This window comes from Vigna angularis, chromosome 6 (assembly GCF_016808095.1).
Source record: "Vigna angularis cultivar LongXiaoDou No.4 chromosome 6, ASM1680809v1, whole genome shotgun sequence".
Lineage (NCBI taxonomy): Eukaryota > Viridiplantae > Streptophyta > Magnoliopsida > Fabales > Fabaceae > Vigna > Vigna angularis.
This window is the reverse complement of record NC_068975.1, coordinates 4,041,978-4,114,066: the sequence shown is the minus strand read 5'-3', so window position 1 is coordinate 4,114,066 and position 72,089 is coordinate 4,041,978. Positions and strand designations below refer to the sequence as shown.

Sequence of the window (72,089 nt, the reverse complement as noted above, 5' to 3'; positions counted from 1 at the left end):
CAAATATAGCCACATCATTCTGTTGTGCTCATCAACAAAAGCCAGAAAATATTTGTTGCCTACCAAAGAGGGAACCTTAATCAGACCACAGACATCATAATGTACAACTTCAAGACACTCCTTTGATCTCTCCTTGACTGAGACTGGAATGGCTTTCTGGTTTGCTTGCCTGTCCAACACGACTCGCATGCATTAACTGGCAAAGAAATATTTGGCATACATGATACCATACCCTTCTCACCAAGCCTCTACAAATCTCTGAAATTCAAATGCCCAAAACGCAAATGACACAACCAACTTTCTTCTTCTTTAACAGTAGCCAAACACTGCTGACTTTCAATTTCCTCCATACTGACTTGAAAGGTCCTGTTCTTAGAGATCTTGCTCATCAAGATTAGCTTCTTGTGGCTATCAAGCAACTCAACTCTATCACTATTTCCCATTATTACAGTATATCCTCTTTCTACCAATTGCCCAACACTAAGAAGATTACACTTCATTGCAGGAACGAATAACACACTGGAAATTATAGCTTGTGAACCATTCTTCCTATTGATGATCAAATCACCCATTCCTTCAACCATCAATGTATTATTGTCTACGAACTTGCCTTTGATCTTCTTGGTTTCGTCAAAATTCACCAACCACTTTCTATTACACATCATATGGTTTAAGCAACCAGAGTCTAGGTACTAGATCTTATTCATTGTAGAGGAGCATTCGGTGGAGGTCATTATCATCAGTGTTAGAGGCTTAGAGTAAGAATCTTCTTGTGCAAGATGAGCTTCTTTACTTTGATACTTCTTCTTCGTCTCCTGCTTTCCTTTGCCCGAGAAACATTCATATGAATAATGTACCATCTTATGACAATTAATACATTCAATGTTTTTCTTGTCCTTCTTCTTCTGTTGTTTGTCAAATTTCCTTTTGCCTTCAACAGACTCATACCTTTCATCTTGCTCATTTGTACCATTATCATTCTTCCATTTTCCTTTACTTGACTTTCCCTTCCACTTCTTGAACTTCGTTTTCCCTTCGCCCATGGTATGATGTGCCTTCAGCGCGTGCTCATCAGGCTTGATAGGATTTCTTTCCTGCATTCTCATTTCATGTGCCTCCAAGGAACTTTGAAGTTCTTCTATCTTTAGTTTTTCAAGATCCCTGGACTCCTCAATTTCTACCACAATATGATCAAACTTCTGAGGCAGTGATCTCACAACCTTCTCAATAATCTTCTCAATTTCACCATAGCCTTTCATCTGGTTAGCTATTGACAATACTTTGTTGAAGTACTTACTCACCTTATCACTGTCATCCATCTGCAAGTGCTCGTATTGTCTCCTTAACGTTTGAAGCTTCACCTTCTTAATTTTTTCATCTCCAGCATGGCATCTCACATGTATGCCCCAAGCTTCACTCGTCGTAGCAGCATTTTGTATTTTCTGAAATGCATATCATCCACCCATTGATGGATGATGAATAAAGCTTTATCATCTTTCATTTTAAACTCCTTTTTCTACTCCTCTGTGTCACCATTGAAGACTCGATAACGAAACAAAACCTTCATCTGTGGACTCCACCTGCTCCACTTTTTGTCTGTGAGAACAGGAAAGCTTGCAGCATGAATATCAGCCATGACACCTTCTCTTTCTTGCCCAAGAACTGTCTTCTTGACCACCTTCAAACGTTTCAACCACATCCTCTAGCCACCGCAGTATCACCGTGAGGAAAAGATTGAAAACGCACACCCTCCAGCCACCGTAGTGTCTCTGGATACCACTATTGAAACAAAAACTATAAAAGGTAGAGAAAGCTCGACACGAAGGAGAGAAAATAAGCAAACTGAATAACATCGTTCTTATTGAATGAATGAAACAACTCTTATATACACAGTATTCGGTTAACAGTACTGATAAAACAGTAATTGTTCTATAACAGAAAACAAACTAATTATTAGTTTGAACTACATACATCAATAGAACATTCTCAAACTTTTGGATATTGGCTGAAAGTGGCCAATTCAATGGAGAAAAGACCGTTCTCCTTATCAGTTAATGCATTAAGAGCTTAAATGTTTTTACATTAATGCAATTGAAAGCACTCACCCAAGGTTATTTGTTCCTTCCTTTTTGCACATCCTTGATGGAAACCTCCTTGGCTAGGTTGGGCCAAAGCTAGAAAATGTGCATGGAGGGGTGTTCCTAAGATGAATGGTGCGGAAATGTGGCGGTAAATGGTCCAAGGATGATGAGCTAATGTATGAATGGTGTTGAAGCTGAAAGCCTCTAGGACATATGGTGGTAGTGGTGTAGTGTTTGGTGGCTCCAAGAGAGGTTAGGCCAACTCAAGGAGTAAGGTGACTAGAGGGGCCTCATGTGTTGCTCTAGTCTTGATCTAAGATTAGTAGTATGGCAAAAAATGGGCAGCATAACATTACTCAACATCAAAGATGAAATACATGGGTGAAGACACCTCTATTTATAGGCCAAGGGTGTCTCTTTCTAACCCTAAAAGCATGATCTCCCGCCTTTGCTATCATTGGCCAAAAATGAGGCCTTCTAAGGAGTGGACAAGTGTCCACATATTCTCTCCAATGATGGGAGGACATGTGGCCACTCACAAAACACAATCATCTCCATTCCTAGAGTGCCATGTGGCCATTACTAAAAGCAAAAACTCTCCACTCCTAAGGTGCCATGTGGCTACCTTTTAAAAAGTAAATCATCTCCAATGGAAGCATGACACATGGCACACACTTTCCACTTGGTTTGGATGTCTAACTTTTAAGGAAAATCCTATGCTACTTAGGCCTTAATACAAACCTTAAACAAACCTACACTACATGGCCTAATACAATGGGCTAAATTCCTACATTACTCTTCAATCCATTCTCCATGACGGCTCCAAAGGTGGCCCACAAGGTAGAGTTGATGTCATCTTCAATGATGGCTTCCACTCTCTTGAAAGTGCTTGACCATGGCTAGGGGATTTGCCATCATTCCCTCCCTCTTGAAAAGGATTTGCCCTCAAATCTTCAACATGGAACAAAGCAAACTTCCTTATCTTCTTTGGATTTTTTTGTGCTTCTCCACCAAGGTCAAATACCCATTTTATAACACAAGTTAAAACAAATGTTATAATAGTGAGTAAATGAAGAATATAGCTCCCAACAATGATACACCTTAAATCAAATTAATGATCAAGGTCTTGAATAGTAAGAGCATCTTTGAAGCTTTTATTTGTCTTGTGTTGGATGTATATGTTTGAAAGACTATCCATTCCAAAACAAGACTTAATTTTTAGGGATATGTCATCATACCCTCCCTTTTGAAAAGGATTTGTCCTCAAATCTTCTTGTTCTTTTATGACAAAAGCCTTTTTCTTATTAATGGTTAATTTGTGTATCTTTCCACCAGGATTAAAGATTCATATGCAAGTGTCATCAAACACAAAACCAATAATCTTTTGAGCCACAAACAACATGTATCTAGATGAAAGATTTAAAGAAGAGTTTATACTAATTTGAAAAGAATTTACTTGAAAACTTTGAAGGTCTACTCCACAAAATTGTTCGTGTTTCCTTTGAGTTAATTGAATCCTAGAAGGTAACATCAACTTAAAGTTTGATTTGGAAAATTTTGAGGAGTTAAAAATAGTGAGAGGTAAAAAAGAAGTTGAAAATTTTTCAAAAGTAAAAGTTGGAGTTATGAAAGATGGTTGGATGTATTGAGAAAAGTTCAAGGATTGGAAATTTCCCTTCATCATCTTAGTCTTAATCTTAATTGTGGGAGTGGTAGGGGGCTTTGGTAAATCTTCATTTTCTTCTTTTATCTCAATCTCTTCTTTTTCTCTATTTTCTTTCTCATTCCTTTCTTTTATCTTTTTCTCTTCATACTCTCTTCTTCTTTCCTCCTTCTTTTTCTCTCTTCTTACTTGCTCCTCTTTCTCTCTTTGTTCTTTCTCTCTTTTCTCATGCTCCTATTTCTCTCTTTGTTCTTTCTTCCTTCTTTTGTCTTCATCTCTACTTCTCTTTATCTTCCTTAAATTCTTTTGGACTTTTTCTTGTTTTTCATTAAGGATTCTAAGTTCTTCTTTTAAGGTAGCAAGATATTATTTTCTTTCAACTCTTTCTTTCTTTTCTATCTCTCTCATCTCACATATTTGCTCTTGGTTTATTACAAGGGAAGAAGCAAAAAATTTTCTTCTCATGCATGCTCTCAAGTCACACAAATCTTTAATTGGAGATTTTCTACCTTTCTCAACCTTAGATTGTCTTTGATTCCACCATTCACTTGCATGTCCTACAAGCCTAGAGATGCATAAACTAAGTATATGATATTTACCATGCCTAACTAGGAATGGATGAAGTTCTTCTATTCTTTTCTCCCATGCTAGCTATGATAATGCACTAGTATTCTCACCAAAGAATGGAAGGTCACTCTTAACTTTAGAATGTAGCTCAACCTCACCATGACTTAAATGCAAGCTACTATAAAAACTCATTTGTTTTAAAAGAATTTTGAAAAAAAAAATTCACAAATAATCCTAGACATTTTTAAGATTTTCAAAATGGCTTATGCAAAAAAACTTAGTATTTCAAATAAAATTCCTTAAAAGACTAAAGGAGACAAGAGAAGCTTAAGTTCACTTCTAGGAAAGAGAGGTGAATCATTATGGATTGCTTAGAAACCAAGTCTTTCCTAGTCAAAGCTTACCTCAAGTTCTCTTGTACCAAACTTCTCAAAGGGATTTAAACTTGAAATAAAAGTTGACACACACTAGACTATCACAATTAAAGAAAGCAATTAAAGCTAATATATGCGGCCTAATGGTGAAGTTAGAAGGAACTTTGGTTCCCTCTTACCCACCAACTACAAATTTCGCTTAAATAATAAATTTTCAATGTTCTTGTTAGGACAAACCGTTAACAAGCCAAAAATACAAGTCCAAAAAGGAAAACAACTACAATTTTACAATTCAAAGAAAATACACACAAATCTCTTTCTCACCAAGCATATACTTTCTTGTTTTGTGTTTTAGACCAAGACTTTAAGCTTCCCGTCAATGCCTCCTTCACCTTTGGATGTTACTCACTGTTTTGGGTCGTCCTCCCCATGATCCTCACGTTTTTTTACCATCCAAAGACCTACACCACAAGTTAACACCACTAAAACCAAAAGGAGTCCAAAGAAAAAGCAAGAAAAGGTCTAAAATGAACAAAGGCTCTTCAAAAGGATTTTTACTTTGACAAAACCATTAATGTTTAGAAGAAAATCAAGCAATTAAATGGTAAGAAATAAAGGTTAGCACAACAAAAAGAGTTACCTAAAGAAATACACTAGAATGGATCACAAAAAACCAACACTACTAGAAAAACACAAGGTGCTTTTGTCCTTTGGCAAGCTAGATCAAATGGTACACTAAGGCAACCTTTTTAGATCATCATGGCTTCTGGAACAGAAGCTTGAGGACATAAAAATAAGCTCCAAATCAACATCAAAGTGTTCACACAAAATCGGTTAAAGATGGTACATGCATGTGCTTTTACTTTTACTTTTTTGCTTTTGTTTTTGTACTTTTTGTCTACTTTTTCTTTTCTACCTTTTGTCTCTTCTTTTTTTTTTTTGAAAATTTTAGCACAAACACACACCAAATTAGATCTCAAATCTGGAATTTTACAAGGAGTTTCAAGTTCATACAAGCTTATAGCACCAAAATGAAGAAAACCTAGAATCAAATATAGCATGAAACACAAAAAGTGACATGATGGAAATCTAACTCTATGAACTTGTTCATGATCTAACAACAAGTATGAATTCAAATATACAAAGAAAAAGCACTCAAAGGTACTCAAATGAAACAGTTTTGAAATTTACTCAAACATGTATTTTTGGTGATTTTTCAAAGGTTAAACATGGAAGTAAAGACATGTAAAAGACTAAACATGACTCTAGACCACATGGATGGATTCAAAAATAAAAATGACACAAAATAAGCATATAAGACCAAACAAAACAGCAAGTAATGACTCAAAAAGAAAAAAGAAAAGGCATAAAAGTGTAGCCAAAACTACCAAAAACGAACTTGAAAACCTCTAATGACAACATCCTGGTAGCTTTGACCATTGCTGATTGTTTTACTTAAAACTTTCTCCACAAAACTCCAAATGAAGTGATTCTTTTTTTGTTGAAAACTAGACTCAAAGGGCTTTCATTTGAATATTTTTACATATTTTTTGGACAACTGAGATAGATGCAGTTTAAGTTTGAAAATAGTCACAGTTTGCTGCCAGAACAAATGATGATAGATGAAAAAAAAACACACAAGACAAGTAGGAAAATAACATCAACAACATGGAAGAATAAAGGATAGATAAGGACCAAAAGACTTAGCTCTTGAAGAACCAAAGCTCTGATACCAAATGATGGAAACCTCCTTGGCTAGGTTGGGCCAAGGCTAAGAGATGTGCATGGAAGGGTGTTCCTTGGATGAATGGTGTGAAAATATGGTGGTAAATGGTCCAAGGATGATGAGCTAATATATGAATGGTGTAGAAGTTCAAAGCCTCTAGGAGATATGGTGGTGGTGGTGTAGTGTTTGGTGGCTCCAAGAGAGGTTAGGTCAACTCAAGGAGGAAGGTGACTAGAGGGGCTTCATGGGTTGCTCTAGTCTTGATCTAAGATGAGTAGTATGGCCAAAAATGGGCAGCATAACATTACTCAACATCAAAGATGAAATACAAGGGTGAATACACCTCTATTTATAGGCCAAGGGTGTCTCTTTCTAACTCTAAAAGCATGATCTCCCACCTTTGCTATCATTGGCCAAAAATGAGGCCTTCTAAGGAGTGGACAAGTGTTCACAAATCCTCTCCAATGATGGGAGGACATGTGGCCACTCACAAAACACAATCCTCTCCATTCCTAGAGTGTCATGTGGCCACTACTAAAAGCAAAAACTCTCCACTCCTAAGGTGCCATGTGGCTACCTTTTAAAAAGTAAATCCTCTACAATGGAAGCATGACACATGGCACACACTTTCCACTTGGTTTGGATGTCTAACTTTTAAGGAAAATCCTATGCTACTTAGGCCTTAATACAAACCTTAAACAAACCTACACTACATGGCCTAATACAATGGCCTAAATTTCTACACTACTCTTCAATTCATTCTCCATGATGGCTCCAAAGGTGGCCCACAAGATAGAGTTGATGTCATCTTTATGGATGGCTTCCACTCTCTTGAAAGTGTTTGACTATGGCTAGGGAATTTGCCATCAATCATAATATATTCATTGGTGTATCTTTTGAAGACATTGTCAAGGCGTTTAGCCAACTGTTGGATATCCTCTAAAGGCAATATGTCCCATATCTTCAAAACCTGAATATACCTTGAACCTTTGACTATTTTTATTGATCAAATAACAGTTATTTTCAACCTTAAACTTTTTTAAAATCTGAGTTGAATTTTCACAACACAAATCCACATTATTCCATTTCGGCCTTCGTCCACTGGAAAGCCTTTCCAGAAGGTTGATAACCCTACTCTTGCTCACTTCAAACTTTAGCCGTTTGAATGACCTCAGGATTTTGTCACTAAAATAAACCTACATTGACAGCAATGTTAAGAATAGATCCAACACATACAGAGAGAATCAATGATTTAATTCAACTATACTTACTTTTAATGAGTTATCAAATATCAAACATCGATTACTTCAGGAAATGCTTTTGCTACATTATATGCTAGATGTTGTGCATTCAAATATTATTATGGAAATAAACATTGAAAAAGTTGCTAACAACTCATTATACCGGTGCAACCCAAGAAGAAAAAAGTGAGAATTTTGAAACTATCAATGAACAATCAGAAATTAACAAAAAAAAGAGTATAAAAATTAAGTCCAAGACTGTATACCTTCCACAATTTACTTTTGAAGAGGACACTATTTGTATCAAGCAAATCATCAAACCGATCTGCCTCTTTCTTGGAATCCAATATAGCTTTCTCCATTTCCTCGTCTTGTTCTGCATTAAAGAAACACTTACGTTTCTTGGCATCAAGCACTATATCATTCCAAACATTTTCATTGTTTGTAATGGCCCATTCATTCCCCAAAATCCATAAGCAGTGCCTGCAAGATATGAAACCAAATGCAGTTTTTTAGTTAATATGGTACCCTGAAAAACAAATAAGGCTGCGATAAATAGAAGAGTTAAGAGCAAAAGATGTACCTAGCTCTTGTAAGAGCAATATTAGTCCTCTGCGGAGAGGAAATGAACTCAAGAGATGATCTACTGCTTGTTGTTACAGTTGATAACATAATAATATCCTTCTCCCCTCCTTGAAAACCATCAACAGACATCACCACGACATTAAATCCATCATCACTTTCATAAATCTTTCCGAGTTTCTCCTGAATTTCAGCAACTTGGCCAGCATAGGGAGTCATAATACCAATGCTTAATTCATGCTTTGAGGTCAACCATGCTGCATCAAAGAAAAGGTAGCCCTTTATTCAAATTCAGACATCATGGATTGTAAAAGCACTGACTTTCTGTTATATGTTTCTGTCTACTTGAATTAGTGAATATACAAGTGAAAATAATAAAGTTAATCTTTTCACACTGAGGTGAATCAAATAATTAACTTGAGGTAATACTACCAGGACAAGTAGAATTTTGTAGATAGAGACTTTTAATCAAATATAACGATTCAATAAACCATATAAATCCTTTTATTTAGAACTGAACTTCTTTCAAGTAAAGAAATGCAGACTAAATATATCAGATGTTCTTCTGAAAGGGCATGTTGCTACATTGCCATCTAAGCTGTAGCACCAAAGACAGAAAGAATAATATGAAAGCAAGAAAAAACTTAGAAATTACTGCTGAAGATATTAATAGAAGAACAAACCTTTATGCAGAGTTTTCAGTATTGTCATCACAACTGCGACCTCTGCTAAATTTTTGTAGCTCCTTCCTTCATCATCAAATTGTTCTTTGCCTCCAACTACATTTATAAAAGAATAAGGACCAAACATTGGCCTTGCGAGGTATTTCTTCCCAAAGTCATATCTTTCCACATTTGGTGCATCCTGGATTTTGTTGGAATAGAAATAAGAAATTGGGAAAGAACTTATTTGTGGGTGCATCCTATGCTGCACCTTAAGGAGAGACTCGGGTAACCTAATGATCTCAATCTTTCAAATAAGCTCCTCCCAAAATCAGCTTCCTTAGAAACCTTGTACACAAAAATTAAGCACAAATGAAATTAGAAATAAATGAACATTTGGGAGGAAGAATTTTGTGATAGATAAAATAATACATGTTTGATAGTGCTTACATACATTACTTCTAACCATTGATGGGAGTTGAAGCTCATCGCAGCCAAGAATGGCATGTTTTAGGCCTGGAAGTAAAAGAGGTATTATTGATTCACACTCTTTTAGCTGTGCAGTCTCATCCATCACCAAAATGTCAAATGGCTTCATGGTTAAAGAGCGCAACTTATGAGAACCAGAAGCTGTGGAAAATATCAACGACGATGTTTGGAAACAAAACTGTCTGATTGATTCATAATTATAAGATTTTATCAGTCAGAACTCATCAATTGAATCTACCACAGTCTTTAAAGCATTGAGACATTCAATTCGCTTCATGGACAGCTTGTATACTGCACCATCAATTTCCAATTCATTAGAAGGCAAATCACTTTGAAACAAGTAGCCCTGAAATGATTCAAGTGCCTCACTTAAGCATACTAATTTCTGAAAGTTAGGTCTATACTTCATTTCCAACAGAGCAAAAAGCAATGTGGCCAAAGTTCTTGTTTTTCCTGTACAAGGGGGACCCCATATAAGTTTCGCGGCTATTTTGTGATTGCACCCGAGGAAAGACACGAAAAATTTGCCTCCTTTTATTATATATTTCTTGAGAATCCAAGTGTGAGTCCAAGTCATATAAATGAGAAAGTAGAATACTATATAAAAGTGAAAGATTCATTAATCTATTGACTTAAGACTTTTGGTAGAGAATGATGTCAATCCTATTGGGATAAACTTAAATTTTAAGATTTTATTATTAATTTTATTTTATTATTTTGATTTTAATAGAGATAAAATAGAGATAGATAATTATGATTTTCGGATTATCTAAGTATCATATTATTTTATGATAGATTAAACAGATTTTATTTTTAAGATAGTTGATAATTATTTTCAGTTTTTACTTTTATTTCCGAAATATTGTAAGTACCACGACAGTTTAAAGTTCTCAATTATCAATGAATAGTACACTCAATTTTAGGAAAATATTTGAATGTTTGTAACGTGGGATTTTCTTAACAATGGTATCAAAATTTTATGTTCTGAGTACCGAGAGAGAGAGAAAGAGAGAGAGGACAGAGTCAAATATTGTGAGAGAAAAAGAACTGAGCGCTTGACTTTTTTTTATGAGAGAGATGGCAAAGGTTGTCAATGGTATGAGAGTGCACAATTGACGAGAGAAACCAATTATGATCATTGGTGCCTATAGATGAAGGCGTTGTTGAGATCCCAAGACATTTGGGATATGGTGGAAGATAGGTACGTTGAACCTAATGAAGACGGACATTAGACGGTGGCACAGACAACCCTGTTGAAGAAATCACGTGCAAGAGATGGGTCAACATTGTATTTTCTCTATAACACAGTAGATGAGTCGGGATTCAAAAATATAGCGAATGTTAAATTAGCAAAGGAAGCCTGTGAGGTATTGGAGGTTGGGTATAAAGGTCACAACCGCATTAGACAAGTCTGAATACAAGCTCTTAGAGGAGAGTATGAACAGTTGAAGATGAAGCCCAAAGAGCATATAACCAAATACATAACTCGGGTGGAGAAGGTGGCCAACCAACTCGACAAGAATGGAGAACAAATGCTATCTAGCCAGGTTGTGGGAAAAATTTTGAGATCCCTTACAAAAGATTTCGAAAGTATCGTGTGTGTCATCGAAGAATCGAAGGACTTGTCGGTTCTCACAATGGATGAACTTGTTGAGTCATTAGAAGTCCGTGAGCAAAGGAGAAGGAGTTGGGATGATCAGGTTGAATCCGACGATCAAGCACTGCAAGTACAGTTTGACTCAAATAAAACTCGAATTACTCAAAGCCGACGTCCTGACGGTAGAGGGTGAAGAGGCCGAAGACTAGGTGGATGTGACCGAGGTAATTTTGAGAATGATAGTGAAGAGCAAACTAGTGAGCAGAACCAATTATGATAATTGGTGCCTATAGATGAAGGTGTTGTTGAGATCCCAAGACATTTGGGCTATGGTGGAAGATGGGTACGTTGAACCTGATGATGACGAACATCTTACGGTGGCGCATACAACCCTATTGAAGAAATGACGTGCAAGTAATGGATCAACATTGTATTTTCTCTACAATACAGTATGTGAGTCAAAATTCGAAAAAATAGTAAAGGCTAAATCAGCAAAGGAAGCCTCGGAGATATTAGAGGTTGCGTATAAAGGTGACAATTACGTTAGAAGAGTCTGAATATAAACTCTTATAGGAGAGTTTGAACAGTTGAAGATAGAGCCCAAAGAACATATAATCGAGTACATAACTCGGGTGGATAAGGTGGTTAACCAACTCGGCAGGAATGGAGAACAAATGTCATCTTGCAAGGTTGTGCGAAAATTTTTGAGATCCCTTACAAAAGATTTCAAAAGTATCGTGTGCGCCATCGAAGAATCGGAGGATTTGTCAGTTCTCATAATGGATGAATTTGTTGGGTCATTAGAAACCCACAAAAAAGGAGAAGGAGTTGGGATGATCAAGTTGAACCCGACGATCAAGCACTACAGGTACAATTTGACTTGAATAAAACTCGGATTACTCAAAGCCGAAGTCCTTGCGGCAGTGAGGAGGCCGAGGACGAGGTGGACGTGGCCGAGGTAATTTTAAGAATGATAGTGAAGATCAAACTGGTCAGCATAATTAGCGTGACCGAGGACAAGGGAAAGGCAGAGGAGATTGTTAGGAGTTTATTGTTTTAAGTGTGGCAAGTATGGCCACTACGCAAACGAGTGTAAATAAAAAAAAGATGCTACAATTGTGGTAAGGCGGGCCATATTGCAAAGTATTGCAAGGTTGAGACAAATGGGGAGACTAATCTCCTTATTGAAGATGTGAAAGAAGAATGTGGGACCTTATTGCTGGCAAAGAGCTCGGAAGCAGTGGACATGGAAAATTTGATCCCAACAATGGATAAAGTGATCTCGGTAAAAGATGCAACAATTGTGGAGAAGGAAAACATCGAGAAAGAACTCAAACAAAAAGATGAAGAGATTAAGGGGATAGATAGGCTTCTAGATGAAGCTAATGAAATTATGAATAAACAGAAGGTTGAGCTTGAGGAGCTGAAGAAGATGGTTCTTGAAAAGGAAGAGAAAACATCTAGTGTTCTTGAACCAAACGAAGAGGAAGATGAAGATGTTGAGAAGAACCCGATGAAGATGTTGGCCAAGATTGTTGAGAAATCGTCTAAGGTCAGAAACGAGTTGGTCAAGGTTATTGAAAAGTCAAGCATAACAAAGTTAGTTAAAGCATTAAAGAGGTCAACCAAGATAAAATACAAGAGGGCCATAAGGAAAAAGAATAAGTCAAATATGATTGAAAGAAGCAAACTCGGTGTGGGATGATGCACATGGAAAGCCGAATGAAGGAAGGAAGAATTTAATTTTATGTGAGAGTTTGTTGAGATAAACTTAAATTTTAGGATTTTATTAATAATTTTTTTTAATATTATTTTATTAATTTTGGGTCTAGTAATATTTAGTTTGATTTTGATAGAGATAAAATAGGGATAGGTAGCTATGATTTTCGGTTTATCTAGGTACCATATTATTTTATGATAGATTAAGCAGATTTTATTTTTAAGATAGTTGATATTTTATTTTCAGTTTTTATTTTTATTTCCGAAATATTGTAAGTGTCACAGCTATTTTAAGTCCTTCAATTATCAATGAATACTAGACTCAATTCTAGGAAAATATTTGAGTGTGTAGAACGTGGGATTTTCTTAACAAATCCCTTATATGGTTAGGCTCATATCTCATTTGGTATTGTGTCTCCCAGGTGAACCTTGTAACGCCCCAAATTCCAGGGTGTCACGAGTTATTCAAAAACTGGTAAAATTTTCAAACTTTAACATAATGCGAAAACATATTTTTCACAACTTAAAATTTAAACGTGCATAAAACATAATAGTTCCAAAGCATTTGTCCAATGAAAATAACGAAGGAAATAAAATGACTTCAATTACATTGTCTCAAGTTCAAAAGTAATAACTATAAATAAAATCTCAAGTTTGTTATCGTCATCTCTCGATTCTATCATGCCTCAACACCATCTGCAACATCATCTGCTCACGTATAACATCACACATTATACGATCATTGCATTCACATGCACACACACAAACACGTATGGGTAAGCTACCGGTAAAACAATCATAATAACATGATATAAACATACTGATTAAATCAAGAATAATAAAAAATCCCATACATAATAGTAATAACAATAGGATTCTTAATCCTCTAACATAACAAATCAATCAAACGAATTAATCAATCTTCAATCCTCGATCTTCAACCCTTGATGTAATCACTAACATCTCACCCATAGACTCTTGGTCTATCCACTCCTTAGTACCTATGCTAACTACTTACTATACTCTTATAGTAACACTATTATCACGTAGTATCACTTGGAGCATCTCAAATACCATATCACCATCATAGTTACACCACCTTCATGACTATCCCAGTCGTGAACAACATCATGATCATCACCATACCATAAATACCACCGTGAAAAGAATCAATCACACTCTTGTACCCTACCTCACCGACTGTAGATTTCCCATACAGCTCATCTACAAATTCCCCATACAGATACATTTGAGTAGTCCCACAATCCAGAGAGGAACATATAATCCTGCCACACAAGGACAAGGAAGACACCTTCACCTCCACACAAGGAACGCTCAATACCCGAATAACCTCTAATGCACACAAGGCAAAAGGAAACACTTATCCGCAGATAGCACTAGGATTTACTAGGTACAACAAGTAGATCTCATCTTCCACTTTCATGCTCATCAATCACATACTAAGGTACATCCCAACACTCACACATGCTCCAATCTCATCCACAAGTCAAACATGACCTTAAACAGAACCCCTAAACTCAGTCTCTAATTCTCATCACGTTCTACTACTTCTCTAAATTAGAGTTGCTGATGTGAGATTGTTTTCTCCCAAACTAGACCTTTGATTGACGATCCGAACGGTCAGATTGAACAACCATATGTCTGAAACCTACTGTCTAAAACTCATCCCGATCCAACGGTTAATAACTTCGCAATGATGAAAACACCAGTGCAAGTTTTGTGATAAGCAGAAATACTTTCCTCTTTTCGTTTAGATTGTTTCTCTCAACGTAGTCCTCCAATTGACGATCCGTACAGTAAAAATGAAGAACCATATGTCTGGAACCCGCTGTCCAAAAATCAGCCTGATCTAACGATGAGTTGCTTCGCAACAATGAAAACACTAGTGCATGTTTTGTGATATGCGAGAATGACTTCTTTTCTTTCCTTTAACCCAATACTTACAACATATATTTGCATGGAAACCCCCATGAATCATAACTTTATTCTCCCTTAACATCAAATCCTTTGTTGAGATAATACAACAACCATACATACATTCATAAGGAAAACCTAACACAAATATTACATAAACCATATGCACATGCATACATAAACCCTTGTCCAACGAGAGCAACAGACAACCATAATCATAATCATATAAACATATATTAACAAGGATTATTAATCAAATAACAAAGACCACATATATCATACAACAATTAACAAACAAAGGTAAGCTTCTCATACCTTGGTCAATCCTAGGGCTTTATCGAACTTCAAAATACAACAAGTCTTCCCTTGCACTAGGGTTTTCTGTAGCTCTTCCTCTTCTCTCCTAGAAACGTCTCTTCTCTCCCTTAACTCTCTAATTTTCGTATTTTGGATTTTAGGGTAGCAATATGCAGCCCCCTTTTACTCTTCTCTGTTTTATCTTTTTCTATTCTATCTCTATCTTTTTAATTAAGAATAATATCTTTCACTTAATCTATAAAAACCACCACGATTTCCTTTCTTATTTTATTTTATCTAATATTTAAAATATCAACAACCACCAAATAGCTCAAAGATTCACATAATCTTTCTATTTCGTTTCAGATTTTATTTTTTATTCCTTTTCTTTATACACCCCCTAACTTAATGTCCACACCACTTAATGAGGGTATAAGACTCTTTTGCCCTTGTGCGCCAAAATACAGATTAAACCAAAACGTTTACTTTAACTCTCTTTCTTTCTAAAATTTGGCTCACACCTATTAAATCTCAAATCACCCTTCTACCATCAATCCAACACATCATATTGGTAACAACACACCACACAAATCATTATGATAACAACATACCAACCATGTGTTATACTTAATCAATAATAACATAATAATTATAATTGTAAAAAAACATCGAATAATTCAACAACAATTACCAATAATAATGTCCAAGTCTCATAACCACATTACTCTCTAATTACAACATTTTCCTAGGGTCTTACAAACTTCTTCCTCAATAGACCCAATAGTGGTATCAGAGCTGATGGTTCGTCTTGGTGATCGACTCAGATGAGTATAATGGTCCCTATATCGAAAATCTTCCTGGCAAAGGATTACAGGTAAGCAAGTCTCGTTAAGATGAACAACGGTACGAAGGGCTACTCGTGGTTGTTGTTGGTTGGGAATGCTTCCATTGGAGGAGGAGTGTACCAATGTGGAAGGGACTCACCCTTGAGGGGGAGATTTGTTAGGAATCCAAGTGTGAGTCCAAGTCCCATATTGGATAGAAATGAGAAAGTAGAGTACTATATAAAGGTAAAAGATTCATTAACCCATTGCCTGACGGTTTTGGGTAGAAAATGGTGGCAATCCCCTATATGGTTGGACTCATATGTCATTGGTGTTTGTATCTTCCTAGTGAATCTCCTCCTCGATAGACCCAACAATATTAAGCTCTGATAATAATAGTTGATATGATATGTCATCACTTATAGCATTGGCTTGTGAGCTACAATTACCACATTCCTCGTCCTGTTTTGAATCATCCATTCATCAGTTCTATGTTCCAACCTACCATTTTACACATAATAACATTTTAAGAAAATGATTTAAGAATATTGTTCGAAGTCCCACGTTTGATTAAAAAATAAGGATAATTTGCAAATCTCATCTTATAAGCTGATTTTATGGGATTAAGTTAGTCTTAAATTCCACTTCTTAAAAAATATAATAACACTATGTAAAATTTAAATCTAAACATTTTTCAACAATTAAGATTATAATTTTTCCTTATTGAAATTTTATTCACATTTTGTCCATAAAAGTTATACTTCCTTTTCATGAGGAATAAAAATATATATTATTCTTAATAAATGAATACTAACATAAATAGACTTCATATTTTTAAGAATAAAAACATATTGAAAACAAAAAATTAAAATTCTTATGACCTTGGTGCATAAGATATGCATGAGTATCTTAAAATTACCAGCCATATGAAGGGCAGCTTAAATTCTTTTATTAGAAATTATATTTATCAGGAAAATGAGAAATAAAGGTTTGTTCCTCCATTTTGTAGGGTCAAATTCTTTTGATGCCTTAAGTTTTAACATGAAATTGTCATCATCTCTGTCTTTAGTTGTCCTTAGAGACACGGAAATCCACATCCTTCCAATTCTTTGGAGGTATTTTATAGCTTGTGATTTGTAATTAGACAATATTAAAACATCACCAAGTATGTGTTGTATGGTTCTCTAGAATGAGTAAACCTATTTTTCCAAATATTAATTTTCAACTTAAAATATTTATTTTGAGATGATTTTGCTTTCTTTAGACCAATAAGATCTGCATAAGCTTGGTGTGTCATCTCCGTACTTGAGCATAGTTGTGCTCGACTTTCTTCCAACAAATGGTACATATAAGATTCAAGGTAATGATATGTGGACTGAAACGTTTGTGGAATCTTCTCTAAGGACAACTAAAACCAACCTATTCATAACTTGAAGAGCCATGCAAAGACACTTATTTGATAAGTGAAAAAGTCACACCAACAAAAAGAACAACATGTCAGACCTCTGGTGAGCGTGTGTTAAAATAAGCATTAAAATAGTTGACGTAAGGTAACATTACACCAAGAAAATAAAGTTCAATGATTTTGAACATGAGATAGAACATAATGCAAAAAGAGTGACACCACTAACCTTGTTCCTGTAAAGATCTTCGTTTAAGATGTTTTCAATGGACCAATAACAAATCAAATTAGTGAAACCATAATGTCCTTCTTACGTGAAGGATCACCTTGCATCATCCCTTATGAGTTTATTTTCCTTGACATAAAATAATCACCAGAACCACTACAATAAAAGGTTAAATTATCGGCGAAATAATACCGACGGATCTTAGGCTGTCAGTAAAATGAATTACCGACGAAATTTCTGATGAGCACTGTGATTGTCTTTACCGACAAATAAAGTCATTGGTAATGACATAGTGAATTTACTTACCGGCGGATATATGGTCGTCGGTAAGTTGCTCGATTAATAAACCCCAAAACTTAGGTTTCCCTCCTCACACTTTCATTCTTTGAGCTAGAGAACCCTTCCTCCACTTTCATTCTTCGAGCCACAAAATCCTCCCTCAACTTTTGCATTTGCATTCCCCCAAATTGGTTGCTTCGAACCGTAGAATATTAGCTTTCATTCACAGACGCCCTCTCCGTCGTTCGTGCAGGCATTCACAAACCCTTTATTGGTGATGCTTCATTTTGTCGTTGTAGAGGCTGACCATCGTGACCTCATTCGACCAAAGGCATTCACAGGGTTCTTGTTCCAGGGTTTGATCAGGGCTATTTGCAGAGCGTTCATCTCCTTCCCTCACATGCAAAGGCAAAGCCATTTGTAGAGGATCCTTCATAGAATTGGTAAGCGTCTGGTTTTGCCACTTTGCAAATGGGTGTTGTCTTGATGCCATATTTGTCCAATGCATTTTGTAGGCCATAATAGTGGTGCGTCAAAGGTCGAGTGAAGCAAAATTGAGAGCAAAGGTGTGGACATTGTTCCCTTTTTCTCCTAACATGGTCTTAGGAGGTTGTCTTCGTCTAAAGAGGATGTAACGTGGAGGTAAGCTCTATTTGTGAATGAAGTGGGTGTTAATGATGATTAAGTTGTGTGTGTACTATGATTGTATCGAAATGTAGATTTTTAAATGGTAACTGTGTTGTGTTTGGGTATTGTTGGATAATAAAAAATAAAAAAAAAGGAAAAAGAGTTGATTCATTACTTTTGTATATTCTTTTGTTTAATTCAAAATCACTCAATAGGATTCTAAATATTATAAAATTCAACAAACTTATCATGCAAAATAGTTTGTTTTTAGATGATGATGTAACACGGTTGTAGATTGTCAATGCATGATTTATTTTCTCAACAAGAAAAGGTTACATGTAGCAATTTAGTGGTAGGTTTAGCAATTGCAATATCATGATTTTAAAGCCCAAAATTTTCTAGGAATTTAACAAACTCATGGTTGAATTGGACCACGGGAACCCATAGGAAGCCCCTTTTGAAATTCAACACACCCTTTTTGTGTGTTGTTGCCCTCAAACAATTACACAAACCTGTGCTAAGTGCTAAATCAAGCGACGACGACGGTGGAAGTCGTATCGTGTTCTCCTCCATTCACTGTAAGCCTCTCTCTCTTCACTTTTCATTGTTTTTATTTTTTTCCTTTTATTAATATTCCAAACTCAATGCAATCCCAAGGAAAACTTAAGCCATGCAGATCTCTTCTCTCCTTCTTCCCCTGCCTCTCCCCTCTCGTCTTTCTCTCTCTGGGCTCCCAAATTCGTGTGGGGTCCCAGCACTTCTTCTCTGTAGGTGATTTTTTTGTGATGTCCCAGTTGGAGCCCTGTTTTCAATTCGCCCAAAGTTTTCATCTTTTTCGTGGGGTGTGGTTGCTTTTGCGTGATTCACTGTTTGTTCTGTGTTTCTGGTGTTGAGTAGCAATTCGGGATTGTGGGGGTTTTTTGTTTTTGAGGATAAAAAAAGGATGGTGCCTGTAATGCGATTGATTCGTGGAGCTGATTCTTGAAGTGTTTATGGAGTGATTATGTTGAGTGTTGTGGAATGGGAAGGGTTTTTCGTTGAGTTTTCTTGAGGTTGAGCCTTGTGGACGAATGTGCTGTGTTTTGTTTTGAGTGGAATAGGTTGTGTCTTGTGTTTTCTGGAAGTTAAGGTTCAAGGAGGAATTGTGGTGTTTGTTTGGTTCAGGAGGTTGGAATGAGACGATAGAAAAATGAAATTTTTGAAATTCTGGAGTAGCAGTTGAGAGGTAATGTGGGGATGGGGGTTGTTTTTGAATTGAAAGCTGGTATTAAGTTCAATAAATATTCTTAATGTGGTTGAGGATACTGGGTTTGGATGAACTGAGGAGAAAATAAATTAGCTTTCTGTCTTTACTTTTTGAGTGGGACCCAGAGAGGTTGAAGTTTTTTTAAGAACTTGCTTATTGTTTTCTTCTTGAACAAGGACGTTGCCTCCTCTGTGGTTCCAATGAAAGTAAAATGATCTTAACTTGTGTAACTCTTGGTGTGGGATTTTAATTTTAATGTTTTTTTGTGGACTTGACGGCTATTTTTCTTTAAGTGATCGTTACATTGAATTCTTGCTATTTTAGGTGTCACTCTATTGGGCTTAAAATAAACAGAGCAAGTTTCGAATCTGTTAGATGACTGTACGTTTCCCTTATGTTTTGAATCTGTTAGATGATCCCCGGACTTCGTGTTTGTTGTAATATATCACGTGTTGTATATCACTAACAAGTTAATATTTTCAAATATCACCAACAGCATCAATGTGGTGTTTTGTCAAATATCGCATGCTGTGTTGATATTTTGTTTTGTCGTATTTCACTAACTGCATGAATGTTGTGTTTTGTCAGATTTTTTCTTTGGCAACTTTTCCTCAAAATGCTGTTCATACAAGGAAATGGAACTTTGTAACTCAATGAAGCAAGAATAGATGGCAGACAAAGTTGAGGTGTATCTATTACTTGCTTTAGATAACAGGAATGATCAATCCCTAAAATCTGCAATATAAATCCTTCAATTCCTGGTAAGGAAAGTTCTCATATATATATATATATATATATATATACATATATCATTTGTGATGTCATTACTTAATTGAGTTGATAGGTGCTGACTTCTGTCAGGTTTCATTCTAGGACATCCTTTTGATTATTCCAGTGTATTGAGTTATGGAAATATGTTGCTTTGGGGTTTTGCCCTAATAATTTGGAATTTTGGATGGGGTTTCAAGATAATAATCCTTAGGATTTGTAGTAGGCTTTTTTCCTTTGATGTACTGATGAATTTTATCTTCTTTTGTCCATTTTTGTGTTGAAGAATTTGCACTTTTCCAGCCCTTGCATTTCTCTTGTGTAAAATTTCTTTTATTAAATAAATTAAGAAATTTTGAAGACCATGCTCTTATTTCACTTCTTTCTTGGATGTTTGTAGTTAGTCATTGTAATGGAAGTTGGAGCAGGGGACCCTTATACAACTAATCCAGGTCCAATTGATGGTTCGGTTCTGTATGACCAAGATAAGCATGTCTCTACAGCAGTTTGGGATGGACAGGTGCTGTTTGCTAGTTGAGAAGCCTCTCTACCTCATCTTTTTTTGAGTTTGGTTTTCTAAAAAATCTTGTCTATATCTTGATTATTTATGTAGTTTTTCTCTCATTTATGTATTAACAGGAGCGTGGTGCCCTCAGATGTCATGAGCATACCTCTAAGCTTGACCAGTGGACCCTTACTCATAAACAGGTTGAAATGGTAGAGAAGGCTGGATTTGGATACCTAAGATCAATCCCAGCTATTAGTCTAGACAATCCACTTATCTCTGCTCTAGTTGAAAGGTGGAGAAGAGAAACAAACACATTTCACTTGAATGTTGGTGAAATGACAGTAACCCTTAAAGATGTTGCACTCTTGCTTGGACTGGCTATTGATGGTGAACCTGTAATTGGTATTACCTATACAGCATGCAGTTCTGTTTGTGAAAAGTATCTTGGTAGATCACCAGAATCTGGTTACACAAGTGGTGGAATGGTGAAGCTAAGTTGGTTGAAAGAGTTCTTCTCTCGTTGTCCTGAAGATGCTCCAATTGAAGTGATTGAGCAACATACTCGTGCATATCTTCTCTATCTTGTTGGTAGCACTATATTCTCCACAACTACAGGGAACAAAGTCCCTGTAATGTATTTGCCATTATTTGAGAATTTTGCTAGATGTGGGCAATATGCCTGGGGTGCTGCAGCGTTGGCTTTCTTGTACAGAGCACTGGGCAATGCCTCACTAAAAACTCAAAGTACCATTAGTGGCTGTTTAACACTACTTCAGGTAATTTATATAAGTGTAATTCACTTCTTTTTAACTTCTCTCTTTCACCCTTATCTTCATTTCCCTTCAAACCTCAATTTTACTTTTTCTCAAGTGTTAATAGTTTATTGTGTATTTGTAGTGTTGGAGTTACTTTCACCTAAACATTGGACGACCAAAGCTCAATCTTGAGCTGATGCATGATCGATTTCCCTTTGTGCTTAGATGGAAAGGAAAACAAAGTGGCCCAACTGCAAATCGTGATGTAGTTTTCTATCGGAAGGCTCTGGATTCCCTAAAGCCATGTGACGTAAGTCTTATTTTCATTTTGTATGTTTAATACTTCTGACTATGTTAAAAGTAGAATCTAGTTGAACCGATGTAAATGTACAGGTGGAGTGGCTCCCATATCGAAACATGGACAGCATGGTAATTCCAGAACATATCAAAAGCACTTTAATTCTTGGGAGGTCAAAGACAATGCTGATATGCTTTGACAAGGCAGAAAGACATCTTCCAAACCGATGCTTAAGGCAATATGGCATGCTTCAATCAATTCCGGATGATGTGGAGCGGTGGGAGAGGAAGAGTAGAGGAGTTGATGGTGGTGTTGATTTGTCAGGGAAAATGGAATCCGAGCTTAACGAGTGGATGGACCGTCAAGTGCATATTGTTGATGGGGATGAGGGTGTAGATGAAAGTGAGTACATGGAGTGGTATCTGAGAATTACTCGCAAGTTCATCGGCAGGCCTATTTCTCTGTCAACTGAGTTCCAGAGAACGGTAAGGATATGTTTCATGAATTTGTTTTTATATCTTATAGCAATAATGGATTAAGTTTGAAATGCTTTTTAAAGAAAATAAACGAATGTATGCAGAATGCTGGTCTGAGGGATATTGCTCACATAGCAGATACCTTTTCAACAAAAGGGTTAGATCCACAGCAAATTGAATCAATATCAAGGATAAGATATATTGCACATGAATGTTTGAGAGACCAAATTGGTGGTCCAGTAATGGCTTCAGGGAGCCCACAAGTTGAACTAGGTAAAAGGGTCAGAGGAAAGGAGAGGGTTAGAAGAAAAGGAGGAGCTGGGAAACGAATGCGAAAGGATGGTGTGGTTCATTATACCACCGTTAGTGAGGATGAACAACCTCAGTATTATGGCACTGCTATTGAGGTTAGCCAGTTACATCTAAGTCACATTGAAAGAGAGCTGGATCATGCACAATTATGTTCTGTAGACAATACAGTCAGCGTTGTCCAGTTGATTCATGCAGATGCTGATGGCGAAAACATGCAGCTCTGTGATACACACATTGATGTTGATGAATCAGAGCTAGGGTATACTGCAGGTGAAGAAAATAATGAAGAGCCAGATGATGTAGCTGCCGAATTTAGCCATGAAGAACTAAAGCACAGAGCTGGTGAAGAAATAAAGCAAGAGCTTAATCACGTGACTGGTGAGGAAAACATTGAGGAGCTGAATGCAGCCAATGACATTCACATTGTGCAACCTTCTCATAATATGGTGATTGATAATTCACAACTTTGTGATGTTAGTCATGATGATATTGATGATACGCTTCATGATGCTGCTGCCCAATTCGATCACTCCCAACTTGGTGACTCAAGTTTGGTCAATCAACTGCAAAGCAATCCAACTGACAATCTTGTTAATTCTAAGCTTTCACATATTAACCCTGAAAGTGAACTTTCATCTGCTAAAGCAGCAATGGAAGTGTCTCAACATTCTTCTATTGAAACTCATGAGGATATTCCACAGAATGGTGATTGTAGTGTTGCTGTATAGGGTACATACCTTACAATATTGTAGAGAAGCAAAATTTTTTAGGCTGACTCAATTTAAAAGTGTTATATCGGGCCTTGTATAATTATTTATATTCATTTTTTGATGCATAGCTTGCACTTCCTCCTATGCTTTTGTGAATTAACGTGCATAAAATGCAACTTAGTTCCCAAGGCATCATCAATACCGTAGAAGAAAATATGACCATGCAAGCAGTAGATATGGTAAAGCTGTACTTTATATTAATCTTAACCATAGTTTATTGCCATGGGAAGATAAAATGGGATTAGTGTGATTATGCAGTATCAGTAGTGTATATCATTTTTCCCGATTCTCCTTGGAAATGGGGTAAATGGGAACTCAAAGACGGTCTATTGTGAAGGAAAGAAAGAGTTATAAAGGTGTCTTCCAAAATTTTTGTTTTCCTCGTTAAAATATAAAATAAGTTCCTCCTTAACATTGGTTGTTGGTCGAAGTAACTATGAAAGGTTCTCTTGTGTTAAAGTCAATTTAGAATTTAGTTATAAAATAAGTTCTTTCTTAACATTGTTCAAGGTACTTATGAAAGGTTCTCTTGTATTAAAGTCAATTTAGAATTTAGTTGAGATTACAAGGATAATAAATTCCTAAATAATGTATAACATATTTTCTTATCTAGAATTATTATTTATAGACTTTGTGATGAACTTTTAAATAAGGTTGATCTAATTGTAGTTCAACCATGGCTAATTGTGATTTAGCCTAAGTAGAATGGTTTTGGAGTTAATCTCCTTCAGCTTGACCGTTCGGTCTTTGTAGTGTTTTGATCGTTCAGTCTGATTCACTAAACAAAGAGTTAATTGTTTGATTAATAGTTGATCGGACGAGTATATTGTACACAGGCTCCTCAAATTTGAGAACTAGATAGTTGCAAAGGGGCTTATACTTTAACCGCTTGATGTTGTGCCACCTACCCTTACTAGCCGCTCGTATTAGCTTATGACTGTTGATTGAGACAACTATGACGCTTGTTAGAATTTGAAAGGTTGCTTCTTTTTGGATAGTTGGAAGCGGTCAAATCTGACAGTTGAGGATTGGAGACAGTTGAGATGCATACTCTTATAAATAAGGGTAGGTCTAGCTTGTCATTTTCACCTTTTTCTTCTTCTACTTCTTGCTCAAGTGGTCATTTTCTTATTCAAGGTAATAATGTCCATCATTTGTCTGATGAGTCTTCTTGTAGGTATGGCAGGAGATATGTTGATGATGCATTGTTGTCATAGGTGTCGTATTTGACGTCTTCACACGATGTCGAGGGATCAACCAAGCAAAGCTTAAACTTGGTTGATAGTGCGACAGCTGGTGTAAATAACAAGGAAAATAAGAACAACCCTCCTAAAGTTGTTGAGGAGGATTCAACAATAAAGATTGCGGTAAATGTTTCAAATGAAGGGGATGAGTTGAATCTCTCGGTCGTTTCATGCTATGACTAGACATCTTATGAAGTTCGTGAGTACGTAACTTGCTTTCGTTAGGGTTGAAATTTATGTGAATAGGTCAAGCGATTGTATGTGCTTGGTGAAGACATGGGCGACAATCTAATCAACCTGCAAGTTTGTAAAGGAAATGAACGGGTATACCATGGGAAGGAGGATTGTCCTATGGACTTCTTCTACATGTACTTATGCTTGTTCAATGATTTACTCATTAGGGTTCCGTTTGATAAATTTTAAATAGGTGTGTTGCGAGAACTGAATGTTGTTCTGACCCAATTACATTTGAACAATTGGGCGTGTATGGAGAACTTCTGAATATTGTGCTCAACCTTAAATCTTACCCCATATCTCCATTGTTCCTTCACCTTGTTTGTACCTGCTCGAACACCAAGAAATGGTACGTGTCTCTAATAGCCAAAAAGGAGAAATGGTTATTCTCTTTGTATGTTGCCTCATACAAATGGTTCAAAATTGGATACTTCAAAGTAGGGATAAGGGAGACCGACCAAAAATATTTTTTTTATGCTAATGATTAGTCTAAGTTTCTTTTATATTGGACTCAAGATCTCAAAAGAATAACTTCATGGCTCACATCGTTGATAACACCTGAAGAGTCGTCGGCATTGACAATCATCAATCAACTCTCCATCGTCTCCCGTCTCAAGGGCCTTTTTAGTGTTACGAGTCTTCGACCTTTTATGATGATGTTTTTTGTGAGTTGACTTCTTTATTTAGTCTTAAGAAATGTTAAATATTAACTTGCTAATTTTTTTGTTATTTTTTTAGAGTTTATAACTTTAAACAATACTAAGCAGGTCGACTGATTTAGAAAGTTTGCCACACTGCGGTCAAGCACGATTGGTGTTGGATCATCGAACTTCCAACTCTTACTCAACTGACCCTCCAGTTATTGATGCTGAAGTAGCAAGACAACCTATTCTCCAACCCGCTCCATTAACCACAATCTTCCCCTCCGACTGATAGAAGGAGGAAGAAAAAAGACAAGGGGGAGAGGAAGTCTCACTAATAAGGGTAGAAGTCCTCGTCCTTTCACAAGAAGAGCCGCCGGATGGAAGGCGGGACGTCTAAGCCTGTAGCTGGTGGCATCTTTGACACCAAACTGCAATTAGGTGCCAATGTATCTTTTAATCTGACTAGGGCTAAAAGATATATGTTGAAAGGTATCATCGAGTAGGAAGCGGTGGATACCCTTGTTGAACTTAGTGTTCGGGCGGCCTTATTGAGTACTAAGGTTTCCATGGGTATTGGAGTTGAGGTCGAACGAATGTAGAAAGAGTTGTTCGAGGCTCATCTAAACTTGGAACAAGCTCTAAAGGCTAACTCTGAGTTGAATTCTAAGTTGAAAGTTGCCTTTACTGGCCATGCCAATTGCAGTAGACTCAAGAGGACCTGGAGGCTCGCCCAACAAATTCTACGGCAATTGAGAAGTGGTTGGCCGAGGCAAATTGTCACTTGCAACGTCAAATAGATGATCTATTACTTTATCTTCAAAAAGAAAAGAAAATGGTAGAGGACTTGACCAAGTAGAAGACCACCCTGGTAGTCGAGCTCAAGGACATTGGTCCAATAATTATCGACCAACATGAGGTTGGGTTCAAGAAGGCCCTTGCTCAAGTGGCCCACTTTTACAATATCCCCTGAATGAAGGCAACTTTGACATTATGAAAAACTTTTATGAAGGGCAGCTGATGTTCTTTCATGAAATGGTAATTGAGAGGAATGAGGAAGTAGATGTCGTTGCCACAAATGTTGCTCGAAACGCTACAGATCCTTAAAATACCATGCTTTAATAGTTTTGGCCTGTGCGGAACTTTATTTTTTGTAAACAATATAGGTTGTCGTATTTCATGTTGGCTTTTTTGTAAAAGCTATACTCGGCAATATCAATTGTTGTCTGAGATGTTATGTTGAGTGAAAATCAGGATAGCCTAAACACTTTGAGTGCTTTGAGAGAATTGAAATTGGGTGCTACTTTTCTCTTGATGTTTTTCTTGCTTGTTTTGGTTGAATTAAACTACTCCTTTTTACTTGCTAGGATTTTTGAAACTTGGATTTAGAGTTGATGATTTTGTTTGTGTAGTTAATTTTCAGCTAGAGAATATGCTGACGTGAACAAAACCCTTGGTTTTGTTAAAAACAAAATCGTCTATATAACCAAACGTTCTCATGTTTTGAAGTTTAATCAAATAACATTAAAATAGAGTAATAATAAGAAAATAACTTAGGATAATAACACAAGACTTAAAGCCTAAATCCCAAAGAAAACACAACCTAGAACTAGAATCCCCAAACGTAGAAAAACATAGGAGCACACTTAGGTCCTAAGAATTATAGAAACATCTAGGTTAAAACAACTAGATGTATGGCTAAACGATGTTTTGCCTAAAGCGTCCAAGAGATATTATGATAAAAGCTCAATGCTTATAATACCTGGAATAGGTATCTGCCTTCTCTCGAAAGCAAAATAGGTCGAGACAATCTCTTTGACGAATTACATTAAAAGACTTAAAAAATATAAGGAAGCTTAAACAAGCTAAATGTCATCTGTCTAAAAAGAGACAAAAGATAAAGAAGCATTTACTTGACTAAACGATACCATGAGGTCACCAACTACCTCATCTTTTGATGAAGTGTTTATCTACGCTTGGTATCTTCAAGGAAAAGAACTTAATTGTAAAATGCTACCTAACGGTAGGAAATCAAAAACACTTTGTTGTTCTAAGCAAACATTAAATGCTCAACGTTCAAAAACAACAAAAGTGATAAGAAAAGTCATATCTGCTGCATGCACAGTTTACTCTAATTTTGCATATAAGCTATACTACAAGCATCCATAGTGCTACCGTTCAAATATCAAAATGTAGACGTTAGAGACAAAAGAGATATTCACATAATGTTCCTCACTTGAAACAAAGTCTAAAAAGATAGTACAACCTACTTCAAGCAAAGGACTGGAAAAACATGTCTACTCTGACAAAGTTGACTTACACAACGATTGTTGTGAAAAGAAGAAAGAGAAAACATAAGTATCAATGTTATAAACCACAAACTTAGTCTAGCAGACAAATATTCATGAAGCCCATAAATGAAAGATCTCGCAAGAAGAAAATCAAGAGGATAACTTAAGAGAAAATCTTAAGAAAGAAGAGCTTACAATTATATATCCATCCTGAAGAGAAAAAGAGAAAAAGCTCAAGAAAAAGAATACATATAAGCTGAAGAAAAGAGAAGAGAAGAGAAAAGGAGAAAGAGATACTCTCGAGCTTCATTGTAAAATTGCTTACTATTCTAAGAGAGAAGAGAGAAACACCTACGAGTGTTTAGACTACATTGTATTGTTTTCAAATCCTCTCGTTGAGAGATATAGCTTGAACTACTTGTAAGTAATCATTGATTGCAATTTTAAAGAGAATTAAAACACTCACAATTGAACTCTGTTTGAGTTAAGGAATCTAGGCGTAGTAGTCTACTACAAGGAGTGGTGTGAATACTCAAGGAAATCTCGGCGGGTTACTGAATACCAGGAGTAATGCCAATACTTAAGGAAATCTCGGCGGATTACTAAGTACCAGAGTCGTGCGAATACTCAGAGGAAATCTCGACGAGGTAGCTGACTACCAAGAGTAGTGCTAATACTCATTTGTAATTGTGTGAAGATTATAGTGAAACCCTTTGCAGAAGAGACTAGACGTATAACTCAGTTGGAGCAAACCAGTATAAAATCTCTTGTGTTATTTTCTCTTCTCTTAACTAAACGATTCTCTTGAAAAACCTGCATTTGAGCTTTATATTTTAAATATAGGAACTTTCAAGCTAAACGATTATTTTCTTAAGGAAGTTCTTACAAAACATTGTAGTAGATATATTCTTATTAGCATGTAAAATTTATCAACGCTTATACATAAAGTCGAGCGTCTAAGCTTTCAAAAGAATATTTCAAGAGCTGGATAGGCGTGCTATATCCAAAGGGTTGCGAAAACATTTTCCATTAATATTATTCAGCCTCTCCTTTTTATTGTTTTTCAGGTACTTCAGGTTCGAAGTGATTCGTGATGAGAGAAGGAGTCCGAAAAGGAGAACGTAGAGAGTTGAAGGTTTTGGTTTTTCCCCTTTCCCATTTCCCTTTAGTTTTTCTTTATAAAAGAGATTTGTAAATAGTTTTTGTAGTGTGTTGTTACGTAAGTTCTAGAGAGGTAGCTTTTAGTTTTTCAATTTTGATGATTAGAGTGTTTTACTAGTAGAGAAGTTAGTGGTTAGTCTCTAGGAGTTTCTTGTTCTTTATAGTAGATAAGAAAGAATCCTTTTCTTACACCGGATTTCGCGGAGGGTTTTTCGAGGGTGACAACTCGTGAGCATTTCTTTGGTGATTCGGGTATCAATTGTACTTCTTTTCTCAAATCTTAATGAAATTTTGAGTTTCCATTTTAGTTTTCTTGTCCAATTTACGTTTTTTCTTGTTAACTGTTTTCTTGCTCATGAATTTACTTTCTCAACACTTGTATTTATTGATTATGCAATTTGATGTTGGATTCTCGTTTTACTTTTTTGATTCTTGCATCTTTCTTTTGGGTTTCTTGCACTTATTCTTTCCATTTTCATTTGTTTTTATGAGTTTTATGATGTCTCATAGTTTAGGATTGATTCTTGGTTTTTGTCCTTTGTTGATTCTGATTGTTGATAACGGTTGAAAATACCGTTATCTATGATTCAATTTTGATATTAAATAAACCCTTTTTGACTTAGAAGCTTGCTTGAACTCATGTTTTTATTATAGTTTTGTGAATAAGTGTGTAGAGGGTATACTTGATGATTTTATCACTAAATTCCCTTGATTTTGTAGGTTATTGGAATGATTTAAAAGAGGAGTTAAAGTACCAAGGAGTTGGGATGCAGAAAAAGAGAAAAAGACGTAGTGCAGAAAAGTCAAGCTGAAGCTGAGCGCCAGCCAATCAGGACTGAGCGCCAAAAAGGGGGGTTGAGAGCCAGTTTTCTCGCAAGCTCGCTTGGGCGCCCCACTTAGGGTGCTAAGCGCCAACGACGTTGGCCCATGATCCAATTTTGATCTATTTAAGGACTTGCACGACCTAGGGTTGGTATCTCTTGATGGCTTGAGCACAGAAACACACTTTTCGTCCCTTGGAGGCATATTTGGGGATGTGGGAGCTCTCCTCTTCAGTTTCTAGAGTTTTTCTATCTCTTCCATTCGATTGTTCATCTAGTTTCTCCATGATAATGGAGAACTAAACCTTATTTGTTATTGGGGAAGATGTAACCTTTAAACTCTCATGTATTTTAATTGATTCTAATTTATTTATGCTTCTTTCATTAATTGTTAAGGTTATTCTTCTTTGCTCTATGCTTATTATGTTTAACTCATTCATAGCATGATTATTGGTTTTCTTTGATATGGACACATACGGAGAAACCTAGAATTGGGGAATTTCTCCCATGGGAACTATTTCTTAGACACAGGGATAGAACGCTTGGTTGTCCTAAGCTTCCGTTCGTAATGCAAAATTAATTATTAGGGAGACAAGACATTGTAAACTAGTAATTAAGGATAACCTTTTTTTCGCCGAGACATCGAGTTCTAAGTACTTTAGAAAGTGACATTAACAATTAATAAACATGAAGAATTCTTATATGAATGAGAGTGATTAGGTGAAATCTAAACCCAAAAAATATTCATCTCATATTATCAACATCATCCATTCACATTTGTGTTAAAGCCTCAATTGATCAAATTGCATTCATGTTTATTTTTGTTGCATTTGCATTTAAAAACCAACAAAATATCTTTTTAGTCTTAATTAGTTAAGTAATTACACAATTGTTTAGTGTCGTGAGTCTCTTGGGAAACGATACTTGGTCTTACCATTTATTATTACTTGATACGATTCAGTACACTTGTTGAGGTCTTAACAAGTTTTTGGCGTCGTTGCCGGGGACTCGTGGTTTAAACTATACTTTTGTATGATTCTTAACCAATTAGACTTTATCTTTAATTTTATATTTTTATCTTTAATTTTATCTTTTTGTTTTTAATTTTTGTTTTATCTTTAATTTTATTTTTTTTATCTGTTGGGGCTAATTGGGTGCTCTAGTGTAGTGTTCTTTAGTGTCTGCAGGATTAAATCAGATAATTTGTACTAAGAGCATAAGATCATCAAGAGAAGAAGGCTGAAGAAGGTCGCAGGGCGCCTGGTTTCCCCTTTAAGGGCCCTCGGCGCAGGATGTCACGCATCACCGCCTGGGCACCCCATTGAGGGCGTTGAGCGCCAGCCTTCAAGTTCCATCCGAATCTTTCTTTTTAGGTCTGGAAGTAGAGAAGACTGTCAATATTAGATGAAGAAGGCAGATAATGAAAAGAAGTTAGTTCACTAGTGAGATACATGAACAGGTTATGGCTAATTAAAGCTATTGAGGTTGAGGCTCCTTATTCAAGGAGAGTAAAGATGATAACTAGGAAGTTGTTGAAGTTATGTTGGTGTGATGACAGAGAGAAAAGCTCCAACATAAAAAATCCGGACTGTGCTTAATTATGTCAGGCTCGTGACGTTAAACAAGCGCTTATTGGGAGGTAACCTTGTTTTTGACTTTTTCTTTTTAATTGATTATTTGTGTGGTTTGGACTTGATTTTGCTTTGCAGTAATGACAACATCTACTGATAGATGCTGGACAACATCTATTGAGGGATGCTAAGAGGACTCAGATGATAGCATCTACTGATGGATGCTAGGATGATTTAGATGAGATCATCTACTGATGGATGCTACTATGAAGAGGAGCATCTACTGATGGATGCAACTAGATTGAAGCATCTATTGATGGATGCAACTAGATTGAAGCATCTATTGATGGATGCAACTAGATTGAAGCATCTACTGATGGATGCTATGATGATGAAGATTCAGATGAGAGCATTTATTGATGGATGTTGCTATGATGAGGTGATGAATGATAGCATCTACTAATGGATGCTATGTGATTAAGCGTCTATTGATGGATGCTACTAGATTAAGCATCTATTGATGGATGTCGATGAAGATGAGAAAGATCAGCATCTATTAATGGATGCTGATGAGAAGGATTCACATCTACTGATGGATGTTGGAAGATTCAGATGAAAGCATCTACTGATGGATGCTGCTGGATCAAGATTTTTATATTTTTGCTTTATTTTATGCTTATTTGAATTTTGTTTATTTTGTTTTTATTTTAGCTTGCTTATGTACTTGGTTTAGTCAATTGTGCTGCAATGGTTTGGTATGATGTGATAAACTGTTTGTGATGAGTAATATTCTTGTGTTTGCTCTATTGTTCTATGATGCATGTTGAGCTAATGATTGGTGAGACTTTTAAGCATAGATGGTGGTTGCTCATAGTTATTTTAAAAACAGATGCATGATTTCAATTGTGATTAATTTTTTGGGCGGGATGTTATCAAATTGTGGGACTTGAATTAACCGGTGAGAGGTTGGACTCCAGAGTTTTTGATTGATTGAATGTTATTGCTTTGGAAGCATGATTGATTTTTCCTAAGTTTCTATGATTAAACCTCTTGCTTGCTTGTTACACATGATCAAGGCCATTTGTTCTTCTCCCATAGAAGCAAATGCCAATATGTGAACCCAACAAAGAACAATGTTTTTTCTATCCTTTGAACCTTGAGCCTAAATTTGAAATTCGAAAAAAAAACCTTTTTGAAATCCTTGCTTTGAGTTGAGTAGAGTATGTTTATATGGTAATGGAGAATGGTTCAAGTTTGGGGTTGTGAGAAACCGGAAAGAACTTTGTGAAAATCTTTAAAGAGCATTGAGCAAAAGAAAAAGCAAAATAAAAAGAAAATAGAAGAAAAGAAAGAAAAGAAAAGGTTAAGCTCAATGAAAGGAAAATTGAGAATGAATTGAAGATTGGTTTCTCACATAAAAGGAGAAAGAGAGATTATTGTTAATGTAAATAAATGAATTATGCACTCCCTTAATTCAATGAATTTTGTTGTCTAGAAAAACCAATTTTCTTCTTAGCCCGACCATGTTACAAGCCTTGAAAAGCCCTTGTGATGCTAACTTGCTTATGAGTGTGTTTGATGGTATTTAAATGAAAGGCAAAGTTGATTCATGTGACATTGTGATGGTAGAGTGTAAGAGTGTCACCTCACTATACACCTTTGAGTTTGAGTGAAACACTTTTGAGTGCTTGAGTGAAACACTATCTTTGGTGAGGAATTGTTCCATGCACTGTATGATAACATTCTTGCTTGGTTGTTGATTATTCATGAGGTTTGCATCTGTTGTGTATGTCTTGATTATGTGAGCACCATAGTTGAAGCTTGATTGGATAAAACATCATTATATCTTGACTAATCTTTCTATGAGAAGCAAACATGAGTGATTTACTTGTCTTAGAGGAAAATGCTTTTTGTTGTGCTAGACCATTGTGTATGATTATCTTGTTTAAGCCAAGTTACATTTGCTTGAGGATAAGCAAAGTTTCAAATTTGGGGTTGTGATAACGGTTGAAAATACCGTTATCTATGATTCAATTTTGATGTTAAATCAACCGTTTTTGACTTAGAAGATTCCTTGAATTCATGTTTTTAGTATACTTTTGTGAATAAGTGAGTAGAGGGTATACTTGATGATTTTGTGAATAAGTAAAGGGTATACTCATGTTGTTAGTATAATTTTGAGCACCCTTTTAGGGGCGCTGAGCGCCAATTTTCTCGCAAGCTCGCCTGGGCGCCCCACTTAGGGTGCTAAGCGCTAGTGACATTGGCCCATGATCCAATTTTGATCTATTTAAGGACTTGCACGACCTAGGGTTGGTATCTCTTGATGGCCTGAGCATAGAAACACACTTTTCGCCCCTTGGAGGCAGATTTGGGGATGTGGAAGCTCTCCTCTTCAATTTCTAGGGTTTTTCTATCTCTTTCATTCCATTGTTCATCTAGTTTCTCCATGATAATGGAGAACTAAACCTTATTTGTTGTTGGGGAAGAGGTAACCTTTAAACTCTCATGTATTTGAATTGATTCCAATTTATTTATGCTTCTTTCATTAATTGTTAGGGTTATTCTCCTTTGCTCTATGTTTGTTATGTTTAACTCATTCATGGCATGATTATTGGTTTTCTTTGATATGGACACATACGGAGAAACCTAGAAGTGGGGAATTTCTCCCATGGGAACTATTGCCTAGACATAAGGATAGAACGCTTGGTTGTCTCAAGCTTCCGTTCGTAATGCAAAATTAATTATTAGGGAGACAAGACATTGTAAACTAATAATTAAGGATATGCTTTTTTCGTCGAGACATCGGGTTCTAAGTGCTTTAGAAAGTGACATTAACAATTAATAAAGAAGAAGAATTCTAATATGCATGAGAGTGATTAGGTGAATTCTAAACCCCAACAACATATTCGTCTCATATTATCAACATCATCCATTCACATTTGTGTTAAAGCCTCAATTGATCAAATTGCATTCGTGTTTATTTTTGTTGCATTTGCATTTAAAAACCAACAAAATATCTTTTTAGTCTTAATTAGTTAAGTAATTACACAATTGTTTAATGTCATGAGTATATTGGGAAACGATACTTGGTCTTACCATTTATTATTACTTGATACGATTCGGTACACTTGCCGAGGTCTTAACATATGTACACTATGGTAATAATGAATATAGAATAAGTAGTTGTTTATACTTGATCTCAGAATAGGTTTTGATGATTAGCTATGTTTGAGGGCATAATTCTAAGTTAGGTATGAATTGATTGAGAATTTGAGTGGGAATTACCATTTTGAGTTCTAAAATATTAAATTAAAGACCCCAGAGTGGTTTACTATAAGATCGAGGAAAAATGTAGTAATTAAGGAATAATGTGGTTTTGAGACTTGAGTATTATTGTTTGGGAATTGGTGTTTAATGTTTAGATGTTTCTTAGAATTATAATTGCTATATTAATTATTTAGTGTTATTATTGATAAAGTACAACACATGATTAGTATGTTATTAATTTGGTGATTTCTGTGTGTGACATTACTAATGTGATGTCTTATTTTGATGGTAGAGATATTGTTTAGGATTGAATGAATGGGGGTTCAATTCCTAGGGAAAGGTAATAGTTTTAGATTTTTAATTATATTTTTGGCCTAGGGGTAAAAAGGGTCTCTTCACCTTTATAAAATGGTGCAAAAATTAAGTTAAAGGGGTGTAGAAAGTAAAAGGGATGCAAATAATAGAAAATATGAAATGTGAATGAGAGATTATGTAAATCTTAGGAGGATTTAATAGTTTTTGATATTTTAAAAATTAGTTGAGATAAAATAGGAGAGGAAATCTTGGTGGTTTTTAAAGACTAAGTGAGAGATTTTATTAAAACTAAAAGATAGAGATAAAATGAAAGAAGATAAAAAGGAGAAGGAGAAACAAGGGTCTGCACATTACTACTCTAAATCTAAAAACGGAAAAGAGAGAGATAAGGGAGATAAGAGACGTTTTCTAGGAGAGAAAAGGAAGAGTTTCAGAAAACCTTAGTGCAAGGGAATATTGGTGTTGTTTTGGAGTTGTAGATAAAACCTTAGGATTGACCAAGGTATAGAGAAGCTTACCTTTGTTGACTTGTTGTTGTATGTTATATGTTCTTGATTATCTTGGTTGATAATCCTTGTTTTGATGCATGTGTACATGATTTTGGTATGATTATTTGTGGTTATTGTTGGGTAAGGATTTGTGTATACATGAGCATAGAGTTTATGTAATATTTGTGTTAGGTTTTCCTTATGAAAGTATGTATGGTTTGGTTAGGTTATCCCATAATAGGTATTAATGCTAAGGGGAAACAAAGTTATGATGCTTGAGGTTTTACCATACAAATATATGTTATAAGGATGATATGATAATCATACGTAGAATATTGGGTTGTTTGGGTTATAATCTGCATAACTATGAGTTTTTTATGATTCAAGTGATGTAATGAATGTATTAGGGCATAAGAGTGTATGAGAGCTGAATACATGCATGATGTGTTGGGTATGTTTTCTCGTGATTTAGGGTTGATATATGTGTGTTTGAACACTTAAATTCTGTCAAGGATGTGTTTTAATTTGGTATAATCTATTATCATTAGTTATAATCGATTATTTGTGCATTAGTTTTGAGTGTTGTTTCCGAAATAATCGATTATTTGGGATGATAATCGATTATCCCTTCATATGTGATGAATTTGGAAATTTGTTGTGTCAGAACCACTGAAATAATCCATTATCTTAAGTGATAATCGATTATCATAATATATTTTGTGTAAATGTGAACCTCTCAGGAATAATTGATTATCACTTATGATAATCGATTATCCTAGTGTAATTTTGCTGGAAAAGTGCGTTTTGATGAAGAATGGATGTGGACCAAGCTAGAGGTGTTGTAGAACTTGATGATAATCAAAGAATGAGATTTGTGGTTATGTTTAGGATCAGGTTTGACTTGTGGTTAAGATTGGAGCATGGGTGAATGTTGGAGTGTACCTGATGGTATGGTTGATGGACATAAGAGTAGAGGATAGGTCTACTTGTTGTACCATGTAAATCATGAGTTTATTTGTGGATAGGTGCTTCCTTTTGCCTTGTGTGCAAAGGAAGGGTTGTTCAGGTATTGAACCTTCCTTTTGTGGGGGTGATGGTGTTTTCCTTGTCCTTCTGTGGCAGGATTACAAGTTCCTTAGTTGGATTGTGGGACTACTCGAGCAAATCTATAGAGGAGGCTATAGATTAGTTTGTAGGAGTAGCTACAAACAGGTGATGTATGATACAAGAGTGAAAATGACTGTTTCTACTAGGGTGTTCATGGTACGATGATGCTTATGGTGTTGTTCATGACTGGGATAGTCATGATGGTGGTGTATCTATAATGATGATCGTGGTATTGGAAATGCTTCAAGTGATGTTATGTTGACAATGATGTTATTATAATGGTTATAGTAAGTTGTTAGCATAGGTGCTAATGAGTGAATATACCAAGGGTCTATGTGTGAGATGTTAGTAATAACATCAAGGGTCAAGGAATCAAGGATCGAGGATTGTGGATTGAGAATTGAGTAATTCATTGTGATTAAGTTGTTATGCTAGAGGATTAGGAATCTTATTATTTTTACTGTTGAGTATGATGTGGTTGTTTATGGTTGATATATTTAATGTGTTTATATCTTATTATTATGATTGTTTTATCACTTGCTTACCCCATACGTGTTTGTGTGTTGTGTGTTGTGAATGAAATTATTGGCGATGATAGTATAATTTGTTATACGCAAGTAGATGATGTTGCAGGTGTTGTTGAAGCATAATAGATTTGAGGGATGACGAGAGATAAACTTGGAATTTTTGTTTAAAGTTATTATGTTTGAATTTTAAGACAATATAATTGGAGTTATTTTAATTCCTTAATTATTTTCATTATTTGGAATATGTAATTGGACAATTGCTTTGGAACTACTACGTTTTGAATAAATTATGCACGTTCAAATGTTAAAGTTTTTGAAAATACGTTTTAACATTATGATAAAGTTGAAATTTACTGATTTTTGTAATAACACGTGACACCTGAAAATTTGGGGTATTACACTTTACAAAAGGTCTTCCTAAAGAGTAATTAGGACTCTTTTCACAAACTCATTGCACATTTACATTTGAACTTTGCTTTTGCTAATGTTGTTATTTTTCTTCTCTTTTAATTTTGGTGTTTCTTTTGTAATAACCTTAGAATAATTTGTCATCTAGTTCAATCTAGTTTTAGCTTAAGACTAAGTTTCGTTGAATGTTAGTACAACCTAAAAACAATTAAACAAACATCTTTACAACTTTATAAGAACAAAAACTTAACTTAATTTTATCTTGAATAAGCTGAGATAATTGTATTATATTAAATAATAAATTTAAATTCAAACAAAATCTAACAATTAACCATATAAAAGTAAATTCAGATAAAAAAATAATGTACAAACTTATACTATGAGGACAAAAAACAAGGAAAAAAATAATTATTTTTAAAGATAACATTATTAACAAAACAATTATACTAATTATACTAAGAGGATGGAAAGTGATTCAAACAACGAATTCCTTAATCATTATTTAGTTATTTTTAATACTTCCTTTTTGGAGAGATAAATGAGAAAGTAACTTTTAAAAGAAAATGATTTTTTCTTAATAAAAAAAACATTTATATCATTTTGTATACTTTTTTTTTCTATTTTAGAAAAAGACTTCGAGTTTGGATTTTAAAAAATATATTTTTGAGAGGAATATTACTAAAATTAATCAATTAAATTTTAGTAAAAGTCTAATTACTTTATTTTAGTTTTATTAATTAGTTTTTAGTATATTTAGTGATACTATTAATATATACTTAATTATAAAAAAAATTGTAAACGGATATTGAAAGCCTTAATTTAGGAATTTTAAAATGGAAATAATTAATTAAATTTTTAAAAGATCATGGTTGTATTTTTAAAAGTGAGAGTTTTATTAATAAAAAAGAAAGTTCAACTAATTAAATTAATAAATAATCGAAAAAAATATTAAAAATAAAATAAAAATGGGAAACACGTGCATTGTCTGCATATTCAACTCTGGAACGGACACGTGCATCAATAGCTGAAGCAATTTCTCTGTTCGTTCAAACCTCCAATCGAACTCTGATCCGCAAATCCATTGGCATATTCAATCCTTTCGCTTTCTTCAATCATTCAAATTCTCCAATCAACAAAGAACCATCGACACACAACCATGTCAACAGCTTCTGAACACACAGCACGCAATCGTTTAGCCACTCTCGCAGCACACTTATTTCCCTCCGACGCCGCCGCCACCGCCGCGATCCAACCCCTCCACCTTTCCGCGGCCTCCGGAGCCTCGCCGCCGGGGAACCTCAAGGGTACCCTCACCGTTGTCGATGAGAGGACCGGAAAAAAGTACCAGATCGAAGTTTCCTCAGAAGGCACCGTTAGAGCCTCTGACTTCAAGAAGGTACTGCTGATGCTGATTCATCCTCCTTTTCGTGAGACTTTTTCAATTTTTATTGTTTCGTCTGCTTTGAATCGTTTTGGAGTTGGGGTTGGCTCCTCGTTTTGGATTTGTGGTGTTTTTTTTTATGTTGATGTGCTTCTTAGTAGAAAGTTGTGTTTTTACTTGTGATCTTGACCCTTGAAAGGGGTTTTAATTTGGCGAATTTGGTTGTGCTCAATTTTACTCCTTTGTGATTGTGTGTAAATGAAAATTTTCGGTCTTTTGAAAGTGTTAAGCTTGTCACATAGGTTCTAAAACTATGAAAATTTCAGATTAATCCTCAAAAATAAAAGTCGTTCTATCTAAGTCTCCAAATTTACTAATTACTATCATTTATGTCTGTGAACTGAAGTTAATATTAACACTTTAAGTTACATACAATGCTTGTAACAGTTGGATAAACTTGATTGACGTATCAAAGTTAAAGTTTCTAAGTTTGTCTGTTTGTTTGTTTGTTTTTTTCCTTAGTTTCAGAGACCAAAGTAACTACACCTAACAATTTCAAGGACGAACTACATGATTTTTGTGTCTCTTGAATTGATTAGAATGTGTGAATCACCAATTTGGTTTAGGGGTCGGTCGATTTGGTCATTGACATGAACATAGGCAAACTGATATATGAAATTATAAATTGTCATACAAGTTGGTCTTCTATTTGCTGGGGTCATTTAACGTGCAAAAATCTTAGTTGACATGTCGAATACCTATATGTCATCCAATTAAGCACACACATACCTGCCTAGGGATAAATTGACCGAAATTGGATAAATCATTTTTGATGAAATTGAACACCCCTCTCTTGGTCTTCTCCATTTAATTTAAGTACAACTTTTTCTGCTCCGTTTCACAGCTCACACCATTATCAATTTCACCTCAGAAATGTTTCTAGAACATTTCCAATTCTAGAGGGCGTATACATATGCATGGAGTTAAATAAAAAATTTCTGCACTTGGTTGAGGATGAGGATTATAGTGACTTTTAAACTATAAAGATAAAGAGAAACATGGAGTTGAAATCACATTTTTGTGACAACACGGGTAGTTTATTTCTATTGAAGTACATAAATCAATAGAACAACTGAAAGAGATTTTATATAATCTAATAATAAAATATGATCCTAGAATAGCACAAATATGATCTTCATATTTCTGATATAAAGATGTGATCCTATATCCGGAATTATAAAGATATGATTCTTATTTCTGTAATTATAACACTGACCTTGTCTGTGAACAAGAAGCAGCAAAAAGTGAGCAAGCAATCACTTATACATTTTCTCGCCCTAATTCTTTCAGTTCCTGAACAATGCCAAGAACATAAAGCCCAAATACATAAGCTGTGGCCAATTTCAACCTGCACCCAGCTTTGGTGTTCCCTGTGACATTCTGGATTAGGGTTTACATTTTTCGAGTAAACTTTGCATAGTTGATCAAAACTTTAGGCTTTGTTGATGTGGAAGTAATTTCTTGCTCCTTTTTTTAATTCTTCTTGCTTGTAGGTGGATTAATCCTAGCAATCAACTGCATCCACTGTGAAAGTCTTTTTTATTCCCTATATGTATGCTCTTAGAATTGGAAATTGTGAAGAAATGCTTTTCCTGAGCTCATGAATTGTGTGAAGACAAGGTGAAAAAAGTAGTTTTTGAATAGAGAAGACAGAGAGATGAGGCCGGCCAAGAGTGAGTGTAACCTAATGCGAACTTTGAAAGAAAGAGATTTTTGTACTTTAAATGAGGGAGCTGTATGTTGGGTCTTTTTGTCAACATATTTGACCTTTTTGCTTTGAGAAACTATTGGCAAAGATATTTTTTTGTTTGTGAGCCTAGGGTTTGAGTGTTAGTGGCCCTGCCCTTGTGCTGGTCCTGAAGAGAGAAGGGGTCAATTTCATCAAAATAGTTTATCAAATTTTCAGTCAATTTGGTCCCTCTTACATGGCATGCACTTTTGGATGTCATGCAAACACCTAGGGTACCAACTCAGCTTTTCTAATAATTTTACAAGACACCAACTAATGGATGGATTGAATTGATTGATAATTTACAATTTCAGAGGTTATTTTTGCTTTTTTGTTAATGTCAGGGACCAATTACCTGACTGCTTTAATTTCAAGGATCAAGTTGGGGATGCACTACTTTGGCATTAGGGTCTCTCTTTTGTAATTGAGAACATGCAACTCGACCAAACTTCAAATGTTTTCTTTTAATTATTTCACTTCATTTCCTATTTTCAAAAGTTTGTATAGAAAACAGTAAAAACCAGAAAAGGAAAAAAAAATTGTTTTTTGATGATTCTTATGCAAGCTTTTGAAAATAGGAAATAAGAAGGAAACATTGTGAAATTTTATGTTTACAAGTAAACCTAAAAATGAAAAAAAAGGTTTCACAATCCAAACAACTTTGAAGGTAAGTATTTTTTGTTTGTAGGTATTTTATTCAGATTTTATAGTGAAACACTGAAATTGTAGATATGGTGGTCTGTAATTAATTGTAATGATGTTTATGTCTGTTAATTCTTAGTATTAGATTATAGGGTTTTTAACTTTTTGATCTGTAGATATCAACTGGGAAAAATGACAAGGGACTCAAGCTTTATGATCCTGGCTACTTGAACACTGCTCCTGTCATCTCAAGGATTTCTTACATTGATGGTGATGCGGGAATCCTTAGATATAGAGGTTTTCCGATTGAGGAATTGGCAGAGAAAAGCACCTTTACGGAAGTGTCATATCTCATAAGTGAGTATTGTTTAGTAATTTCCCTGCACATGCATATTGTTTCTGATAAGTTAGTGGGTTTTTCTTTTCACTGATGATTAGCTGAGATTCTAATTTTATATCACCAAAGATGCATAGATGTCGTGTCCTTATTAATAAATTCAGGCTTCATTTTATGCATTACTTATATGTTTTTAGTGTTTGTTAAATCTATCTTACTCTGTCATTGTAGTGTATGGAAATTTGCCTTCTGAAAGTCAGTTAGCAGCATGGGAATTCAACATATCTCAGCATTCAGCTGTACCACAAGGAGTTTTGGTGAGCTTTTCTGCTATCAAATAACTTATTGGTTTAAGGACCCAAATTCTTATCTGGCAACCTTTTTTGGTTCAGTCAGTAACCACTTTTAGATTTGTTAGCAAATCACATCTTTTGTATTATTACTTAAAATTTAATATGGCAATTGTATTTTACTTTGTCAAAAAACTTTGGTAGCTCCTTTTATTTTTATCTATTGGTTAGCATTTAGAATGAACAAATGATTCAAAGCTTAATCAGAGTTATTAAGCAGTAACTTCATGCACATACACATACACTTCATGTAGTTCATACATCATGAAGTCATAACTTGCACTTTAGTATTGTGGGTCTCTATTGTCGTTACTCTCAACAATGTATGCTAGCAATGCCTCTAAGGAGAAAATTGAGAATCATACTAAGCATTTTGTTATCTCACTTAATTAAATAGTCAGATAAATGTTAGGGGTGGTTCCTGTATCAATATTATTGTTGTTCACTTTTTATGTTAAGAATATTCCTCTTTTACCAGATTGGTTTGTGTTCTAATGTATAAGCCTGGGAATTTCTTGTGCAATCACTTTACATAGTTCTTTTGTCATGATCATTCAAAAGAGAGTAATCAGGTTGTTAATTTCTTTTTAGAAGTATGAGTGTATTAAGCTAACAGAAATGGTATACATTTTTTTTGTAGGATATAATACAAGCAATGCCTCATGATGCACATCCGATGGGTATGCTTGTTAATGCCATGAGTGCTTTGTCTGTTTATCATCCTGATGCAAACCCTGCTCTCAAAGTAAGTAACACAAATTTTGGCCGAGTTCAAGTTACTGAACTTTTGATATGCTTAGCATTGATGCATAAATTATGGTAATATAATATGGATCTTTCAAACCTTCCTTTTGTATTCGAAATATGTTATTTTTTTTTTTGTGAAACTTGTCCTGTTTTGTTAAAATTTCTGTACTTGGCAAATCTTTTAGCTTGTTTCATTTGACTTTTTGAGTATTATAGACGACAATAAACTTTGCTTCTGTTGAGATTAATGGGATTTAGGCAGGTATGGAGGAAGAGAGAGAATAGAGATTCTGAATAATATTCTCATGTATGTAAATGACATTATGCGTTGGAAGTGATACAAACAATAAAGATCTATTTTTACTTATACAAGACTCCTAATCCTAATGAAATTGGAAAACAAATAGTAAAATGTAAGGAAATATGGAAGCTAATCCCTGAAATTATCTAAGACATTCAAAACTACTTTAAATATATTACGATGATATTATGATATTCTAACTGATTCTAAACATTATTGGAGCCCCTGAAGATTTTAGATGTCTACAAAAATGGGTCACTGAAATTTTGGATTTAAATAAAAACTCAGAACTATAGTAGTTTATAAATTAATGTTATTTTTCTTTAAGTTGCTCACACTGCTGGTGTGAGTTGGTAGTTATTGCCTAAGGTGATTGCATTATTTAAGTGCATAATGAGTCAAGTAATTCAAAGAACTGCATCTTACTTTCCAAGTTTAAATCATAATTTACCTTGTGATAGGATATAATGTCTATGATAGGAGGAAACAAATTAAAAATTAGTTGTTAGTTGGGTTGTTAGGTTGAGTGAGACTTCCTTTATATAGTGGGAGAGTCTTTGCAGACAGGGGATGTTTTTGGATGTTTTAGAGAATTGTTGACAGGATCATTGGCATCCTTTATGAAGGTAACATTGTCCCTTGGAGGCATTCTTGCTGTTCTTGGTGTTTAGAATACTTAAGATTGAAACTGTAAAATAATTCTAGAGGGCTTGATTGATCCCTCTCACAATCTTCTATTTATAAAAATAAATACATGATAAATAGGGTAACCCTAGACACAATATAATCATGATAAATAGGGTAATCTTAGACATAATATAATCATGATAAATAGGGTAACCCTTGACACACTATAATGATGATAAAATAGGATAAATATCCTAACACTCACCCTCAAGCTGGAGCATACAAATTATATGTACCAAGCTTGGAACAAATAAACTCAATCCGAGAACCCCTTAATGACTTGGTCAATACATCTGCGAGTTGATCGTTTGACCCAATAAACTCAGTACATATTTCTTTGGTCAACAACTTTTCACGAACAAAATGACAATCAATTTCTATATGTTTAGTCCTCTCGTGAAACACTGGATTTGATGCAATGTGGAGAGCAGCTTGATTGTCGCAATACATCTTCATAGTATGGATGTCACAAAATTTAATCTCTTGAAGGAATTGTTTCACCCATATAAGTTCACATGTTAGTGATGCCATTGCCCTATACTCGGCTTCCGCGGTTGATCGAGCTACTACATTTTGTTTCTTACTTTTCCATGAAATAATGTTTCCTCCCAGAAAAACACAATATCCTATTGTAGACCGTCTATCAATAGGTGAACCTGCCCAATCTGCATCACAATACCCAGAGACATGAATGCTTCCTTTATCTTCATATAACAATCCTTGCCCGGGAGCCTTCTTTACATACCTTAGAATGCGAATGAGAGCATTCCAATGGTCAACACATGGAGCCTGCATGAACTGACTAGCCACTCCAACTGCAAAGGATAGATCTGGCCTTGTAATAGTGAGATAAATCAGTTTGCCAACCAGCCTCCTATACCTCTCTGGATCGGAGAATAATTCACCTTCTTCTGTCCTTAATTTTTGGTTTGGGTCCATGGGACTGTCTACCGGTCTACAATCAATCATGCCTGTTTCTTGTAATATATCAAGAGCATACTTCCTTTGGGAGATTACAACTCCATCTTTTGATTGCGCTACTTCAATGCCTAAGAAGTATTTGAGACTTCCAAGATCCTTGGTTTGAAAATGTCTACACAAGTACTCTTTTAGTTGAGATATTCCAACAACATCATTTCCTGTAATGACAATATCATCAACATATACTATTAAGTAAACACATTTCCCGAGAGAAGAATGACAATAAAAAACTGAATGGTCTGTTTCACTGCGTTTTAGCCCAAATTTTTGAACAATGGAGCTAAACTTTCCAAACCAAGCACGTGGGGATTGCTTGAGGCCATATAGAGATCGATGCAATTTGCATACCATACCAGACTCCCCCTGAGCAACAATGCAAGGGATTGTTTGGCTGTGTGTTGACCATTGGAATAGGAAGGACCTGCTGGAGGATAGAAACATCTTGAACAGATGGAGAGAAGTAAGGAGTCTGTTCAAAGAATGTGACATTGGCAGACATGTAATACTTCTTAGTTTCAGGAGAGTAACACCGATATCCTTTTTGAAGTCGAGAATAGCCTAAAAAGACACATTTGAGAGCGCGAGCGGAGAGTTTGTCTAGACCTGGAGACATGTCATGAACAAAACATACACAGCCAAACACTCGGGGAGATGTATGAAAGAGAGGATCATTAGGAAACAAAATGGAGAAAGGGACTTTATTATCAAGAGAGGAGGAGGGCATCCTATTAATAAGATAACATGCAGTTAAGATGGCATCCCCCCAGTGATGGACAGGAATATGGGCACCAAGCAAAAGGGTACGAGCAGTTTCAACCAAGTGTCTATTTTTTCGTTCTGCTATACCATTTTGTTGTGGTGTATGAGGACAAGTAGACTGATGTAAGATACCATGGGAACTCAAGATGGCAGAAAAGGAGGATGAGAAATACTCTTTTGCATTATCACTTCTTAATATTTTGATTACTTGACCAAATTGATTCTTGATTTCATTCAAAAAGGATGTAAAGATAGCTAACAATTCAGAACGATTTTTCATAAGATAAACCCAAGTACATCTTGAATATTCATCAATAAAGGTAACAAAATATCTAAAACCAAAAGAAGAGATACGACTAGGTCCCCATATATCAGAATGGATGATGGAAAAACTAGAATTACATATTGATTGAGACCTTTTAGGAAAGGAAGATCTAACATGTTTTCCTAATTGACATGACTCACATTCTAAGGTTTGGAGACCACTAAGTTCAGGACACATCTTTTTTAATTTGGACAAATGAGGATGGCCAAGTCGATCATGTAGCACTTTAGGATTAGGAGTAGCAACACAAGACACCCTTGGACGAGATCCAAAATGGTATAATCCGCCAGCTTCATATCCTTCTCCAATCTGTCTCCCCGAACCACGCTCCTGTATAACAAAAGATTTATGATCAAAGGTTATTGAACAATTTAACATTTTAGTCAACTGGCTTAAAGAAATTAAATTAAAAGGACAATTAGGGACAAAAAGGACTGAGTTGAGATTGAGGGAGGGAGACAAAGAAACATGACCGACTCCTTTGGAAGAAGTTTTAGATCCATTTGCAAGGGTTATGAAATGAGGTTTTTCTCGAAAGGAAATAGATGAGAACAAAGAGGTATTACCAGAAATGTGATCAGAAGCACCTGAGTCAATTACCCATGAATTTTGACATTCCATAGATTGAGAAACGCAGGCTGTTGATGTATTGGGAGATTGAGATGGTTGTGCCAAGCTGTTAGACTTTAACCTTAAATACTCTTGATATTCATCCTCAGAAAACATAGAAGTGGAGGTTTCAGATTTCGAAGTGGAAGTTTCAGTCTTCGAAATATTGGCAGATTTGGAAGGAAAACCATGTAAGGAGTAGCAATTCTCTTGAGTATGACCCATCCTTTTACAATATGTGCATTGAGTACGTCCCCGACCTCCTCGTCCTCCTCCTCTAGTGCCACGTCCTCCTCGTCCTCGTGTGGCAACCATGACAGATGGTTCCACTAGTTCATGCGCTTCATGAGTTTGAGATACTGGGACACGCAGAAGGCGGTGGCCGGCGGCGGCGGTCGGACGGTGGCCGGCGACGGACAACGGTGGCCGACGATTGACGGTGGCCGCGGCGGGCAGCGGTGGACAGTGGCGGGCGACAAAGAACTGTGGCGCCGGACAGATATATATTACGAGACAGAAACCAGAGCGGGATCGACCCGCTCTGATACCAACTTAAGATTGAAACTGTAAAATAATTCTAGAGGGCTTGATTGATCCCTCTCACAATCTTCTATTTATAAAAATAAATACATGATAAATAGGGTAACCCTAGACACAATATAATCATGATAAATAGGGTAATCTTAGACATAATATAATCATGATAAATAGGGTAACCCTTGACACACTATAATGATGATAAAATAGGATAAATATCCTAACAAGAATCAATAATACATGATCTTTTCAGTGAGTTTGGGTGTTTTGCAGTGGTGTTCTTGGATTCCTCTATCTAGTGACCTAACAAATTGGTCCAACTTGCTGGATCCCTTTGAGAGGAGAATGTGATGGAAGGAAGAGTCGATACTTTGGAGGGAAGAGTAAGCTCGTTGGAAAGAGTAGTGGAAGAACTGAAGGAAGAAACTAGGGAGGTTCACCAAGAACTCAAAGAGTTAACAAGAATCCCAGGAAGAAGAACCAGGAACCAAGATAGGGGTTCTGAGGGTAGTCAAGGGTCAGTGAATGGGGAAAGAAGGGGAAGGAAGGGCGAGGCTGAGGAGGTGATGGAAGAAAGAGTAAATACTTTGGAGAATGGGGCCAGCAAACAAGGAAGAGCCATGACAGAAAAAAAAGACATTGTGCCAGAAATAAGAGAAATCGTCCAAGAAAAGAAAGACATGCTGCAGGAATGCATAAATCATGGAAGGGGCTCAAAAGGAATTGAGAAATCTATCATGAAAGGAAAGAAAGATGGAAAAACGGGATTGGATGCTGAGAAAGATAGTCTGCAAAATAGCAAGAAAGGCAAGAAATTCTCTAAAGAAGGCGAGTACTTGGCTAATGGTGAAGAGAAGAAGGAAGGTAGATCTGCACAGAGTAGTAAACCAGATGAGGAGGGAGCAGAATTGTTGAGGCTTGGGGTTAAAACAGTGGGGTTAGGGAGCAACCCAAATGAGGCCCTGGTGTCCAGGGGTGCATCCACTGTAGCAGTTACAAATCCATATCCTGAATTTCCTGATGTTATAACACCTGTAGATCTTGCTTCTATCAATGGCCACAAAGGAATTTCTGGTTTTTGTGTAGAGTTGTTTTTAACTAGCCATCTTGAATTACTCACAATAGAGGAAAGTAAAGATGGTAGGAAAGAAACTTCAGTAATGGAAGCAGTGCAAACAGTGTACTGCAACACTTGTGCTTTATGGGGATGGCCTAGTAATTCTGGAAGATCTAGAAGTAGAAATGAAAAAAAAAGGGTTGTTGTGAAGATATGCTACAGAATGTTTGAGCCGTGCAAGAAGTAACTGGTTTTCCAGGTCTCTTGGTTTGAAACAGTTCTTATCATTAATGGAACAGAAGGAGTCATATCGACCACCACCCAAGCCTCCAGACCTGAATTAGTGGCTAGTAGCTAGTGAGTTCCCTTCTTATGATTACACGTTGATGAAGATGAGCCATTGAATCAAGCTTCAATGTTCCAACCTTGAGGACAAGGTTGTTCTACAACGGTGTGTAATGATAGGATATAATGTGTATGATAGGAGGAAACAAATTAAAATTTAATTGTTAGTTGTGTTGTTAGGTTGATTGAGACTTCCTTTATATAGTGGAGGTCTTTGTAGGCAGGAAATGTTTTTGGATGTTTTAGAGAATTGTTGACAGGATCATTGGCATCCTTTGTGAAGGGAACATTGTCCCTTAGAGGCATTCTTGCTGTTCTTGGTGCCTAGAATCAATAATACAGGATCTTTTCATTGAGTTTGGGTGTTTTGCAGTGGTGTTCTTGGATTCCTTCATCTAGTAACCTAACACCTTGTCTGTGATGTACTTATGAAAAGATAAAATAGGTGATTCTCTTCCGATCAATTTCTACAATATTTACTAGAATCTGTAAATAGCACTTAATTGGTCCATTGAAAACAATTATCCAAATGTTCAATCAATTATTGCTATAACTTGATCAGTAGTTTGTTAAAATATAATGTCTTTATTATTATTAATATTTATGTAATGGTTTTTACTTTTAGGGTTTTGTTGCTTACTTTTCAATACTAGATCAAACAACAAAGCTTTGTTTCTTACTTTTCCAAGATAGAAGGTTCCCTCCAAGTAAAACACAGTATCCTGTGGTAGATCTTTTGTAAATTGGACAACCAGCCCAATCTGCATCATAATATCCTTCAACTCGAGTGCTTCCCTTGTCCTCACACAACAATCCCTGTCCTGGGTTCCCTTTTACATATATGAGAATGCAAATCACTACATTCCAATGATCAACATGTGAATTTTGCATAAATTGACTCACAACTCCCACCAGATAAGAAAGATCAGGTCTTGTTATGGTAAGATATGAGTTTTCCAACAAGCCTTCTATATCTCTCTAGTTCTGAGAAAAGTTCACCTTGGTCTCTCATTAACTTTTGATTTGAGTCCATAGGACTATCAATGGGCTTGCAATTTCTTAGTCCCGTTTCCTCCAAAATATCAAGAGCATATTTTCTTTGTGAAATGATGACACCTTCCTTTGATTGTGCCACTTCAATACCAAGGAAATATTTTAGCCAACCCAGATCTTTGGTCTGAAAGTGGTTAAACAAATGATTCTTTAATTGAGCAATTCTAGTGATGTCATTTCCTGTAACGACAATATCATCAATATAAACCATAAGATAAACACATTTATTAGGAGAAGAGTGACCATAAAATATTGAATGATCCGCCTCACATCGTTTCAATCCAAAATTCTGCACAACCTGAGTAAATTTACCAAACCAAGCTCGAGGTGATTGCTTCAAGCCATAAAGGGATCGATGTAATTTACAAACTAACCCAGACTCCTCCTGAGCAACAAACCCAGGAGGTTGCTCCATGTATATCTCTTCTTCTATATCACCATGAAGAAAGACATTTTTAATGTTCAACTGGTAAAGGGGCCAGTGACGAATGACAACCATAGCAAGCAAAATACGACCAGTATTGGTTTTAGCCACAAGAGAAAAGGTATCACAATAGTCGAGACCATAGACTTGAGTATATCCCTTAGCTACTAGACGAGCTTTGAGGTGATCGATTGCACCAGTAGGACCAACCTTAATAGCATAGACTCATCTACAACCAACAGGCTTCTTACCAAGAGGAAGAGGGACAAGGTCCCAAGTGCCATTGTGTTCAAGTGCCTGTTATATTGAAAAAATTGACACACCAGGTAGGGATGTCTGTGGGTTAGGTTGGGTTTATGCATTTTCTGTATTAAACCCAACCCAACCCATTCTAGAGCCGGTTGGATTGAGTTAAGTCAATTGGGTCAAAATTTTGAAAAACTTAATTTTTTTGTTAAAAATTGTAATTTTCAAGTATCAACCTAGTTAAAAATATGACAATATTTACATAAATTAATTCAAGGCTTCAAGTAAGTCAATAAGTCAAGTCATAACAAGTTTGTCCAAACTAATTCAAAACATGAAAAATAAAAACATAAAACAGTTTGTCTATAACATAAGTATAGATGTGAGTTTTGGGTTGGATCTCAAGTCACTTATATTAAACCCATCACTCAACCTGTATAAGAGTGGATTAGTTTGAGTTAGGTCTGAGTTTGACACAATTATAAATGAAACCTAACCCAATCTAATTGGGTTGGATTGGGGCGAGTTGGATCATAGGGTAACCCGACCCAATGAAAACCCCAACACCAGGGCTTATGTTTTTGTTGATTATACCTTGAAGTATATCAGACAGTTAGCTTATTCCCTATTTAGTTATGACAGTTGTTAGTTTGTTATAGCAGCTGTCAGTAACTATCAGTTAGTTAGTTTATCCTATTACTTAGTTATGTCAGCTGTTAGTTTGGTATAACAGCTGTCAGTAGCTATCTGTTAGTGACTCTTATAAATACTGTGGTAAAATCACAATGTAACCATAATTGGTAAAATAGAAGAGATTCGATGTATCTCTCTGTTTCTTTAGTTTTTTTATGCCTGCACACCTATCGAGGTGATACTGTTTCATTATTTTTGACAGTGATTCTCATGGGGTATAATGTTTTCCTATGCCTTAGTTCAATATACATGTGTGCAGATTTGTACTCTGTTATTTATTAAGTTCATAATGTTACTGCCTTGTATTTGATTAAGCTTCGATTATTTCTTTTAACAGTTTTTTATATTTTAATATAGGGTCTTGATATCTACAACTCAAAGCAAGTGAGAGACAAGCAAATAGCACGGATTATTGGAAAGGTTTACTTGTTGAGTTGTCTTTATTCTTCTTAATTATCTGTCCATGGTATATTTAATTAGTGATTCAATTATTCTAAATGCTTTCCATGCTTATTGGTTATTTTCTGAATTTTTGTGAAAAATTAATTCAATTCAATGCTTATTTGCAAGGGCTGTCCTACTGCTTTGTTGCATCATCCTTTTTTCTACTTTGACTGCAGATAACGACAATTGCTGCTGCTATTAATCTTAGATTGACAGGAAGACCGCCTGTGCTTCCATCCAACGAACGTTCTTACACAGAGAATTTCCTATACATGCTAGATTCTTTGTATGTCGTACTGTGTAAAGTCTGATTGATATTTGTATCTGTTAGAATTATTGGTTTATGTGTGAGTGGGTATGAGCTGTGTGTGAGTGTGTATGAGCTGTGTGTGAGTGTGTATGAGTTGTGTGTGAGTTGTGTTAAGTGTGTTACAACTAGAGAGCACTCTCTCTAGTTCTATAAATGTAAGCTTAAGAGTAGAAATGAAATAAGAACTTTGAGAAACATTTTTTTCTCTCTTTTAGATCTTAAGTTGGTATCAGAGCGGGTTCATCCTGCTCTGGTTTTCGTGTGTTGTCCACCAGCACTGTCACTGCTGGTCGCACCTGTCCGGTGCCGTTAGTCGTTGTCTGCGGCTGTCTCGCCACTATCTGCAGTTGTCAACTGCAGTTTCAAGTTCTTCAACTTGGTTATCCGCCATCCAGGTATCTGTCTGCCGCCGTCCGCCGCCGTCCGCCGTCACAGTTCCGTCCAGCGACCACTGGATCTGGTTCGCCTCTTCACGCGAAAGCCAACCCCACCGGTGGGTTCGCCTGATTCTCCTCCACGCTCCGTCACGCGCCGCCGCTTTGTGCGCTGCGAACAAGCGCGTGCTGCCCACGCGCCGCCATCTGCTCACCGGAAAGTCTCCGCGCCACCTCCATAGCTGTCGTCCTCAGCTCCTCTGTCCGTTCTGACCCTCAAAATCTTACTTTAGTGGGTCTAGAAGCTTCTCTTTAAGAAATCCTTAAGAAACCCTCTAGGGTTTTCGGGTCCTACACGGTTTTTCTTATTCTTTCTTGAAAAATGGCATCTGGAAGTGCTCTTTCTTTCTCTGGAAGTCCCTCAATCACTTCCGAAAAGCTAAATGGAAAGAATTATATGTCTTGGTCTGCTGCTGTAGAAATGTGGTTCCTTGGTCAAGGACGTTATGACCACCTTGAGCAGGATGAGAGTCAAGTACCTTCTGACAAAGCTGAACAATGGAAACAAGCTGATTTTCAACTGTGTGCCCTATTGTGGCAATCTGTGGAACCCCGACTTTTGATATCTCTTAGAGCCTTCAAGACATGTCACACCTTTTGGAAGAAAGCCCAAAGCATTTATGCTAATGATATTCAACGTCTCTATGATACCGCAAACAAGCTCGCCTGTCTCAAAATGACAGACCATGATATGGTCTCCTTCATGACGGATGCCCAAGCAGCTGTGGAAGAATTGAGAATGTTCTTGGAATCTTCAGAAGATATCAAAAAGAAGCTTGACCAGTATTATATGGTAATGATCCTACGTGCTTTGCATCCAGATTTGAATCACATCAGAGATCAACTTCTGACAAGTCATGAAGTCCCTTCCTTGGAAGCCTTGACCACACGTCTTCTTCGTGTTCCTGTGCCTCAGTCTCAGGAAACTCATGAAACAATAGAACCATCTGTCATGGTTGCCACGCGAGGAAGAGGACGTGGAACTAGAGGAGGAGGACGTGGAGGACGTGGAGGTCGGGGACGTCAATGCTCTTACTGTAACAGGATGGGTCACACCCAAGAAAACTGCTACTCCTTGCATGGCTTTCCTTCAAAAACCGCCAATATCTCTCAGGCTGAAACTTCCACTTCCAACTCCAAGTTTACTGAGGAAGAGTATCAAGAGTATCTGCGCTTAAAGTCTAACAGCTTGGCACAATCATCTCAGTCCTCAAGCACATCCACAACTTGCATTTCTCAATCCATGGCAGGTCCAAATTCATGGGTAATTGACTCGGGTGCTTCTGATCACATTTCTGGTAATACCTCATTGTTCTCAAATCTTTCTCTCCAAGAAAAACCTCATTTCATTACCCTTGCAAATGGCTCTAAAACTTGTTCAAAGGGAATCGGTCAAGTTTCCCTGTCTCCCTCTCTAACTCTAAAATCCGTTCTTTTTGTTCCTAACTGTCCATTCAATTTAATTTCCCTAAGTCAGTTAACCAAAATATTAAACTGTTCAATAACGTTTGATTCAAAATCTTTTGTTATACAGGAGCGTGGCTCGGGGAGACAGATTGGAGAAGGATATGAAGCTGGAGGTTTATACCATTTTGGATTTCGTCCACGGGTATCTTGTGTTGCCGCTCTTCCCCCTAAAGTGTTACATGATCGGTTTGGCCATCCTAACTTGTCAAAATTAAAAAAGATGTGTCCTGAACTTAGTGGTCTTCAAACTTTAGAATGTGAGTCCTGTCAACTAGGAAAACATGTTAGATCTGTCTTCCCTAAAAGATCTCAATCAATGTGTACTTCTAGTTTTTCTATTATTCATTCTGATGTCTGGGGACCTAGTCGCGTCTCTTCTTTTGGTTTTCGGTATTTTGTTACCTTTATTGATGAGTATTCTAGATGTACTTGGGTTTATCTGATGAAAGATCGCTCTGAATTGTTACCTATTTTCACATCCTTTTTGAATGAAATCAAAAACCAATTTGGCCAAGTAATTAAAGTCTTAAGAAGTGATAATGCTAAAGAGTATTTCTCATCAACTTTTTCTTCACTTCTTAGCTCCCATGGTATTTTGCATCAGTCCACTTGTCCTCATACACCCCAGCAAAATGGTATAGCCGAAAGAAAAAATAGACACTTGGTTGAAACGGCTCGTACTCTTTTGCTTGGTGCTCACATTCCTATTCATCACTGGGGGGATGCCATCTTAACTGCATGTTTTCTTATTAATAGAATGCCCTCCTCCTCTCTCAATAATAAAGTTCCTTTCTCCGTTCTCTTTCCCAATAACCCTCTCTTTCACACCTCTCCTCGAGTCTTTGGTTGTGTTTGTTTTGTTCATGACATGTCTCCGGGACTTGACAAGCTCTCTGCTCGTGCGATCAAATGTGTCTTTTTGGGCTATTCTCGACTTCAAAAAGGGTATCGATGTTACTCTCCTGAAACCAAGAAATACTACATGTCTGCTAATGTTACCTTCTTTGAACAGACACCTTTCTTCTCTCCATCTGTTCAAGATGTTCATATCCTCCAACAGGTACTTCCTATTCCAGTAGTTGAGTCTAATATCTCAAATACCTCAGTCAATCCAAGTAATACCCAAGGTCCTCTCGAACCTTCCTCTCCACATACTGATAACCTTCGACACAGTACCCCGATGGATAATCCTCTTCCAGAAAATGGTGGATCTCCTTCTTCAGATTCTTCTTCGTCACCATCTCCTGTCACGCCTCCTGGTGAAGATGATTTTGGTTGGCCCATTGCTCTCAGAAAAGGTAATCGTTCCACTCGAAATCCTCATCCCATTTATAATTTTCTTAGTTATCACAGAGTGTCGCCCTCCTTTTATTCACTTTTATCCTCAGTGTCTCCTGTGGTTATTCCTAAAACTGTGAAGGAAGCACTTGATCATCCTGGATGGCGACACGCCATGATTGAAGAAATGCAGGCTCTTGACCACAGTCATACTTGGGAGCTTGTGCCACTTCCCCCAGGCAAAAAGGCTGTTGGTTGTCGATGGGTATATGCAATTAAAGTCGGTCCTAATGGTGACATTGATAGACTCAAAGCTCGACTGGTTGCAAAAGGGTACACTCAGGTTTATGGTCTTGATTATTGTGATACCTTCTCTCCTGTGGCAAAGATGACTACCATTCGATTGTTCTTTGCAATGGCAGCCATTCGTCATTGGCCGCTTCATCAATTGGATATCAAAAATGCCTTTCTCCATGGTGATCTTGAGGAAGAGGTTTATATGGAGCAACCTCCTGGGTTTGTTGCTCAGGGGGAGTCTGGGTTTGTTACGACCTAAGGTAGGGGTAATAATAAGGGTTGGAAAGTATATGAGCAGAAAGAATATTTAGTATAAGTTAATTAGAGTAAATAAATATAGTATAAGTTAATTAGAGTAAATAAATATATATTTAGGGAAATATTCAATATAAGATATTTATAATTAAGGATATATACTAGAATAATATACGGAGAGATATTTATATTAAATATAGGGATATTTATATTAAATATTAAATATAAGGATATTTATATTAAATGCAGATATATTCTAGAGGAATATTTAATAAGAGATGGGCGGGAATTAATTAATATAAATAAGGTTAGAGTCCAGGGTTAAAGGACAGGCTTTTGATTATTGAGTTTTGTGACAGACATTATTGTCTTGTGAGGGAGGTTATGCTCTCAAAGTAATTGAAGGAGGTTATGCTCCCAATTATTGTTTATCCTTGTTAATTCAGATATTACCATCAATAAAAGAGATTCATTCATCCAATATTATTCGTTTATTGTTCTATTCCGTGTGAGAGAGAGTGAAAGGTTGTATTTGGCTAGTTTACGTACTCAGGTACGTAACAATTGGTCCGACCTGCCGGATCGTCAAGGGAGGAAACTGCCGGATCGTCAAGGGAGGAAACTGTCGGATCGTCAAGGGAGGAAACTGCCGGATCCTAATAGAGACGAGTGAAAGACATCATGGAGGGAAGAATAAATGCAGTTGAAGGGAAACTGGAGAGCATGGAGCAGAGAATAAAGAACATGGAGTTCTCCCTAAGGAGGTTGAAGGCAGAGTTGAGTGGAATACGCCATGAAGTCCAAGCTCCAAATGGGAAGGGACTGCTGGAACCAAACGATAGTGGACTAACGGATCCGAACGTGAGCGAACGGCCAGAACTGAACGATAGCAGACTGCTGGATCCGAACGTGAAAGAACGGACGGAACCTATAGAGAGAGGACTTACCGAGCCGAACGGGAGGAGACGGCCAGAACCGAGCGTGAGAAAACTACCTGAACCAAACGGTCTAGTATTGGAAGGAAGGATGAAGGCTTTGGAAGGAAGGGCAAATGGAAGAATCAATACCCTGGAGAGAACAATGGAGTCTGTGAAGAGATGGGCCGACAAAAAGAACAGGGGGCTTGCAGTGTTTGGTACACTGGCAGAAGGAAGAGCGCGACGTGAAGTACTGAAAGACATTGAAAACCATTCCCTCAGGGCTTATGATTTAGGAGAAGTGGTAACGAGAATGCTGGATGAAGAATGGAAGACATTAGAGAAGGTTTTACCACCACCCGAACCTCCAGACATGAATTGATGAGGAGCCATGAGGTCCAGCTCCCTGTTTCCAACCTTGAGGACAAGGTTGTTTTGCAGCGGGGTGTAATGTTACAACCTAAGGTAGGGGTAATAATAAGGGTTGGAAAGTATATGAGCAGAAAGAATATTTAGTATAAGTTAATTAGAGTAAATAAATATAGTATAAGTTAATTAGAGTAAATAAATATATATTTAGGGAAATATTCAATATAAGATATTTATAATTAAGGATATATACTAGAATAATATACGGAGAGATATTTATATTAAATATAGGGATATTTATATTAAATATTAAATATAAGGATATTTATATTAAATGCAGATATATTCTAGAGGAATATTTAATAAGAGATGGGCGGGAATTAATTAATATAAATAAGGTTAGAGTCCAGGGTTAAAGGACAGGCTTTTGATTATTGAGTTTTGTGACAGACATTATTGTCTTGTGAGGGAGGTTATGCTCTCAAAGTAATTGAAGAAGGTTATGCTCCCAATTATTGTTTATCCTTGTTAATTCAGATATTACCATCAATAAAAGAGATTCATTCATCCAATATTATTCGTTTATTGTTCTATTCCGTGTGAGAGAGAGTGAAAGGTTGTATTTGGCTAGTTTACGTACTCAGGTACGTAACAGGTTTATATGGAGCAACCTCCTGGGTTTGTTGCTCAGGGGGAGTCTGGTATGGTTTGTAAATTGAACCGATCTCTATATGGGCTCAAGCAATCACCACGTGCTTGGTTTGGAAAGTTTAGCTCCATTGTTCAAAAATTTGGGCTACGACGCAGTGAAGCAGATCATTCAGTCTTTTATTATCATTCATCTCCAGGGAAATGTGTTTACTTGATAGTATATGTTGATGATATAGTTATTACAGGAAATGATACTGCTGGAATATCTCAACTGAAGGAGTATTTGTGTAGACATTTCCAAACCAAGGATCTTGGGAGCCTCAAATACTTCCTAGGCATTGAAGTAGCTCAGTCAAAAGATGGAGTTGTAATCTCCCAAAGGAAGTATGCTCTGGATATTTTGCAAGAAACAGGCATGATTGATTGTAGACCGGTTGATAGCCCTATGGATCCAAATCAAAAATTGACAACAGAAGAAGGTGAGTTATTCTCCGACCCAGAGAGATATAGGAGGCTAGTTGGGAAACTAATCTATCTTACTATTACAAGGCCGGATCTATCTTTTGCAGTTGGAGTGGTTAGTCAGTTCATGCAAGCTCCATGTGTTGGCCATTGGAATGCTATCATTCGCATTCTAAGGTATGTAAAAAAGGCTCCTGGGCAAGGGCTGTTATATGAAGAAAAAGGAAGCCTTCAGGTATCAGGATATTGTGATGCTGATTGGGCAGGTTCTCCTATTGATAGACGATCTACTACTGGATATTGTGTTTTCCTTGGAGGAAACATTATCTCATGGAAAAGTAAGAAACAAAATGTAGTGGCTCGATCAACAGCTGAAGCTGAATATAGGGCAATGGCTTCATTAACATGTGAACTTATATGGGTAAAGCAGTTCCTTCAAGAACTTAACTTCTGTGACATCCAGAGTATGAAGATGTATTGTGATAACCAAGCTGCTCTTCACATTGCATCAAATCCAGTGTTTCACGAGAGAACCAAACATATAGAAATTGATTGTCATTTTGTTCGGGAAAAGTTATTGTCAAAAGAAATATGTACTGAGTTTGTTGGATCAAATGACCAACTCGCAGATATGTTGACTAAGTCATTAAGGGGACCTCGGATTGAGTTTATTTGTTCCAAGCTTAGCACATACAATTTGTATGCTCCAGCTTGAGGGGGAGTGTTAGAATTATTGGTTTATGTGTGAGTGGGTATGAGCTGTGTGTGAGTGTGTATGAGCTGTGTGTGAGTGTGTATGAGTTGTGTGTGAGTTGTGTTAAGTGTGTTACAACTAGAGAGCACTCTCTCTAGTTCTATAAATGTAAGCTTAAGAGTAGAAATGAAATAAGAACTTTGAGAAACATTTTTTTCTCTCTTTTAGATCTTAAGTGTATCAACCTGAAGTTGTTTCTTGTGTTAAGTTATTTCTTCGTCTGATCTTCATGGATTTTCTTTTTCTTTTCTTCATATATGTAAAAAATCAAAATCTTATGAATCAAAAGTAACAAGATTTACTCACCAAAAGGTACTATTTAGTATGATTTAATCAACGATGGTAGAGTTGTATTCACATTAGCTGAATTTTGTTATCGTGAGACTATATGAGCATGAATCAAATAATGTCTCCGTTATTCATGTTTTCAGTGGCAATCGATCATATAAACCTAATCCCCGGCTAACTCGAGCGCTAGATATTATCTTCATCCTGCATGCAGAACATGAAATGAATTGTTCTACATCTGCTGTGCGGCACCTCTCATCAAGGTAGAATGTTAGTACTTAAGCATGAGAGTTCTGCAAATCAAATTTACTGAGTCTGCCTCAACTGTCTAAATAGTCACAAGTGACACAATTTAGCCCAAGTAGTAATTTTCCAAGTAAAAGGAAGTAACCTATCTCATCATATTGCCTTATTTTCACCTTGCAGTGGTGTTGATGTATATACTGCTGTTGCTGGGGCCATTGGAGCTCTATATGGACCTCTTCATGGTGGAGCCAATGAGGTAATGTAAACATGGAAAGCAAATAGAGTAGAATTCTATCTAACCTTTGTATAGTGTAGAAACTATAGGTTTCGTGGCTTAAGATGTTCTTGTGATTATTTTACCATTGCTTACTTTAAATACGGAAAGAAAGTAATTTAGAAATCTAACCTTTGATTATACTCATTTGACTATGCTAATGTAACTTTTTGTTACGCAGGCTGTCCTCAAAATGTTGAGTGAAATTGGAACGGTTGAGAACATTCCAGCGTTCATTGAGGGTGTTAAAGCCAGGTAGTTATTACTTTTTTCTTTCTTGTATCTTTGCGTTTCCCTTATCTGTGAAGAATAGTGATGGTTAATGACTTGCTCTTTTGTGACTCCTATTTTTTGGGTATCTTCAGCGCAAGTAGGAGAATGATAGTTTTATTTGATATTATTGTCTGATCTGTTTCTTTCTTCAGGAAACGAAAGCTCAGTGGTTTTGGACATCGTGTGTACAAAAATTATGATCCAAGAGCAAAGGTCTTAAGAAAACTGACAGAGGAAGTGTTTTCCATTGTTGGCCGGGATCCTCTTATAGAGGTGTTTATCCATTTTCTGTTATCTATTTGTGCTGTAGTGTATCTGTTGTATGTTCCTTAAACTGGATATGCTGTTCATAACGCCTATGAGTTGACTGTGAATACAATATCTAAATATTATATTTTAAAAGTCTTTTTTCTGTATTATTTTGAGACATTTTTAAAAACAAATGTTGCAAACTGTTTTGTATATGTATGTGTACAAGTATTTGAATTTAATTCTATGATAATTCAGTCAAATCCTTTGAGCTTTTTACCGGAAAAGTTCTAATGCTTAATGAATGTCAATTCATTTCAATAAATTTAGTTTGAATTTGTAAGTTTCATCTGAAACGATTTGATTGTGCAGATTGCAGTGGCCTTGGAGAAGATTGCACTGTCTGATGAGTATTTCATCAAGAGGAAGTTATATCCAAACGTTGACTTCTACTCTGGATTAATTTATAGGTAACCTATTATTACATTAAGTTTTTGTAACCACAGAGGGTAATATATGTTACTCCTCCCAGATTATTTGACTAGGATTGAACTGATGTTTTTGTACCATCAGGGCCATGGGGTTTCAACCTGAGTTTTTCACTATTTTATTTGCCATCCCTCGAATGGCTGGATACTTGGCACATTGGCGAGAGTCCTTAGATGACCCTGATACAAAGATTATGAGACCTCAGCAGGTTATTTCTTTTCTCTAAATAATTTTTCTGGTTATATTAAGGTCTTGCTTATTGGCATAATCATTTTTGTTAGTGCTGATATGGTTGTATGAATGTTTTGTTATGTACCATTCAGTATCCTTGAAAATGGCTACCTTGTTGTATCACATAGAGGCTGAACTATATCTTTCTTTTGGAATGGAAAATATTTGTAAATACATCAGATGGATATAGTAAACCATCACATTGGCATAATTGTATTAGACTTGATGTGGTGGTGGAAATGACTCAAGTTACTTTTGGTTTAATCGTAGTTAGTTTTCTGAAACATTTTCTCATAGCAGACATTCCATTAGGCAGTTAAACAAATATAACAGTAGTTTGGTGTGGATTTTTTGGTAGTTGCAAATTGTCACCATTTTACAGGTTTTGGTTTTTTGAGCTACCATTAGTGACAGATTTTTTATTTTATTTTTTTGGACGTTAACCGGACCAAAATTGACGTTAGTGACTGATTTTGAAGTATCTGTTATGTTCCAGGTTTATGTTGGGGAATGGTTAAGGCATTATACACCCATCAATCAAAGGACTGTATCAGGTAACACTGATAAACTTGGTCAGTTGGCTGTATCAAATGCCTCAAAAAGGCGACTTGCTGGATCTGGGGCATAACTTGGATTTACTAGTGAAACTGCTAAGTGATCAATAAAAGCCGCCTCCAGAGAAACTATATTTTTTTCTGGTACATAAAAGTATAATAGTTTGTTTATGTATAAATTATGGCACTATAAATAAAATCATTAAATAAAAAATAGACTATGGTGTTAGTTTCTTTTTTCTTTTTAATTCTCTAACTGGAAAAAAACTCCCTTGTATTTGCAATGCCATATATAATTTTGAAATCTCAGTCTCAATGTATTGAATTTGGAACAGATGGAGGGGTAGTTTAACTGCTAAGAGAGGGATAGAGAGACTGAGGTTAAACAGTAATAAAAGATTTATAGGCCAATACTTTGTTTATAAACATAATCTATAATAGAATATTAATAAAGTAAAACTAATGGAGAGGACTTATTTTCTTTGTATGACCTTTTTAATTTTGATTACTTAAATATACTTTTGTATGATGAAAAAATATCTTAAATTTTTTGTCACCTGTGGATGACTACAAAATATAGACTGGATCATTATTAGTTATTGGAAATTTAGTTTTATAATAACAGTGCATAAACTAAAAATTGAAAATAATTTCAATGAATGAGGAAAATCTAACTGAATTTTTGTTGTTTTTTGTTTTTTTCATAAATGATACAAACTTGAAAGTGAATTCAGTTTCGTCCAGCCTCCAGAAAACTTGAACTAGTGGTAAAATTGAATTTTTAATTTATTTTCATGATTAATTATTTTATCCAATAAATTAAATTATTGATCACAATGACAGAGAATATAGCTTAACACGTCAATATGTATATTTAAAATTCAACTGACGGGAAAGTTTAATTCTACTATTTATAATAATATATACAAAACGAATTTTTAACGTACATATTTCTATTTCATTTTAAAGTTAGAAAATTAAAATAAATTATCTAGGAAAGAAGTATGTACGTTTCAATAATCCAATATTATATAACAAATCAACAATTTTGCTGTAAATCATCAAATATTTTTTATATTATTTTTTATTAATTTTATTTTCTTAAAAAATACTAATACACCAAGAGTTTGTTTAACTATAAATTCCATTTAATTTAATTTAATTTTATTATGTAATTTACGTAATAGCTAAACTGTCAAAACGGTTAGTTTGACTTATTACGTTCAATTTACCTTAACACATGGGTCAATGTAACTTGAAGTTGAGTCCTAAAATTGTTTGAGATTTTGCTTCGTGCACTTCATAATATTTAAAATAATCATTCTATGCTTCATTTATTTCAGCTGACATAATACTGTTTTTTAATAACTATCTTGGAAATTTTTCGAGGAAATTTTTTAGAATATATATATATATATTATTTCAAAACAATCGAAACAAAACATGACTATAATATAAAATTTACTAAAATGAAACATTATATTAATAAAGAAAGAACAAAACTTTAATTTTATGAAGAACTAAATTCTTTACCTGAAATACTCCTATACCGCTGCTATACCGACAATCTTCCGATGAATTAACTGAAAAAGTTGTATTTTTAAGCTCACACCAATCAGGTGATCATCGCAAAAGAGAAATAAACACATAAAGACAAGTCACAAAAAAGCAAGGGTAAACTAGAGTAATTTAACTGATCATACTACTCATACTGATTAAACCAATTTATAAGCATGTAACAAGAGAGCATTTCAAGCATGCAAGAACTGACCACACAATACAAGTAATAACCAAATACATCATAAGTTAGTGATCAACCACAAGACTTGACCATTCGGATTGCATGAAATGTCAAGTTTCAGGGGTTTGTGCACCGGTGTGGTGAAGTAACCGGAAACCCATCAGCTGCCACACCATGTTAGTCCGTTATAAATCACCTACGATACCCTATAAGCTAGGACCTCCTGCTATTCTCACCACATGACTCGTCACTCTCTACTTGAGCATGAATGATCATTAGGATGTTAAGATAAACCCTATTAGGACACTCCGGTCATTCATACGGTCAATCACAACAAAAGGCACCACCATGTAACCTCTCCGTGAGGATCATGGAATTACGTCCATCAACCATACTTTCAATCTGACACCATTATGATAATGCATACATTAGTCATCAAAGTAATTGGAATAATTAATTAAAATAGCACACTGGAATAAATATAAATATGGGCCGAACAGAAATCACCAAACATATATGAACAATACCGAACAACCTGTGAATGTTGGAGACCGGTCGTTCTCTCACTACCTAAAGAATAGGACCAAACAGTCAATAATAGATACAGCTAAAGAAAAGGCCAAGCACCATTACTAACCGAAAACTAGAGGATTCCAAGTACCGCAACATGACCGAATACTACCACCATACCAAGTATTAAGTTTAGACCGAACGCTTATGGCTTAGGCTGAACACCTATAGCTTAGGCCGAACACTTAGAGTTGATACTGATTACTAAAATATCACCAAACAGTCATTAACAGGTAAGGCCCATGAGAGGCCGAATGCATTTAAGACCAATACAAGTACGAGCTCGAGAACTAGTACAAGACCGAGCGCTACTAATAAGCCACATACCCTTCTAAGACCGACCACTACAAAGAGACCACACACCCCACTAAGACCAATCGCTACGAAGAGACCACACACCCCACTAAGACCGATCGCTACTAAGAGGCCACACACCCTACTAAGACTAATTGCTACTAAGAGACCACATACCCTATTAAGACCGATCGCTACTAAGAGACCATACACCTTACTAAGACCGATTGCTACTAAGAGACCACACACCCTACTAAGACCGATCACTATTATTCAAATAAATACTAGCACAAGACCGATCGGTCATTACCTGAAAAGCTCAATAAAAGTAGAACTCGGTTAAGACCGAACACATAAAGAAAGCCGAAAGGTCAATAAATGACACTCGACGATCTGCATAATTCTGTAGAATAACTTCATAATTATGATCAACAACTATCTTCACCAATTTACTACAACTTCCCAACTTCTAATCCTCCAAACATGATTCATATACCAATTTACGCCTATCCGAAGGTACCTAAAATCTTTCTAAGATCATCCCAAAGAGTCCCATACCAGATTTCACTCCCTACCCCAAACTCTCATTTTCGCATACCCACTTCCTTAAGATCAGAACAAACCAAACACTTATGCAGAGAAACTCCAACCAGTTCATAGGTTCCAGCATTCACAAATCCGACACAATTCAATCAAATATTCAAGTTACACACATGCAACCATCCAAACAGTAATTTAATACATAGAAAATCACAATTAAATTAACTAGCTTCTTTTACCTCTTAACCGAACGAAATCTTCTACCCTTCCACAAATTTGCTCACACTTTCAGAAAATCTCAAGAACACCTATAGCTCACTGATTGATGAGGATAGACCACCAAAAGACAAGAAATGTGATTAGAAATGGGAAGAAGAAGCTGATGAACACATGCAACCAGAAACTTGGCTTGCATGTGTCAAAAAGTTTCGGAATCTCACAAGAACTCAAGAAATCGAGACTTACCAACTCTAAACAAGACTTTGATCGGTGGAAAAGGATATTTTTGACTCCAAGATTACTTAAAGCTCGGTCTAATTGAAAATGAGATGAAGTAAGATGAGAGATTTTTAGAGAGAAGGAGGAGAAAATAAGAGAGAAGAAGATTTGGAGAGAAATGATTGTATCAGAAAATGGGACGAACATTTGAAATTTTCCTTTATATAGTAATATTATTTTAATATAAATCATTCGGTCTCATTATTCCCACACACTTGACCACTCCAAAATCTTTAAAATTCTCGGTTCTTACATTCTCCCCAACAACAAGAATTTTCGTCCTCGAAAATTAGACTTACCAGGTAGAAGGAACAACCTATTTTGACAAAGATACTACTCCCCACAACCTTACTAACATGAAAACCTTGCCTCTGTGTTAAAATGCCCTAGTAATCAATAGTGTAGATTTGGTCTAGCCATCATTCTCGAAACAAATCTGAACCTCTAAACCTCAGTTAATACGAATCTTTCTTTCACATAATTAATCTTGTTGTATCTGCCACACAACCAGTCCTCATCAAGCCTCTACTACTTCTTGTAATTCTCTTCTAAAACCTTTACTAGTGCTGACTTCAATTCAATCCTTGCCTGATACTCTTTGACCTCTTCTTGCTTCTTCTAAGAACCACTATACCACTGACTTGATCATTACAACTTATGAGTTTTCTACCAACTGTTAACACTCTTGATCACCCTTAATCCCCACCCTTTCTGATGACTTCACATTTGTTTTCCTGATCTTCACTCTTGAGTAGCATAGTTTCCAACTATACTATCTCATTTCCAAAGAAATTTTGTTTTCTGTTGCAACTTCCAAAACAAAGTGAATGGTCCATCTTTGACTTGCAACTTCCTCGACTGGCTTTCTATCATACTTAGACTTGCAACTTCCTCGACTTGAGATCACTAGCTTAATCAGTATCAAGCCCACTTATGACACCTCTAAAACTAGGATTGTCCAAACTGCGCTTTCTCAACCATTTTGAGAAGCCCACTAGTTATAGCATTTCAACTATACTAATAAAATCACTTCACCACTTCACTATAGACTTCAATCTTCATATTCTTCAATTCTTACTCAATTCTTATAAAACCAAGAACCTAAATCTTCTCTTTGTTCAAACTATCTGTTAACATTTCCTTACCTCTAGATCGCCCTTATAACTCAAAACCATGGCTCAAATCATCTCTTTCGTCCGCTGACCCACTCTTCCTATTCCAAATCCATTAATACTTTCTCACTTTAAAGTTAACCCTACAGCTTGAAACCGTAGACTCACTTATCTTCTCTACCTAATACCTATTTCTTTCATACCCAAATCACTTCTAACTCTTGAGAATTTCCAACCACTCCTGACTCATTCTCATATAACAACACCAATATTGTCTTAAAGAAACTCATCCCTCACAAACCACTAATCCATGATTAATAGAACGCTTCACCCACACCACTTACTGATAATAACCTGCCCATTATCATCCTTTGCGCTACTCTAATTCTCATGCTTCCTTATTCATCAATCACTAGTACAAAAATCGTGTACAATGTCAAATTTTAACGGCGAATTCGAGAACGACGTCATATCAGGAGACGTTAAATTTACGTCGAATTTAAAAACTTCGATATTTGATTAACGTCAAATTTTGTTAATATACGACGTTAACTTAACGTCGAATTTTGTCAATAGTCGACGTTAATCAATTTTTTTCGTTTTTTAATTAATTATGATATTTTTTTACAACTCTACGAAACCTGAAAAGCAAAAAAACAACAAATTTCAGTGTTTGGTATTTTATAAAGCATGAACTATGAACGTGTAGTGCAATATCAACAACAAACAATAATAACCAACAACAAACAAGTTCAATCAAACAACAACAACAAACAAGTTCAACAAATAAGTTCTTCAAAACGAAAACTAACATTCAAAATGTGGGTTCGTCGAAATAAAGTTTCGTCATAGTGAGAGAGAAAGCAGAATGCTCTTATGAAGGACAAGAGCATAAAAATAATTGGTTAAAACAAACAAAAATCATACATGAAGTAATTAATTAACATGCATTTGTATCAAACGAAAGAAAGATTACATGTGATGCTCGCCAAACTTCGTTCGAGAAAAGTTTGAGAAGAGAAGATTGTATCGCGCGCTAAGATAAAGTGAATGAATTTTCAATCTCCCGCTCAAATTTTTATTGAATTCACTAACCTTTTGATGTTGAATTTAAAAGTCATTCGACGTTTTATATACTTTTACGTCGAATTACAATTCTAAACGACGTTTAATAATTGCATTTATTTACAAAAATGTCACCGCTCATTTTTAACGTTGGTTATTCAATGGTTGGACGTTACGTTATACACTATTTTTGTACTAGTGAATCTACTGAAAGAACACTTCCTTCATACCAATTGTAACCCACAAAGATTCACCCTCGAAGAACCTACTTTGAAACTTCCATTACCTGGCAAAACCCTAATAACATATCTCTTCCCTGATAACCTTGTCATTCTATTTCCTCAACACTGTTTCTACTCCTCAAAACGAACATGCCCGGAATCACTCCTGATAGTTAAGACATATACCAGACTGTTCCAACATGTCCTCTATTTCTCTTTTGAGATTCTTCAACCGTGTAGTTCTCCCTATGATTACACTGAGTCCAAACTCTACTGCTCTAACCAAGCTTCCACCTTCTTCTTGTACTACACAACTTCAACAAGAACCATCCATAAAAATATTACAGACACCGGTTCTGCTTAGACACCATTTCAGAGTGAACACTACTACTCCAAGGTATAAAAATCCCATACTTGTTGCGGAACACCAACCGAAATCCTTACACCAAAAAGATATATCTTTTCTTCTCCACTTATCCTTGCTAAAATCTTCTGACTTCTACAACCCTTCATCTTCTCATTTATAACTTGATCCACTTCTAATGCATAACCATTGGTTTTCTTTCTCAAAACACAACACTTCTTTTGAAGGCCATAACCACCAAAAACAAGTTGAAACAATCAAACCTCTCTTGTGATCACACCTCAAACCTAGGAAAGAACAACATCATATCTTCTTCACTTACATTCATCAGACATCCTGGATTCCCATGACACTTGTTATCCTCATTCGCTCAACTACACGTGATGCATCACCCTCGCTTTCCTTCCTTGCCAATAAATCACTTCCTATAAACTTCAAACCTGATCTCTTATATCGACTCTACAAACGCCACATCACTTAGAATTCTTCATGTACTCACCAATGCTAATGTATCTTATAACATTCTTACAGAATCACCTTCTTCAACTCAGAATCATCAAAAATACAAACCCTACCTTTAATACTCTGAACCTCATAATACCCTTAACCCGCAACATCAACCATTTGACTTTATCTAAACTTACCAACTTACTGCCTTCTATAACTTAACATTCAACTCTTGATCAAACTCAGCTGATCATTGAACATCACCATAAAACCACGCCCGAAGAAAATTGGTTATACCCCAACATGCTGCTTCATAACCCTGAACATCTTAATCAACCTGGATTCTCTTATCATTCTTGATACCCTCTTTAGCGACTTACATTGTAACCACTATTTGTCATCTGTTCTAATACCTTTCTTCTCCATTCCTCATTCACCGTGCTCTTAATTCTCTAACCTTTCACTTTCTACCAAACTAACATCCTGATAAACTCCTTCATACAACACTTGAAATCTTTCATCTCAGCCAATGGTCAAACCTTTCTTCTATTCAAACTACTAATCTTGAAATATCATTCTCAATATCCACTTGCTGAGAAAATTTGACCATGTTCTTCCAACTATTCACATAACTTAAGACTCTTACAATACTTCATTCTTCTTCAAAGACCTCATATTCTTTCATCTTGGAAATTCTACCTTCTACTGAATTCTCCTTAAATATAGCTCCCTTTACTGTAATTAATTTCCCCCCATCATAACAGCTGTGACAATTAGGATGTAACTCTTTAACCGTTCGGCTCAGGTCCTTCGCTGCTTCCCACCATTAAACCTGGTCGCTCCTCCTTGTCCACTGTTCGGCCTGCTCACTCCCTGCCTTCCACCGTGCGGCTTAATTCCCCCTGCCTCTTACCGTTCGGCTTTAGCTCTTCACCACTTTCCACCGTTCGGCTAGACCTCTCCACGCCTTCCACCGTTCGACCTCACTTCCCTCCTACCTTCCTTCTCCTTCTCATATACTTTCCAAACCTTATTATTACCCCCATGCTTACCCAAAGCTCATTTTATTCTAGCCTTTAAACTCAACTCATACAATATCTGATCTTCTAACTCTGTTCTTGAAAACTTCTTCACCCAAAAACATAACTTCTAGATTACCAATATCTCCACCCATCTCGCGACACTTAAATCTTGGTCTTCTAATTCCTTATCTTCGAGGCAAACAATTGTCTCAAAGGCTTAAACCAATTCTAATGAAGGTCTACAGGTCAAGTTGTCCTTGAATCTGCATTCCTCTACCACTATAGAGCACAATACCCTACCACAAAGGCAAGAACAAAACATAATTTACTCTAGGAAACAACACTGGAATCCCAACTCTTTCTTACCCTAAACCTCCAGAATTAAGAAAGGAAAACCATATCTAATAAAGGTCATGACTGTGCACCCTCATCACTCCTATCAAGACATTTTCTGTCCTCAAAACTTCTAGTTAGATACATGATTTTACCCTCTAGACTTGGAGAAAATGGTAGAACATACCATTTAGACTAAGCTTCCATAGGAGAGACACGACAAAGCCACAACTCACAGGTCTTTTTAAGAACAAACTGCTCTGATACCATTAATATAACATCCCAATTTAGTAATATAAAATTTACTAAAATGAAACATTACATTGATAAAGAAAGAACATAACTTTAATTTTATGAAGAACTAAATTCTTCACCTGAAGACCGAAATACTCCTACTTAATTTTGACATCAGAAACAACCTTTATATCTTAGAATCTAGCTTGAAATCATGTTTTTGCTTAAGTTGTGAAAATAAGAGAGTTGGATGGGTTTTATGCTTGATTTTCCTTGTTTTGGTAGGAATTTAGAGGAATTGGATGAAAGAAGTTGAAGTAGCAAGACTTGGACTCAGGAAAGGAAGGAAAATTGCACAAAAGAAGAATCGCAGCCACTACTCAGCGTCATTTCACCGCTGAGCGCCAAGCTTGCTTATTGAGTACACTATCTCGCGCTTAAGCGTCATCGCTGAGGGCTAATTCTAAGTGTCGCACTCACCGCTGAGCACTGTTAACTTCGACTTGGGCCAATTTTCTGTATTTTTAATAACCTATATAAGGGTTTAGTCGACCTAGGGTTGGTATCTTTGGACAGAAAGAGGCGAAAATACACTCCTTTGACCACTTTGAGGCAGATTTTGGGTGCGGAAGCTCTTATCTTCAACTTTTAGGGTTCTATCTTTCATTCTTTTCATTATTTTCATCTAGTTTCACCATGTCTATGGTGAACTAAACCTCCATTGTGAATAGGAGGATCGGTTGCCTTTAAGCTTCTATGCGAAGGTAATGCATGACTAATTGCTAGGGAGACAATACATTGTGAACTAGTAATTAGGATTAGGCTTTCTTCACCGAGACATCGGGTTTAAGGTAAATTAGAAAGTGGCATTAACATTAATGAAGAAAGATGAATTCATAAATACATGAGAGTGGATAAGATAAGTCGGAAACCCCAACAACATAATCATTCCATATTTTACATCAATTACTTTTGCATCTTTCAATCCAATTGATCAACACTTGCATTCATGTTTACTTTTCCGTAATATAAAAACAACAATTTCATTTACAAGTCTTATTTAATGAAGAAATCACATAACTGTTTAGGCCTTGAGTCTCTTGGGAAACGATACTTGGTTTTACCATTTATTATTACTTGATACGATTCGGTACACTTGCCAAAGTGTTAACACACATTAACACCATCTATGGAGGCTTTGCTGGAGGAGGGTCGATATCCTCAGCGAGAAAGAGGCATTTGAGAGAATTAAAGAGTGTGCATAGGGTAGACGTGAAGAAAATGCTCGATGCCACCAATCACGTTTTCGGATGAGGATTTTCATGCTCCCAACCTTGAGCAGGATGATCCTATGGTGATAACTGTTGTTATCGCTCGGTACAAAGTAGAAAAAGTATTTATTGACTAAGGGAGTTCGGTGATGAGTCGATATTTTATACACTTCACTTAGTTTATTATGCTAGAACTAATCGGGAATTGTGCTTAAATGTCCGTTACTTTCCTGTTTTTACTAATTTTGCTTAAATGGCCCAATAATTCTTATTTTGTCTAATTTGAATTATTTGAGCTAATTATTTACATTATTAATTACAGGAAAATTTTGGATACAATTTGGGAAATTTGGAAGAATGTTCATTTGCACGTATGTTACTTACTTGGAAGATTTACTTTGTGTGGTGATGAGTAGAAATCTGAGATGAAATATTGTGTTTGAATTAGCTAAAAATAGAAGTGCTCGGTCCAAGGTTTTATGGCAATATCATTTCTTGGATTTTTAAGGGGTATCAATTCGGAATTGTACATGGCATGTCACGACTGAATTAAATTTCAGTAAAGGGTCTCATTATTAGTTTTGGTTGAAGAAAAATATGGAAATGAAGTGGGCACCACACGGCTTCTTATTTGCTGAAATATGAAAACACAAGGGGGACCACCTATTCTTGAATGAGACAATTTGATTGAAAGCACATGTGGGATTGCAAAATGCAATAGGTTTCACGACCATCAGAATTTATTTTGGCAAGCATCTAACACACGGCCCCTGCACATATCATTTTGTCAAACATGGAACAAAATATATTTTGGAATGGATGTGGGAGGCCACGCAACTCTTGGACACAACACGTGAAGAAGATGCATGTCAGCAACACATACAAGCATGTGGGATATTATTTTCTTTGGTGCAATTGGAAGACCAAAGGCTGCACACATTCACACTCGAAGAAGAATAACAAGCACTGCCACGTCCCAGAAATGCAGAGAGCTGCACACACATGGAGGGCCTGCCTTCACGCGAAGAATGGAAAGCACAAAGGAAGGTGTTCAACAGTTCCTTTGACTGCAATGTCCAGCTTGGATTTTAGGGAGATTACGGATGGAGGCCTACACCAGCACATCATCGTCCAGCTCACAGAAGCAGCTTGGAGGGAACGCCAGCCTACACCACACAACAAGAAGCGTTAGAATGGGTAGCAGCAGGGTGGTAACCAACAATGAGAAGCTTCACCATGGTCCAGCAAAGAGGGAGGTTCACAAGAAAAGATGAAGCTCACGGCTGGAAGGGAGAGCAGCACAAGTTCACGGCCTAGCTTGGAGAACGTTTGATGCAGAAAACTTTGAGAAAGGAAGCCATAGACAGTAG

The 72,089-nt window shown here is 36.2% G+C and overlaps 3 protein-coding genes across 14 annotated transcripts in view; 2 read left to right on the top strand and 1 right to left on the bottom strand.

The window, feature by feature from the left end:
- The window catches only part of LOC108341418 (uncharacterized), a 1,897-nt gene extending 198 nt beyond the window's left edge, over positions 1–1,699 (bottom strand). Inside the window, exons 1-5 of the mRNA XM_017579104.1 lie at positions 1,562–1,699; positions 949–1,442; positions 357–651; positions 242–258; positions 1–169 (exon numbers count right to left, since the gene is read on the bottom strand). The exon at positions 1–169 is cut by the window's left edge and continues 198 nt beyond it. Coding sequence (XP_017434593.1) covers positions 1–169; positions 242–258; positions 357–651; positions 949–1,442; positions 1,562–1,699 — 1,113 coding nt within the window. The remainder of the gene's footprint in view (positions 170–241; positions 259–356; positions 652–948; positions 1,443–1,561) is intronic.
- A 17,035-nt stretch (positions 1,700–18,734) lies between these two features.
- LOC108343255 (protein MAIN-LIKE 2) lies at positions 18,735–23,498 on the top strand. 10 transcript variants are annotated; one of them, XM_052879264.1, is made up of 8 exons: positions 18,931–19,058; positions 20,126–20,298; positions 20,706–20,825; positions 20,945–21,589; positions 21,711–21,878; positions 21,962–22,351; positions 22,426–22,749; positions 22,850–23,498. In XM_052879264.1, the coding sequence occupies exons 3-8, from the start codon at positions 20,718–20,720 to the stop codon at positions 22,910–22,912; spliced, it is 1,698 nt and encodes a 565-aa protein (XP_052735224.1). In that variant the 5' UTR covers positions 18,931–19,058; positions 20,126–20,298; positions 20,706–20,717; the 3' UTR covers positions 22,913–23,498. The 10 variants fall into 10 exon arrangements, with proteins under 10 accessions (XP_017436909.1, XP_017436903.1, XP_052735224.1 ...); XM_052879263.1 differs by having other exon boundaries at positions 18,932–19,058; positions 22,837–23,498; XM_017581420.2 differs by lacking the exon at positions 18,931–19,058 and adding an exon at positions 18,735–18,869 and having other exon boundaries at positions 20,710–20,825; positions 22,426–23,498.
- Positions 23,499–38,495: 14,997 nt separating this feature from the next.
- LOC108343557 (citrate synthase, glyoxysomal) lies at positions 38,496–61,323 on the top strand. Of its 3 annotated transcripts, XM_017581912.2 has the most exons (13): positions 38,496–38,898; positions 41,491–41,671; positions 41,883–41,968; positions 42,642–42,746; positions 51,123–51,185; positions 51,386–51,495; positions 58,835–58,954; positions 59,118–59,193; positions 59,393–59,466; positions 59,637–59,757; positions 60,106–60,203; positions 60,307–60,430; positions 60,950–61,323. In XM_017581912.2, the coding sequence occupies exons 1-13, from the start codon at positions 38,659–38,661 to the stop codon at positions 61,079–61,081; spliced, it is 1,530 nt and encodes a 509-aa protein (XP_017437401.1). In that variant the 5' UTR covers positions 38,496–38,658; the 3' UTR covers positions 61,082–61,323. The 3 variants fall into 3 exon arrangements, 1 of the variants encoding a protein (XP_017437401.1); XR_008249858.1 differs by lacking the exons at positions 38,496–38,898; positions 41,491–41,671; positions 41,883–41,968; ... (7 more) ...; positions 60,307–60,430; positions 60,950–61,323 and adding exons at positions 53,089–53,251; positions 53,488–58,715 and having other exon boundaries at positions 58,835–58,914; XR_008249857.1 differs by lacking the exons at positions 38,496–38,898; positions 41,491–41,671; positions 41,883–41,968; ... (7 more) ...; positions 60,307–60,430; positions 60,950–61,323 and adding an exon at positions 51,503–58,715 and having other exon boundaries at positions 58,835–58,914.
- The last annotated feature ends 10,766 nt before the right edge of the window (positions 61,324–72,089 follow it).

Excerpts from the sequence above, each read along its gene's own strand:
- LOC108343255 (XM_017581420.2), top strand. The coding sequence starts at position 20,718 with ATGGAAGTTGGAGCAGGGGACCCTTATACAACTAATCCAGGTCCAATT. Across the intron at positions 20,826-20,944 it reads CAGCAGTTTGGGATGGACAG|GAGCGTGGTGCCCTCAGATG; the intron begins GTGCTGTTTGCT and ends ATGTATTAACAG. Across the intron at positions 22,352-22,425 it reads CAACTGAGTTCCAGAGAACG|AAAATAAACGAATGTATGCA; the intron begins GTAAGGATATGT and ends TGCTTTTTAAAG.
- LOC108343557 (XM_017581912.2), top strand. The coding sequence starts at position 38,659 with ATGTCAACAGCTTCTGAACACACAGCACGCAATCGTTTAGCCACTCTC. Across the intron at positions 38,899-41,490 it reads GAGCCTCTGACTTCAAGAAG|ATATCAACTGGGAAAAATGA; the intron begins GTACTGCTGATG and ends TTTGATCTGTAG. Across the intron at positions 51,186-51,385 it reads TAGCACGGATTATTGGAAAG|ATAACGACAATTGCTGCTGC; the intron begins GTTTACTTGTTG and ends CTTTGACTGCAG.